Source organism: Spinacia oleracea, chromosome 6 (genome assembly GCF_020520425.1).
Source record: "Spinacia oleracea cultivar Varoflay chromosome 6, BTI_SOV_V1, whole genome shotgun sequence".
In the NCBI taxonomy this organism is placed as follows: Eukaryota; Viridiplantae; Streptophyta; class Magnoliopsida; order Caryophyllales; family Amaranthaceae; genus Spinacia; species Spinacia oleracea.
In genome coordinates, this window is record NC_079492.1 from 46,997,542 (window position 1) to 47,069,630 (window position 72,089).

The 72,089-nt window shown below is 36.7% G+C and overlaps 2 protein-coding genes and 1 long non-coding RNA gene across 18 annotated transcripts; 1 reads left to right on the top strand and 2 right to left on the bottom strand.

Moving 5' to 3' along the window:
- Positions 1–33,289: 33,289 nt before the first annotated feature.
- LOC110795665 (uncharacterized) lies at positions 33,290–38,700 on the bottom strand. Of its 5 annotated transcripts, none has more exons than XR_008924375.1 (4): positions 36,437–38,700; positions 35,701–35,837; positions 34,570–34,719; positions 33,290–33,633 (listed from the first exon to the last, which is right to left on the bottom strand). It is a non-coding gene; the product is annotated as an uncharacterized lncRNA (long non-coding RNA). The 5 variants fall into 5 exon arrangements; XR_008924374.1 differs by having other exon boundaries at positions 35,701–35,818; positions 36,437–38,697; XR_008924376.1 differs by lacking the exon at positions 35,701–35,837 and having other exon boundaries at positions 36,437–36,615; positions 37,779–38,695.
- Positions 38,701–41,118: 2,418 nt separating this feature from the next.
- Positions 41,119–43,910, top strand: LOC110795677 (uncharacterized). 10 transcript variants are annotated; one of them, XR_002535372.2, is made up of 3 exons: positions 41,119–41,417; positions 41,573–41,628; positions 43,621–43,910. XR_002535372.2 is itself a non-coding variant. In XM_022000692.2 (3 exons), exons 1-3 carry the CDS (start codon positions 41,139–41,141, stop codon positions 43,654–43,656), a joined length of 408 nt encoding a protein of 135 aa, XP_021856384.1. In that variant the 5' UTR covers positions 41,119–41,138; the 3' UTR covers positions 43,657–43,767. The 10 variants fall into 10 exon arrangements, 1 of the variants encoding a protein (XP_021856384.1); XR_008923268.1 differs by lacking the exon at positions 41,573–41,628 and adding an exon at positions 43,232–43,341; XR_002535373.2 differs by lacking the exon at positions 41,573–41,628 and adding an exon at positions 43,232–43,295.
- Positions 43,911–51,971: 8,061 nt separating this feature from the next.
- On the bottom strand, positions 51,972–58,087 carry LOC110795666 (protein AGENET DOMAIN (AGD)-CONTAINING P1-like). Of its 3 annotated transcripts, none has more exons than XM_022000684.2 (6): positions 57,823–58,087; positions 57,476–57,583; positions 56,057–56,501; positions 54,988–55,118; positions 54,383–54,790; positions 51,972–52,198 (listed from the first exon to the last, which is right to left on the bottom strand). In XM_022000684.2, exons 2-5 carry the CDS (start codon positions 57,520–57,522, stop codon positions 54,748–54,750), a joined length of 666 nt encoding a protein of 221 aa, XP_021856376.1. In that variant the 5' UTR covers positions 57,523–57,583; positions 57,823–58,087; the 3' UTR covers positions 51,972–52,198; positions 54,383–54,747. The 3 variants fall into 3 exon arrangements, with proteins under 3 accessions (XP_021856376.1, XP_021856374.1, XP_021856377.1); XM_022000682.2 differs by having other exon boundaries at positions 57,819–58,087; XM_022000685.2 differs by having other exon boundaries at positions 56,060–56,501; positions 57,819–58,085.
- Between the last annotated feature and the right edge of the window lie 14,002 nt (positions 58,088–72,089).

Below are 72,089 nucleotides of genomic sequence, written 5' to 3' on the forward strand. Positions count from 1 at the left end.
CAGTTTCGCAGCGTGAGGCTTAGGCTAAGGGTTGGAGTCAATACTCAGAATATGAATTGTGTGTGTGTTTTTCACATCGAATTTGGGGCTGTATTTATAGGGAAGAGTTCGTGGAAAGATAGAATTGCAGAGTTCTAATCCACAAAGAATTAGGAAAAAACACGTACCCAGGTATTTTCAGCGCCCAGGGCTGGGCGTCAAAGATTTCGGCGCCCAGCTCTGGGCGTTGATAATAGGATCCAGGCAATTTTAGCGCCCAGGGCTGGGCGTTGAAATTGATGTTTGGGCTGTTTTCTTAGTCAGAATCGGATTCCTGAAATCCGTAGTGTTTGAGACTTAATCGAGTCTTTTAGTGCGTATCAATTTCATGACGGAATGCGTCTGGGCCCGTTACGAACTCTAGGCTCGTTAGGATTTTAATTAATACGTAACTCTTATTTCCGAATCATATTAGGAATAGGATTCTCGCAGTTTTCTATCTCATTTAGGATTTATGTTGGAGTGCAACACCTAATTCTGACAGGTTTCTATCCTTTATGACTTGCCACTTTTAGAAGCTACCCTTTACGGCAGGTTTCGGGTGAAATGAAAAGGGGAATTGAGATTCGTTTATTTTATAGGAGATGCGTTGTCAAGTGGAGATTTATGTTTTCATCATCGAACCTTTCCCTTTCGGGAATGGGGACAAAAGTAGGTGTCTACAATTACTCAACCGATGCAGACACATAAACCAACCACCCTTTCCCATTAAAAACAAAAATGTTACCAAATAACCGAATATGATTTAAGTTAAAATAATTTGCCTTTTTATATTGACTAATTAGATTTAATAAATTGATTATTAATATTTTCATTAGGATACTGAAAATCTCCATGTACTTCTCTACTATTACAGGTATATAATCTTTATATTTTACGAATCTTGACGTGGAAAAATGTACAACATTTGATTTGACAATATACTATTTTTAGGTATAAAATCATGTTATCACAAATGTCTCTACATGCTTTCATGTTATGATCTTCGGCGATTCATTCATTCATTCACTATCGCTACAACCTGATACATATACTTTTTTATCATTAGAATGTTATCACAAATTTCTCTACATGCTTTCATTATAATATTTCTCCATATACATTTTTTTGAGAGGGATCTCTCCAGATACGTAATCAAAATGGATTTGAATTAGATGATCATAAGATCTCATTTAAAAATTATACAATTATACCTATTTTATCCCTATAAATACCCATTTTAGATCTAAAGCTGGTCACCCAACTTAGTTATCTTACTCCCACTTTATTATAATTCCAATATTGAAAGCATGCGAAGTTGGAGTAACACATGCATATATAAAAAATCAAGAAGACTTTGTGGCATTGAAAAAAAAGGGGAAAAGTCATGGTGAAAACACTTTGGGATACATAATCGTCGTGTATGATAAATATAATTGTCCATTCACCTGCGAGCTTTGTGTCTTAATAAGCAGGTGGTGAACTTCATTTGAAGCGAAAACAGGTAAGGAAACTTCTAACTTTAATAGAAAGTAGAAAATATTCCTTCTACAAAACACAAAAATAAAGCATTCTACCTTCCTATATAATTATTTGTTGTCATTACGTCAGATAAAATTACATATTCAAATTTTTTTTTAAAGATTAAGTATTGTTGGAATATTAAAAATTTTGGTTAATAAAATTAATCATTAATGATTTATCCCTAAAATACCTTTTCTTAAAACGAAAATAATTCATTCATCCTTTCAAAACAAACAAAATTCTAATAACATACTCACAAAGATCTTACACCAAAGAAAACATGTTTTATTTGATTCTTAAGGTGGTTATAAATATGGTGAACATGGAAATATATTTTAAATTGACTTTACTTTGAAAAGTGACACTTGCAAAATTATCACATAAATTATTAAAAAATACATATGAATTAAGCTTCTTGTAATACGTAAATGGCCTTGACATCATCTATGGACAAGATATTTCAATTCTCGTCGAGTGGCCTTCGTTAGAGACATATTGAAGAAGGATAATTTCTTAACAAAAAAAAACTTCAGAGATCGATCAACTCAAATGCGTTTAAATTGATAAACATCAAAGTGTTAACAAGGCTAAGGAGAAGCTAAGGAGGATTCAAAAGAGGAAAAGATTCGAAAACATTTATTGATTTAATCCCCTTTGAGATTGATCAATCTCTGGCTTTTATATTTGGTAACTATTCTTCTTAACTATATTTCCAACGAAGACCTCACCATCGGTTTTTTATAGTCTTGGCTATCGATGATAGCAAGTTCGTCTACATCACCCGAGAAAATTATTTCATGTGTTGTTTTTATTAATTATTGTACATGTGACTCTCCTAGAAGAATCATTTTTTGATGTGTATTTTATATGTTCATCATATATATAGAAATTTTTAAAATAAAAAAGTTTTCTTTTGTAAAAGAACTTGTGTCGGAACTGGTCTTATATGCATCGTGTTAGAATCCAACCTTCCTTTCCTTGTACTTTCCTTATTTTCCCTTGTATTGATCTTATCTAAACTTTCTAGGACTTTTCTTTGAAGTTTCTAGGATTTAGATAAGATTATTATGTTACTGTCGTTCCAGTGTTCACTGGCAGTTTTTTAGCTAATTCAAAATAAACCTCTATGAGGGGTATGAATCCATATCTCTCACCAGAAGTTGCCTTTGTTTAATCACTAGCATTGTTGTATGCCTTTATAGATATTGTGCTGTCACTCATTTTTAAGCTTTCTTGCCTTAACAAAGTCCCACAAACAGATACACTCGCGTCGTCGGCCCCACTTGTGACTGTTGTGCGCACACAAGTGTCTGATCGGCGCCCGGGTCCCTTTCTTGTTTCCAAAAGACAAGATAGCTCATTCTTAGAATCCTTGCTTGCTCGTGCTTTTTGAGCCCTTTGAATTCGTTCCGCACAAGGCTTGCGCCCCTACGGCCCACTAGGTAGGATCGCGCCGCACGATCTGGTGCCCAAAACATACGGACCGTACAGTTGGTATCAGTGCCAAGGCTCAAATACTATACCCAAGAGACCCGAGGGAGCACATCGAGATGGAAGAAATACTAGAAAGACTAGCTTGGATGGAGGGCAAGTCTGAATCATGGACCCAGACCGAAGAGATCATCATCAAGCAAGATAAGCGGATAGACTATCTTGAGGCCGACGTCGAAGAACTGAAAACTGAATGAGACTCATTGCGCGAGCATCTCAACTATCTACAAGGGATGGTTGATGACTCGCAGTACAAGTGCGCTACTCTGATGCGTGCTAACAGAGACACTGGTGGTGGCGGTACAAGCCGAATCAAGCCACCCAAGCCTCGTACCTTCTGTGGTGCAAGGGACTCCAAAGAGGTCGACAACTTCATATTCGACATGGAGCAATACTTCAGGATTTTCCAACTGAAGGACAATATGATGGTGGACACTGCAACAATGTATTTGGCGGATGATGCTAAACTCTGGTGGCGTTGTAAGTACACCGACATCCAAGCCGAGAAGGTGGTGATAGATACATGGGAAGAGTTGAAGGCAGAGCTCATATCCCAATTTTACCCTGAAAACACAGAATTCATCGCTCGGACGAAGCTAACAACCTTGCAACATAAGGGCTCCATCCGAGAGTACGTGAAGGAGTACTCCGCGTGCATGCTCGACATTAAAGACATGACCTAGAAAGATCGGTTGTTCAACTTTGTCAAGGGATTGAAGGAGTGGGCTCAGAGTGAGATCTGGCTCTCAAAAGTCAACACATTATCACGGGCCATTGCGGCAGCAAAAAGGTTGATGGATTACTCGTTAGATAGAGCACCCGCTCAGAAGAAGGGGAACAACAACTCTACGGCGAGCACTCCTAAGAATTCAGGGAATGGCTCCCAAGCTAGTTCCAACAGTGTGGGGAACAAGTATCGAAGTGGGGGAGAAGACTCACGACGGAATGGTGGTCCCTTCTCTTCCAATAAAGGGGGAGTTCAATCCGGATCTTCGTCGTGGAACAAAATCCTCACTCACATATTGTGTCGTGGACCACACAAATGGTTTGAATGTAAGCACAAGGGAGAAATTGATAGTTTACTGAAGAAGTTTACCGCCATGACCACTTTAGAGCCGACTCAAGAGGATGATAAAGAAGAGTCGGAGTACGGTGAAGAGGAACGCTTAAAACTGGGCGCCATGATGTATGCCATGGGAAAAGAACCTTAAGGAGAAAAACCCCACAGTACTGACTTGATGTATGTAGAAGTCCAGGTGAATGGGAAGGGAGCCCGAGCTATGGTAGATACAGGTGCCACTCACAACTTCGTTACTGAAAGCGAAGCAAAAAGGCTCGGGTTAAAGTTGATGCGTGAAGGGGGAAAAATGAAAACTGTCAACTCGGCAGCGAGGCCCATTCACGGCATTGCAAAGAATGTTCCTACCAAGCTAGGACACTAGAGTGGACATCTCAACTTCACAGTGGCGACTATGGACGACTTCAATCTGGTGTTGGGCATGGACTTCCTCCATGCCAGCAAAGCCGTCCCGATGCCGCACCTAGGTTCCTTACTAGTGGTAGGGCAACAACCCTGCCTTCTCAAGACTTGTTCCCCTGGAAAAGAGACAAAGAAACAAAAGGGGCCTCTTTTATCAGCTATGCAGTTGAAGAAAGGGCTTAAGAGGAATTAGCCTACATTCCTCGCCACTCTGTCGATGAAAGACGATGAAACACAAGCAGATACCCCATCGGATCTCATGGACCTACTTAGAGAGTTTTCTGATATCCTTCCAGAGGAACTTCCGAAATTCCTCCCGCCGAAGAGGGCCATTGATCACGAGATTGAGCTAGTGCACGGAGCCAAGCCTCCGGCACGAGGTCCGTATCTAATGGCTCCCCCAGAGCTTGCTTAACTGCGAAGACAGTTAGATGATTTGTTGAGAGGTGGATTTGTCCGCCCTTCTAAGGCTCCCTATGGTGCTCCGATACTGTTCCAGAAGAAACAAGACGGTAGTCTCTGTTTGTGCATCGATTATAGGGCGTTAAACAAGGTGACTGTGAGAAACGACTATCCAATTCCACTAGTGACAGACTTGTTCGACCAGTTGGGGGATGAATTCTACTTCACTAAGTTGACTTGAGGTCAGGGTACCATCAAGTTCGGATCGCTCAAGGCGACGAACCAAAGACATCATGTGTTACGAGGTACGGAGCGTTTGAATGGCTCGTCATGCCCTTCGGGCTAACTAATGCTCCAGCCATGTTCTGCACACTCATGAATCAAGTCTTCCATGAATACCTCGAAAAGACTGTAGTGGTATACTTGGACGACATTGTGATCTACAACATGACACTTAAAGAACACATTGAGCATCTAAGAAAGGTGTTCGAGAAACTGAGAGAACATCACTTGTTTGTGAAGCGGGAGAAGTGCGCTTTCGCGCAGGCAGAGATTGGCTTTCTTGGTCAATTTGTAGGAGATGGCCGTATCAAAATGGATCCGAAGAAAATTCAAGCTATACGTGATTGGCAAGCCCCAAAGAACGCCTCTGAACTACGGTCGTTCTTGGGACTAGCTAATTACAATCGAAGATTCATAAAGGGGTACTCAGAGATAGCTAGCTCCCTCACAGACTTGTTGCGAAAAGATAACTCTTGGCAATGGGTGGAGACCCAACAAGTGGAATTTCGCAAGTTGAAAGAAGCAGTGAAGAAGTAACCAGTATTGGCTCTCCCCGACATCAACAAACCCTTCGTGGTAGAAACAGATGCATCAGATTTTGCTATAGGGGGAGTGCTCTTGCAAGAAGGGCATCCATCTGCCTTCGAGATTAAGTAGTTGAATGGGGCTGAGAGAAAGCATGCTGCACAAGAGAAGGAACTTCTAGCCATTGTTCATTGTTTGAGAGGATGGAGACATTACTTGTTGGGCTTGAAGTTCATCGTCCGCACGGACAACACAGCAGCCAGCCACTTCCTCACCTAGCCCAAGCTGACAGGTAGGCAGGCTCAATGGTAGGAGTTACTTGCAGAGTTCGATGTGGAATTTACATATCGAACTAGAGTGAGCAACAAGGTTGCAGATGGCCTAAGTCGGCGTGCCGCAACAAGGTTGGGCTCGAAGTTCATCGTCCGCCGCATGATCCGGTGCCCAAAACATCCGGACCGTGACACATCGCGTGCATATAAGATTAGTCATTTTATAAATAAACATAATACTTTTTCTAAATGAATATACATAACTTATGTATTATAAATGTGTTTTTGAAAATGAAGAGAGAACTTATAAAAATTAAACTTAAATAGTTATACATACTACAGAATCACATTATGAACATCATACATTTTACTTTTACATAATTTGAACATAAAACTTTATGATAATGAACATTTTATTATCTGAAAATAAACATTTTATTATAAAAAGTGAACATTTTTAATTTCCACAACTTAATCAAGTTAACCATCATAAGTTTAATCTTTATAATAAATAGACGTGAACATCATAATCTCGCAAAATGAACATCAAAGATTGATATGAACCTTGTAATTTAAAGATTTGAACAAAATTAAAATTCTAGATGAATATTTTGAAGAAACGTGGAAAGTAAAAAGAGAGAGAAAATATAGATTTCAATCAGAAACTTTCTAAATCACTTCACATTGAAAATATATTTTTAAGACTAATGATAGTATTCGGCACTTTCGCTAGTAGTACACCTGTCCCAAACCCAATCGCTCGCCCACTAGGTCCCTCTCATTGGTGCATGCTCCCTTGGCTTACATCGTGATTGGCCTCTTGGGACGAAATTCGTCTGTTGAATGCACTATCTCGACCGGGGCATGTGTTGGATCTACGATAGAAGCGATACCAAGCCGGCGCAAATATTACCCATAGAAGCCTATCATAAACTACGTGACATATTATTTTTTGCTTCATGTTGTAATGCTAGTTATGTGTAGCGAATTATGTGATTGTGTTGTGATTGTGTGTGAAGAAAAATAGTAGAAAACCAACGACCCTAAAAATTGCCCAAACATTCATAAATACCAATTGGCCAAAGAGTTATACCAAAATACATACGTGTTCCGTAGCCCCAGGCGATCGCCAAAAAAATAAGCGACGCCCAGGACAGCCTGTAACGGATCCCACAACGCTGCACAACGCGTAAAGGGCGTTATTAGGCGAGCACGCAAAAATAAGTCGTACATACGAAAAAAGGATACGCGAACAGAATACGATTACCAGTCAGGGACGCATTTTCAGCGCCCCTGGCTGGGCGCCAATAATTTTCAACGCCCAGAGCTGGGCGCTGAAGTTGCTGCCTGGCCTTTTGGTCAGGCACATCAGCTTCGTTTCCCGCGCATAAAGTATACGTAGCAATAAAAAAAATTCGTAACAAATTTGCTACGAGGACGTATGAAAAAGGCACTCGATTCTAAGAACGACTTATAAAATAAACAACTCCTTGTGTCGTCATTAGGCCTCCTATGACGACAATGTTCGGCACCAAAACTAAGCATGCTAATTAAAATAACCTTGAATGTCACATGGGCAAAGTATTCAAAAAATAATGTTCAAATAAAGTTTTCCAAGAAAAATAATGTTCGAATAAAGAATAGATAAATCCGAGTCTAGACTAGACTATGGAAAAGTACAATCTAAATCCTAAGTCTTAGTTGTCTTATCCATAGAATCGGTCCTAATGCTTGGTGTCGTTCTGCAAGTTAAAAGGTTAAACCATATTGAGTCTCCCTTCCTAACATTTAAAAGAAATCAATAAGCACCCATATGTAACTTTCATCCCTTGCTAAGAATCTACGGCCTCAATACTCTCTCTCACCAATAAAAATAATATATTATGTAATTCAAGTATTTGCAAAATGGAAACAGTCACATTCTGAAAATCATTCCTCCATAGTCGCACAACCCCCAAAGTGAACCTAAGGTGTCAATACCATTAGCAAAAAAATTAATGGCCTCAAGGCTAATGATCACATTGGGTCACGACTATCATAGTCCTCTCGAGCCACTCGCTCCGTGACGTACTCCTAAGTACGGATTAAAAGATTTTCCATGAATGCAACATGACGAACCATGAAAATACCCAAGTCGGCATGCCATAAGTCTGCCATTGGGGTAAAGCAATACACACTAAGAGGGAAGCCGCACTAATGATTCTAGTCTTGCAAAAATGAAAATTCGATCTCCCTAACTAACTACCTTGCCAACATTAAGCAAAATGGCGCATGACAAATGAACACCCAAGGGTTAAAATCTAAAGTGTCAACCAACGAATGTTATGGTCCAATTAGCCTAAGTCTGAGAGTCGCTTGGTCAAGTATTATAGGCTGACGCCACGTCATTATTTTGAGTCTAGGCCACCTCCTTGTATTCATACACAGGTTATAATCAGAAAAATTAATGAAAGTTCGAGTCTAAATCACAACTTCCAATTAAATCCCGGAAACTGGAATCTGAAAAGAAGCAAAAAAATTATTTTCGATGTAATTCTTTCGTTAAATTTCAATAAAGTAAAAACAACATTTTGAATCTACGCTATTTGCACATTTTATGAAACAACTAAATACGCTTGCAAAGTAAGACAATTTAAAGGTCCACCCTAGGCCTACTAAAATTAAAGGTCCACTATAGGCCTACCAAACGAGGCTCACTCAGTCTCGCCTCGTGACTCAAAGAACACAACCATCTACCTTATAGCCCAAATAAAAAAAGGGGAGAAATCCCAAGCAAAAAAATAAAAGAGAAAGAGAAAAGGGAGAGAGAAAGGAGTGAGCCATGAAATACTTAGCCCGTACCTCCCAAAGTGCGAAATTTACCCAAGTAAATGAAGGAAAAGAATTGAGTCAACCAATCCAAGTCATACCACAAAAACTACTTAAAGTTCTACGACCTTCTACCCTTTCCAATCCCCATGCTTGACTAATATCCATACAAATTATCCTATCTCATTCAACTCATTTTTCAAGCCGTCTTGAGTCACAAATAAAAAAAAGACAGATGAAAAGTACATTCTACGCTTAACGTAAAAAAAAATATAATAAAAAAGAAACTTTGCAAAGCGCCTTTAAAGTTCGTCTAAAAAGAAAAAGAAGCATTTAGCGCACAAGAAAAGATTCCAAATATTTGGCACAAAACGAAAAGGAGCAGCACAAAAAGGCAGCCCAGAACACATTTTCAGCGCCCAGCCTTGGGCGCCAAAAATAATTACGCCCAGCTCTGGGCGCCGTTCTTGCTTATCACTTTTGAACTCCCAATTCCTAAAAGTGTTCGTATATTTTCCTATATACATGCGGAAGAATAACGAACACTTGGGGGTAGAAATCATATAAAATACGCGCGCTCCAAAATTTTCGTACACTTATTTCACCCTATTTCAAACATTAGGATTCCACTCGAACGGACTTGTTTAAAATCGGCATTCTAAGAAACCATTTTCTGGCTAAGAACTACGCAAGACCTGATTCCAAATTAAATCTATTTAAGGCGGATACGTAGGCAATCCATGATTCGGTCCAACCAATTTGCAAAAATGTTAAAACCTATAGAATAACAAGAATAAAAAATAGAGTGCCTTATTGAAATTTAATTACTTGCAAACCAAGTCGAAAGAAAAATTTAAGTCAAAGGAAGAACCCAAGTCATCAAGATGCCAAAACGAGCACACATCGAAAAATAATAAGGACACGTACCCTTGCCAGAAGGAGCACTCACACTCCTAGGCACTTAGCCATTACTCAAAAGATCGCTTGCCTCAATTGAAAGGGGGCTAGCGCGAGCGTCCATGACCTCTAAAGTACTCGACTTGACCCTCCCTAAAGCAAAGTAACTCACTTAAAGACCTTCTTTCACCACTAGACACAGTCATAATTGCCAACAAGTACTAAAGGCAGTAAGCTTGCAATAAAGAGGATTGTTCTACGGCATTGCCCCATCGTTCCTTCGAACTCAGGGCACCCGTTCATGGTAATTCAAATGCTTGCGAATCCCCTTTGAAAAAATCAGACATTGTCAATAGGACTTGGCACTTAACGAAGGCTCACCCTACTCAGACATATGACACGGGCATCTAAAATCGAAATTTGAAAGCATCATTAATGAGAAGACATAATAGCAACTAGGGGCTAAAAATTGAAATGAAAGAGCTAGGGAAAGAACTAAGTATACCTTGACCTTTTGTACAGACATACACCAAGTAAATCTAAGTCAATTTGAAAACGGTTTATATTCCCGCAATTCTGGAAATGATGGCCCTAAAAGCCTAAAAGCATGTGCCAGACGGGCACAAGTAATATCTTGACGCCTGCACCCTGGCTTGCAGCAAATCCTTAGACAGCATTCCGAAAATCGTAACAGTATTTTGATTCACTCATGTAATCCTGTACGAACCCTTCTATAAGTCAACTTACTTAGGACACCTCGGATTGTACACAGTAGGACTCGGATTTCAAATAATTTTCAAAGTCTTCTTCGAACATAATAAAGTGTCGTTGGTTTAAGCTAAGTATGCGTTTATCTCGATGTTGCAAGTGAGTCAAAAGATTTCTAAATATGATTATGGGTAAAGAAAGGCACCTAGCTTTTTGTCAAGGCACACTTCAACATGTGACTACCTTGACCATGGCAATGTCGCACAATATGACATTTACAAGAGAAGTAGCAAATCACTACTCGAACGTACCTCGCACTAAACGAGTCTGGTTCAAACTATTCATGATCCATGTCACCATGAATGCATAAAAACGTGTGCCAAGCATTATAGCACTAAGCCAATCCCGTAGCTACAATTGGGGGCTTGAGAAAGACACTCTAAAAATGCTCGAAATGAACATTTTATCGCGAATTCTCGACGCTAATGCTATACACACGTCATAGGGGCACAATCCTAAGGTTTGATCGTGTAAAACGAACCTTAGAATGGCTACACACCCTCCCAAATTCTAAGCGCTACTTAGAATATATAAAGTCACCCCACTAACAAGGGTAACTGAAAATCGCAAGCCACCAAAACTCCGATCAAACTACTGCACATAACGCTCGCCCTACAAGCGCCCGTTACACAGTCCACGTCGTTCCAAAGCAAAAGCGAAAGAAAAATCAGGGATAAAAAAAAAACATCTATGAATCCTCGCATCGAACGAAGTAATAAGCCGTGCACACCCACGCAAAAGGTGCTACACTTGTTCGAGCACCTGAACGAGGCTTGGTGAAGTACTCCAATGCAAAAAATAATAATGATGTCCCAACACCTGGAGGAATGTTCTAAGACACGCTGTTAGGCCACACAAGCCTACGTCGCACCATAAGTTCAACCATCCCACGTGTAAAAAAGAGTAAGGCATATTGCACTAATGCGGGCACGACCAAGATCATGTGCAAAAGAGGCAAAGACTACTTATCGCCCAAATTCAAAATACAAGCCACACGACTTCTACATTAAGGATTAAAGGTAGTAAAATATTACCTACCACGGAAGGGATAGCTCGCACCTACACGAGCGGAACCCCAAGGAATCTTTCTCGAAAGAACTTACAAAAATCGTACGCCAAAAGGAAGCATCCCAACATACATACTTGTTGGCTCCAAGCTATGAAACGACCGTAGCAAAATAAAAAAATCTCAAAGCAAATGTTTGAACGATCGAAAGGGCACGATGCTTAAGCCCACTTCATGAATGGGCCTGAACCCTATCAAGCTTCTAAGAAAACTATTCAACATCAGTCATTGCTCAAAAAAAAAATGATTCAAGCAAACTGATTAATGGACCGCACGCAACGGCCATTCTATGAACGCTCGTTCGCACATACATTCTAAGTATCGAACATTCACGAACACGTTCAAAAGAAAAAAAATATACGTTCAAAATAACAACAAGAACGATCAAAGTCTTACGCCTCAAGGTATGTTCCTCGGGCCATATAGACTCGCCTGACTATTGCAATAACTGTATGCCTTAAGAGCAACAGTTCCTTTAAATAATCGCCCCAAAGCGACAAACACCGTAGTCCACCAATCGGCTACGGCTTCTCGAGAAATCATCTCGAGAAAGTCCTGCCTGGGACGCACTTTCAACGCCCAGGACCAGGCGCCAGATATTCCGACGCCCAGCTCTGGGCGCTGAAAACCAAAAATAAAGAAAAACAAAAGAGAAGAGAATACGTAGAATTTCCAAGTGAAATAAACGAACGAACAAGAGGTCAACTGTGTCATCAAAAGACCAGGCCAAACAATATTTTCATCGCCCCACTTGGGCGTGAATTATTTCTAATGCCCAGGCCTGGGCGCCCAAAATGAGCCCAGACCCCCCCTGACTTCTATAGGGCCCTGCCGTATCCATTCGACTCGAAAATTGCCGATTTCTTTCCTGAAAGTCGCACCTCACGGCTTTGTTAAGAGTACCACACCACTACAAAGATCGCTCGCACTTACGAGCACGATCCCAAACACGATCAAGGACATTTAAAAATGCGTATCCCCAAGGAACCTCTTTGACAAGAAATGACCGTCAAGCACGAATGCTTGGGGGCTCGAAAGAAAAAAATATATTTCAAAAGAGAGTATGCAAAGTTAAAACAATATTCCCAGAATACGCTGTACGAAGTCCCTTGTTTGGATAATCTCAAAAGATAAAACCGGATTACGACCTCAAGACAAAGGTTGTCGTTGATACTTATACATAGTCTCTTAATCAAGGACCCGAGTAGTGGCAAAATTGAGCCGTAAAGACTAGCTCAAAACCATGAAAGATGATGACCACGAGACAATGGCCCGTCTAAGCACGTTGTCAACCCACATTCAGGTTGCAACTAAATCCGAGCATCCCTCGAAAGAAAATAAAATTCTTCAAAACAAAAAACCAAAACAGGCTTGCCATCTTCAGCCGGCGGGGTCTGCGTCACTAACCGCGCAGGTCCTCAGTTTTCGAAAATGAAAAGAAAATAAATTCTTCAAAAACAAAAAAAACAGGCTCGCCATCTTCAGCCGGCGGGGTCTACGTCACAAACCGCGTAGGTCCTTATTTTCAAAACATCAAAAGAGATTCGTCCACTTCTATCGGACGGGGCGTCCACCCTCAGCAGACAGGCTCGCCCACCTTCAGCGGGCGGGGTCTGCGTCACTAACCACGTAGGTCCTTAGTCGCTGCAGCGATAACTTTTCCTAGTTTATCTTTTTCCAAAAATCAAAAGATGGTTTATCTTTTTTCAAAAATCAAAAGATGGTTTCCCTTTTCCAAAAATCAAAGGATGGTTTCCCTTTTCCAAAAATCAAAGGATGGTTTATCTTTTTCCAAAAATCAAAAGATGGTTTCCATTTTCCAAAAATGAAAGGATGGTTTCCCTTTTCCAAAAATTAAAGGATAGTTTCCCTTTTCTAAAAATCAAAGGACTGGTTTTCCGCTTTTCCAAAAAAGAGTGATGTGCTGGATTTTCTTTCGTTTTACAAGACTAATTTCATAGGGATGGAGCCCTTGCGTCTACGTCCTATAAAAACAAGGGGGTTTTCTCGTTTAGCTAACCTTGAAAATGAGAATCTTTAAAACATTTTAACTCGTGATTGGGCTTGGCCAGGCATAGTTACACTTTATATTTTTGATTTCGAAAACATCTTTAGACACTTCCAATGACAAAGTGAGGGAGTTTCTATACTATCAGTTAACAAATTTCAATGACACGTGAGGAATGTGTTAAACACATCAAGTGATGACCCTTAAGTCAAATGTTATCACTCGGGGGCTCGTGAGACCCTCGCAAAACAAGTCACATACACCATGGCTTGTATGACGCACTCCGTTTAGTACTTTGACCATCGTCTCATCTCGAGACTGAGTCAAAGTGGGGGCTAACTGTAAACACCTACTTTTGTCCCCATTCCCGAAAGGGAAGGTTCGATGATGAGAACATAAATCTCCACTTGGCAACGCATCTCCTATAAAATAACGAATCTCAATCACCTTTTCATTTTAGCCAAAACTGCTATTTATAGAAACCTGCTAAGAATAGTAACCGCCGTAAAAGGTAGTTGTTAAAAGTGGAAGTCATAAAAGATAGAAACCTGTCAGAATTAGGTGTTGCACTCCAACATAAATCCTAAAAAAGATAGAATTTGCATTCATGGTATAATTCAAAAATAAGAGTTACGTATTAATTAAATTCCTAACGAACCTAGAGTTCGTAACGGGCCCAGAAGCATTCCTTCATAAGTTAATACGCACTAAAAGACTCAGATAAATCTCAAAAGCTCCGTATTCTAAGAGTCCAAATCTGACAAAGAACTCGGCCCAAATCCCATTTTCAACGCCTGGATCTGGGCGCCAAAATCTTCGGCACCCAGCCCTGGGCGCTGAAAATGCCTGGGGACGTTTTATTTCCGGATTCTTTTTAGATTCATATCTTAAAATCTATCTTTCCACACACCCTTTTCCTATAAATACAGCCTCAAAACCGACGTGAAGAGGACACACAATTGCATAAACCTGAGTATTGACTCTAGCCTTAAGCCTAAGCCTCACGCTGCGAAATTGATCTAGCGTTCTGTCGCAATCGACCCAAAAGTCGAACAGAACGCATCCTGCCCCTTGTAGCTTGATGAATTAAGCCTAAATACTGGAACATTGCTTAGAAACCTGAGATTCGTTAAATAAAAGGAGATATAGCAAAGCCAAGTGGTTAGTTTTCTGAGAACCACAACGCACCTCTCAAGGGTGCGTTGTAATGTGTCCCTCATATGATTTAATCGCTTTCATCACCCTTTTGTAAAATTGTCGAACTATTAACTTGATTGATCCATCACGCCTAATAAGATAATACCTTGGACAATTGAATTATCATTCTAGGTACCTTAAATCAATCTAAATAAGATAATCACGATCGATTTAGTGTTATGTGTTGCATACTGCTAAAATCAATTCAGAATAGTTTAATAGTTTAACGCATGTCCCTTCAATTATTTATGCTGAGCTAGTAAGGATAACCTGCCTCAGGAGTTATCCATGAGCACTGATCTCGGTAGTTACAGTCCCCCGAACTCTCAATCTCTGCCCTGCGGGTGTACGTTGAGCGATCCCCACACCAGGGATCACAAGGGAACCTATGGCCGTCGTGGTCGAACATAATTGCACTCCCTTTATATCACGATAACCGGGTTTTGTCAGTTTTTCTCATTGTCGTTAAAAACTGAATGGCGACTCCTATATTACTAGTCGATTGGGTGTAAACTCACAAGAAATCCAATTACACTTGATGTAACAACGTCACGCCCACGAGGGACGAGGTCACGCATAAGCCTCGTGCTTTTTCGACCCCCTCACACCGAGGAATGCGTGATAAGTCATCACCATAAAAGATCCCACAACATTTGGCGTCGTATGTGGGGAGGTATAGTATCATCGCAGAACTGCAATCAGAAGGCGAAGAGCACAACGGCGGTTCAGGGGAACGACGGCCACGAGATAGAAGTCAACATCATATGGATGGAGCAAATTGAGTCGCCAATGCTGGAAACACACCTTGCAGGGTTCAGGAGGTCGAGGTGATTGTTGAGGAGGAACCGGACGTCGAGGCACCTCCCTCAGGCGGCCATCTTAGTCCCACATAAGGGACGCCGTTCTAGATGAGAATTTGGACCTACCAGTCTCGGTAGGATCGCTGCGCGAAATCCTAGCATGGTTTCAGCGACAAATGAATCAAACTTTCCAACAGCAGATGAGCACCACGTTGTAGGATGAAATACGGAGGAACATGCTATTATACAACACCGAGAGGACGGCCCCACAAAGGCCTCTCAGCCTAGGCGTCAATCAGATAAGAAGAATTCCGCTCAGGTCTAATGTCTGGAGAGCAGGAGAAAGTTCCCATCCCCAAGCTAGCTGGGGAGCCATTCCTTTGGCAGAGAGTCCAGAAACGAACCACAACCATCGTTCCCTTCCACCTCGGCGGGAACCGAAGCCCGGCCAATCTCCCGAGTGAATCCATCGGCCACCCTGTGCCCATTACCAAGATGACAAGAGCACTATAAAGCCGAGTCTGAATTATCTGAAACTGGATCCACTTCTATTATGGAATATCATCCTTTCTACCCCTCCACTCGAGGACAAACTCAGATAACACCACCCAGAGTAAGTACGCGTCCCCGTATGGTTTCCATTCGCGGTGAACCCACTTATCACATCAAACAAGGATTGAATAGTCTGGCATTGAGGCATATGAGCACTCCCTTCTGCGAGGCTATAGTGAACGCCCCAAAGGAACCTAAAGTCAAAACTCCTACCATGGAAACTTATGACGGTACTACAAATCCAGATATGCACCTAGTTGCGTACCGCCACCACATGTATGTTCAAGGAACCAACATAGACACATGGTGCAAGTACTTTTCCGCCACTCTCGAAGGAGTAGGTCCAAATGGTTTGAATGGCTGCCTGCAGGATCAATCGCCTCCTTCAACGAGCTACAGGCCCTATTTTCCACAAGGTTTATGACATACAAGGAAGAAAGGAAAACAAGTATGCACCTAGGCCACATTCAACAGGGGAAGGATGAGTCTTTGCGAAACTATGTAAAACGCTTCAATCTGGAAGCTAGACGAATCCCAAATCTGGCCGATGGCGTCTCCTTTGACAATTTTGTCAGGGGTCTAAAGAAGGGATCATTCAAGTTTGATCTAGTTAAGAAGAGTGTGCGAACTATGGAAGAAGTTCTGGACAAGGTCGAGGCCTTCATTCATGCTACGGAAATATGCAGTGTGTCCAAAGATGGAAAGGCTGGAGAGGCCACAGACTCATCCGGGAAAAAAGAGAAGACTGATAGGAAGGTCTCATGGGTTAATGGCACTTGGGCTCTCTCAAAAGAGTATGATTCCAGCTCTCCGGGGAAAAAGAGAGGGCGGCCGCAGGAGAAAGAATATTTTGAATACAATACAAACCTCCTCACCATTTTAGTGGGCGTGAGGACCAGGTTCGACCTTGAACGTATTAGGTTATGACAAATATAAAACATATATTTCATGCGGAAAAACCATAAAGCCAGGAATCCAAATTAATTGCCACAGAGTCAATCAGCATAATTCAGGATAAATACATGTGACCCGTGCCTTCCCTAGCTGCTCTCGAACCGAACAAGAACAAGTTTAGGACTCCAAGTGTCGTCCCTACATAGGTAGTCCACAGCAAGTTCGGATCCGCCTTAGATTCAATTAACTAGAATATAGTCTAAGGTTTTATGTTATTCGAACTTAATTATTTGGCAAATTATTAAGCTTGGTTTATTCTTAAAACTATATGAATACTTTAGATTATGTGTTATAAAATGTGATTATGTATTACCTATTTATAGGGAGGAATTATCGGATTTAGATATCCACTAGGATTCAATTTACTAATTCAATTAGAATTCTATTAAAATTAATCCTTTGTATTTTAGTGTTTAATTAAACGACTAACACTAGTGGATTTAGGAAAACAACTAACCGGACAAATCCTAAGCATCTAAGGATTCGTAGCATGCACGAACACAACACACACACATACGAGCAGCCCACGAGGGACGTAGTGCGCGCGTGCGGCTCGGCCCAGCAGCGCTGGCACGCGGCCCATGCAAGGGCGCTGCCAGCCTGCCTTGCTTGCCTTGCCTTGGCTGGGCCTGGCCTTGCTTCGTGCTAGGTTGAGCCTGCCTTGCTTGGCGTGGTTGGGCTGCTGTTGCGAGGGCTTCGCTAGGCGCGGGCCTGGCTTCGTGCTGGGCCCTTGCGTCTAGCAAACTCGTACGATGTTTATTTCGTACATCGCGCTTCCGATTCATTTTTCCGATTTCGGAATTCATTTCCGTTTTGAAGATATTTAATATTTCCGATTCCGGAATTTATTTCCGTTTCGAACAAATATTTAATATTTCCGATTCCGATAATATTTCCGATTCCGGCAATATTTCCGTTTCCGACAATATTTCCGATTCCGACAATATTTCCGATTCCGACAATATTTCCAATTCCGGCAATATTTCCGTTTCCGGCAATATTTCCGATTCCGGCAATATTTCCATTTCCAATAATATTTTCCGATACGTACCATGTTTCCGTTTCCATCAACATCTACGACTTGGATAATATTTATTATTTTCGATACGATCCATATTTCCGTTTCCGGCAATATCATCGTTTCCGGAGTATTCATAGTTTGCCTTTTGACGATTTCAGCTCCCACTGGAACCGAGATCCGCCGATTCCGAATATCCATAAATGGAGTATTTAATTCACTTAAATACTTGATATGTTCACGTACTATTTGTGTGACCCTACGGGTTAAGTCAAGAGTAAGTTTTTTTTTTTGATAAGTAAGATTAGCTTCATTAGCAAAAAAGTTGAACCAATTTACAACCTAGGATAAGCTTTCAAAGAGCTCAACCCCTACCAAAAAACATGACAGCAGTCATGTGTATGACCCAAACTATAAAATCATTTTACTCTGCCACCAATCCTGAACTCTACTACTGATTCTGGGAATCCCTAATTGTTGCATTCTATCTATTACACTTTGCTATACAAATCTAACTGTATGAGTCAAGAGTAAGTTGTGGATTAATATTATTAATTCCACTTGAACAGAAGCGACCTCTAGCTAGGCATACAGTTCACTTGATCTTACTGAATTATTAACTTGCATATTTAATTAATACTGAACTGCATTTATTAGACTGCAAAACATTTCATAACCTGCAAAACAGTACATTTACAATATATCATTCACCCATTCATTTATCAATGAATGGCCCACATAGCTTGTTAGTAGAACATATTATGCATCACATAAATATTTGCAGCAGTTAATCAAGGCTTCCTATAATCTAGAAATTATTCACTCCTTATTAATTCTAATCGAGTTGTTTTAACCTTAAAAGAATGTAGACCTAATCAAGATTTTATGACTAAAACGCTCCCACTAAAACCAAGAAATTTACATGCTTTACGAATTTTAAGCATAAAATTGTATTTCCTAGTCCAACCGGAAACTTACAAATTTAATTAAAATTTAAAGCTCATATAAATTATCATTTAAATCCTTTAATTTATTTTCAGTTGATTAATTTAATTAATTTAAATTTTATCAAGGTTTTAATTTTAGTAAAATAATTAGTATGAATAAATTTATAATAATTAGATATTCAAAATTAAATTCCGAGAAAAAATTAAATTACGAATTTAAATTTAAATAAAATCGTTTTCAACCGAAAAATTAAAATTAAAACGACCCAATCGGGCCAAGACAAGGCCCATAGGCTTGCGCCCATGCCTCGTCGAGCCCACGTAGCAGCAACGCCCCGTGGGATGCCACTCGATTGATCGTACCGCAAGACACAAGCAGCCACGCGCAGACGCAGCAAGCCGGGCAAGGCATCCCTCGCTGGGCTGGGCAGCGCTCGCTGGTCGAGCCAGCTCTCGCTACCCGCGCTCGCGGCCATGTGTGCTCGCTGCCTTGCTTCTCCCCTCTCCTCCCACGTGCACGTAGCACACAGCGCATGGCAGGGCTGCTGCCTTGCGCGCATGTGCAACGACCTTGCTCGTTGCATCGTACCGCATGGGCGACGAGCTCCCTTGCCCGTAGTCGCATGCCCGCGCTATACAACACCCCTTAAGGGTAACACTTAGCGTCCATTGCTTTGTGCGTGCAAGATTCGCGAACGAATTTCATAAAAATTAAAACTTTTATTATTTAAATTTATTGACAAATTAATAAATCATATTAATTTCATAAATTTAGGCGAAAAATCGAAAATTTAATATTCAAATTAATTTCCAACTATATTTATTTTCATGGATTCAAATCTAGGTCAAAAAATTTTAAAACTTTTCAATTTTAACAAATTTTATGGTGGTTTTTAATCATAGGTTCCTAATTAAATTGTTAATTAATTATGAAAATCAAATCAAATTCTAAATTATTCGAATTTCAACAAAATAATTACAATTACAAATTAGGTTGTATAATTAACAAGTTTAGGCATTAAAATTGTTAAACATATACAATAGGTCAATCATAGATTCAAGATTTACATACAAGATTCGCAAATATTTAATTTAACATCAAAAAAATTATAAAATTTGCGTTCGAAAAACTTAAACCTCCGAAAAGTCATAGTTAGGATTCGAATTTGGGAATCCTAGGTTCGGTATTAAAATTGTAATTTTAGTCAAAATTTTAAAACGCCGTTTACATGTGAAATTCACTATAAAATTATACGATTCCGACCATTTTTGACTAAACTGCCGAAAATCCTGCGAACATATAATTAAATAATCGCACAAATTTGCAATTAATTACAATCAACGAAATTAATCACCCCTTTAATTCATTGCAAATTTATAAAATTTAACCATGTTAACTATAATTGATTATGGAATTAATTAGAGGCTCGTGATACCACTGTTAGGTTATGACAAATATAAAACATATATTTCATGCGGAAAAACCATAAAGCCAGGAGTCCAAATTAATTGCCACATAGTCAATTAGAATAATTCAGGATACATACATGTGACCCGTGCCTTCCCTAGCTGCTCCCAAACCGAACAAGAACAAGTTTAGGACTCCAAGTGTCGTCCCTCCGTAGATAGTCCACAGCACGTTCGGATCCGCCTTATATTCAATTAACTAGAATATAGTCTAAGGTTTTATTTTATTCGAACTTAATTATTTGGCAAATTATTAAGCTTAGATTATTCTGAAAACTATATGAATACTTTGGATTATGTGTTATAAATTGTGATTATGTATCACCTATTTATAGGGAGGAATTATCGGATTTAGATATCCACTAGGATTCAATTTGCTAATTCAATTAGAATTCTGTTAAAATTAATCCTTTGTATTTTAGTGTTTAATTAAACGACTAACACTAGTGGATTTAGGAAAACAACTAACCGGACAAATCCTAAGCATCTAAGGATTCGTAGCATGCACGAACACAACACACACACGCGAGAACCCCACGAGGGGCGTTGTGCGCGGCTCGGCCCAGCAGCGCTGGCACGCGGCCCATGCAAGGGCGATGCCAGCCTGCCTTGCTTACCTTGCCTTGGCTGGGCCTGGCCTTGCTTCGTGCTTGGCTGGGCTCTTGCGTCTAGCAAGCTCGTCCGAGGTTTATTTCGTAAGTCGCGCTTCCGATTCGCTTTCCGATTCCGGAATTCATTTCTGATTCGAACAATATTTAATATTTCCGATTCCGGAATTTATTTCCGTTTCAAACAAATATTTAATATTTCCGATTCCGAAATTTATTTCCGATTCCGATAATATTTCCGATTCCGGCAACATTTTCGTTTCCGGCAATATTTCCGATTCAGGCAATATTTCCATTTCCAATAATATTTTCGGATACGTACCATGTTTCCGTTTCGAGCAACATCTATGACTTGGATAATATTTTTATTTCCGATACGATCCATATTTCCGTTTCCGGCAATATCATCGTTTCCGGAGTATTCATAATTTGCCTTTTGATGATTTCAGCTCCAACTGGAACCGAGATCCGTCGATTCCGAATATCCATAAATGGAGTATTTAATTCACTTAAATACTTGATCCGTTCACGTAATATTTGTGTGATCCTACGGGATCAGTCCAGAGTAAGCTGTGGATTAATATTATTAATTCCACTTGAACTGAAGCGGCCTCTAGCTAGGCATACAGTTCACTTGATCTTACTAGATTATTAACTTGCATATTTAATTAATACTGAACCGCATTTATTAGACTTAGAATTAAATGCATACTTGGACCAAGGGATTATTTCCTTCAGAACGACCCTTTCCAATGAAGTCTCCTGCTGAGAATCGAGATCCTAAGCAGTACTGCCAGTTTCACGAGGATATAGGTCATGATACCAAAGATTGTAGGAGTCTGAAGAGGGCCCTGGATGGCCTAACTTCCAAGGGGCACCTGAAAAACTACCTTCAAAGAAGCACTCACGGCACGAGAAAAAGGCAGTACAAGAAAAATAAGTCACCCGTCTCAGCTGCAGAAAGGAAATCACAGCGATGGGGGATTCGTAGCCGTCATATCGGGAGGACCAGCTGCCGGTGGACCCACCATGAGGGGACACAAAGATTATACCCGCCGGCTAGGTCAAGGGATGTTATCAGGAAAGTGACCAATGGATACATTCCCTCGAATAGAAATATGTGAATCATATGGAGGACGAGTAGCCACCACGCATGACGATCCTCTCGTTGTCAAAATCAAGATGTCCAACATGAGGATAAAACGCATATTGATAGATATAGGGAGACCATCTAATATAATGAGCATGGAATGTTTAAGCCGTCTAGCACATGACCCTAAGACAATTGAAAGCATCCACTACCCTATCATTTGTTTCGGAGGAAGCATCATACACCCTGTAGGCGTCATCACCTTGCCAGTACGGATAGGAGGATGTAACGACGGAAGGAAGATGGGTTTGGACTTCTTAATTGTCAAAGAATTAACTGCAAACAATGTCATCTTCGGACGCCCCACTCTGAACAAGATCAAAGCAGTGGTCGTCACCCATCTCATGCACTACAAGAAAATTTAGATACAGAGGCAACACCTTGAGGCAATTCATTTTTTATGGCCTCTGTTGAGTAATATAGTGTTTTGATGATTATGAACAAATGATGATTATCTAACTAATGTGTGTATTGTTTAGATGTGCATGAACAAGTAATGACGGTTAATACAGATCATTTAATTGGAAGATTCTGAAGATATATACAAGAAGAAGTGAAGTTCCTGAAAGGAACTCTAGAAGTGAAAGGAACTTCAGAAGAGAAGTCTAATTATATAAGTGTACCATTAGACTTAGAGTTTGTTTCCTTAACTACTGCATACTTGTTTATTAGTTTAGTTTTCTTCTTCTTGCTTGTATTGGTTGTCATCACCGACTTTATGGTTTTGATGATAACTAGCAAACGACTAACCTATGTTTGAGTTCCAATATGTATACTAAACAAATATAGGTTTGATGAAGAAACAAACATGAAGAGTTCAAGTCAATAAATCAAGTATCCAAGCAGCAACAGAGTTCTTCAAAGGAACACAAACAGATCAGTTCCTCAGCAGGACCTAAGAGGAACAACGAGTATAAAGTTCCTGAGTAGGAACAAGCATGGAGAAGTTCCAGAGGCGGAACTATCAACATGAGGCTCTTGAGTTGGAGCATCATGAAGCATGAAGAAGAAAATAAGAGTTTATTTTCTAGGATTCATGTAAGTATGTAGAAACTTGAATAATTAAGGAACACGGTGCCAAAAGGAACTTGTCGGAACTTATGAGAAATAACGTCAGTTTATTTTCCTATAATATTCCTAGTCTTAAGGTAATTTTAAGTGTCAATGACGTGGCTTTTAAAACTCCTAGTTGTTAGGGATTTACCTTTGACTTTGAGTATTTATCTCCTAGTAAAACTCTATTTATTTATGTTTTTAAAATAAAAGATAATTTTTGTAAAATCTTATCTAGGTTAGGATTCTGATTTTAATATCATATATTTATTTATTTATTATTTAAATTTCGTTTTTAATAAAGTCCTATTTAATCTAGGATTTGTTTTGAATATATTTTGCGTTTTTATGTGTTTAAAATTCTATTTTTAACAAATAAAAAAGAATTAATCTTTTTGTAAAATAAAATCTGATTGTTAGTTATTTTATTTTAATAAAATTTATTTTTCTATTTTATTAAAATCAGATATAAAAGGTTTTGTTTTAGAAAATTAAAATCATTGTTTTACGTTGTTTTGGAAAAACTACATAAGTGGAGAAATAATAGGAGATCATGGAAAACCTGATTATGCTTGGCCCTAACTCCATGATTTTCTCTACTGACTAAAGTCATAGGATTTATGCCTAAATTAAAGGGCTTAGTGGTTGTTAGTGGAGAAGATTATGGAGAAAGTGGTTGAGGTTTCTTCCTCTATAAAAGGAGAGCTTTCTCATTCATTCAAGGGCGTCTGACTCTTGCAGTCATTCCAAAGGGTCTGATTTAGGTGGGATAATTTCATAGAAAAATTTATTTATTTTCCACGTTTTTCAGTCAGTTCCAGCAGTTCCGAGTTCCTGTCAGTTTCGAGTTCCTTTACAGTTATTCACCCTCTACATATTAGAGTTTAATCAATTATCAAATGTCTATATTTTAAGAGTTGTTCAAGGGTTGAGTGAGCTCTTGTAATGGGTAATTTGTCAAGGGTTTGAGTGAATTCTTGTATAAGTTTTGGGTAAGAACTTGAGTGAGTTCCTGATGTGTATGGGGTAGGAACTTGAGTGAGTTCCTGTTGTATTTGGGGAGGCTTTGAGTGAAGTCTATGAGAGAGAAGCAGAGAGGCTTTGAGTGAAGCAAAAGAGTCAAGAGAGACTTCTAGGGAAGTCAGTGAGAGCGTAGTTGTTTGAGGAACAACTATTGGGAACTTGAGTTCGTAGAGGAACTCAAGTAAAGCTCGAGTTCCTTATAGGTTTGTAACTGAGTTGTTGCCCTATAGTGAAAAGAGTTTAAGTTGAAATCCCTAGTGGGTCGAGGTTTTCTTTCTAGTTGGGCCTAGAAAGTTTCCTCGTAAAATCTCTCTTGCATTGTTTCTCTACTTGCTTAAAGTTTCTTTATAATTCCACAAAATTGGCTAGAAAGTTCCATACTACAATTCACCCCCCCTCTTGTAGTGTTCCATCCGAATAACAATTGGTATCAGAGCCGGAACTCGCTGATAAGCAGGAAACCCTGCTGAGTTAAGTTCCTGGAAGGAGGAACAATTACAAGAAACTTGATGAAAGGAACTCAATCCTACCCATTCAAAGGAACAAGGCAGATCTGACTTTTATTGTTGAATAAAAGTCAGTCAAGGTATAACTGGCGATCTTCTAACGTAAATATCTATTCCTTTAGACCTTCTTTGTGTGCATACATTAATTTATTGCGTGTTCCTTGCATTGTTTCTAATGGAACTTCTGTTTTGTTTTGATTTAAAATTGAATTTGAAAAATCTAAAATCTATATTTAATAAATGATTTTTCAATTTATTTTTTCAAACTTCAGTACATTAAATTTATTTCAAGGAAACGTATTTTGAAAAATGCATATCTGTGGAACTCGGAGTTTTTAATTTTTAGGCAACAAAATATCCTACTTATTTTTTCTCTGCCTAAGAACTATTATTTTATATGCTTCATGAATATATTGAATATCATTTATATGAAGGCATATTGTATCTTGGTAGTAGTTGTTGTGTTGATTATTTTCTTAACAGTTACTACTAACAAGAAGGGACCCAAATCTGTTGGGTTCCCTCGACAAAGAAATTGGTACAGGAACAAACAAAGGTGCACATTAATATGTCAGAGTTCCTGTTAATTTAAGTTCTATATTGAGGAACTCGCTGGATCATTGTTGACCCACGAGTTATACTTAGGAACTCACGAAGGTGCGACATTATAAAAATACATTACATCAGCTCCCCACATCGGAACAAGGATCAAAATCCGAAGAGGAACTTTCGAATAAAGGAACTCATTTCAGCACCATTCCAAGGAACAGATAAAGGCTGCAACGAAAAGATCCTTAATGATACAGTTAAGGTAAACATCTAATTTTTGAGATCTTTATATGCATACGCTATTTATTTAAATCAAGTTCCTAACAACGTTTTATGAAAATTGTTCAAATATATTTTAAAATTTTTTTAATCGATTTTGGATTTTCTCAAATATGTTTTTGCGAGACAAATTTCAGATTCTAAAACTGATTTTGCATTCATGCATTATTTGAATGGTTCAAGGAACAAGACTAAGGAACAATGCATATAGCCACTCTTGGAACTTGGTTTCCCTGCAAAGGGGACTTTATTCTTTGGGCTGCATAATTTAATGTTATATCATTTATTGTCCAAAGAACGGTATATCCATATATTATGAGTATATTGAATATTTATTATATGTATGCATGTTAAATCTTAGATCTAGCAGTTTAAAATAATCATTTTCTAAGATGCTACTGCTAAAAAGAAAGGAACTGAAATTATGTCAGGTTCCCAAAACCATGAATTGTTTACAGGTCTGTTAGAATACAATTTTTGTATACTTTAATCTTCTAAATTATGCTACCTAAATATATTTACTACTAATGCATGATTTTGGAAGGTAGTAGAAGCGAAATTAATTTTACAGGTTTATAACTCATGATTGAGTGTGTGTATGAAGTAAAGGAACAACATCAGAATTACACCAAGAAAAAATGAGTTGGAAATCCATTAGATTCGTTGGAACAGTGAAGAGGAACTCAGGCTCGGAACTTGGAACTTAAGATGTAAACTAGTTCCAGTTCCACCAACAAGTAAGTTCCTTCCAAATATGATGGGTCATATCAAAGAATCAACTCACATGCACTATATAATTGGAAGTCACTTTGAACATCTCAAAGGAACTCAATCATGTGAAATGTTAGTAAGGTTGTTTCCTCATTTTACTTGTGTTAATTAATGTTGAATATTTTTTGATAACCTGTTTCCCTTAAATTGTTGTGCAAACTAACCTTATTTGTGTCATAGGTTTTATTTTGGAATTTAGTATTTATAAAATGCATAATAATAAGTTCCATTGATCAAAGGAACTCTTCCTAAGATCTGGTGGAACAATCAACGAACTCAAGGTTACAGTAACTTGATAAATGGTACATAAACTATTTGATAGCAAATTTATGGTGTCAAAGTTTTTCATGTACAAGTTCTTGATTCTTGTTAACCTAAGTTCCATGGAACAAAATATATGTTTCATGTTTCTTTCGTGAAGTAAATTTTCCAGGAACATCATATTTTGTTATTATGTGCCAGTATATATTTATTTTAGACTAACCTGCTAATCATAACTTTGCACAAAAGTATTACACTTGAGTGTTATTTTTTCCCAGATTACTCATATTAAAATAACTCAAGAGGGAGAATGGTCATGAAGACCATAGGAACATGTTCTAGCTTACTTGTAACATGAAAAATGAGGTGGCTACAACTAAGGGGGAACAACTCGTTATATCTCGACAACGATTGTTCTATGAAAGAAAATTCACTTTTATCCTTCGGTTGCTACCTACAATGGAAAACTTATAACTTTTGACAATTAAGGTAAGATTGGTTCCAAATGAAAAGTTGGTAAGCCAAGTTCCCGTTCCATTGTGAATTTTTTATTGTCGAGTAATTAATGCACATTTGTTTAGAGTTTCAAAAATTATGTATTCTCTGGTTATTTTAAAAATAAATTGCATCATCAGTAATAACTAGAAATGTCATAGTTGAAGGGAATCAAAGAGGGAACACATACTTTGTGGATCACAATTTGGTTCCTAACAATAACTTGATATTTCTAGGGGTTATTGAAGATGATCCAGAGTTTACAATAAATATAAAAATGTGCGTTGAAATAAGTGAATATATTACTTGTGATTGAAACTAACATGTTTATTCTCAGCAAACAAGTTAAAGTTTATTTCAATATTGAACTCGCGAGTTCCTGTAGAATTAATCGAGTATCTATATGTCACCATTAAAAGCAACAGTAGCCGGCTATATAAGCTCATGTCGAGGAACTTCAAACTAAGGTTCAAGTTCCAATTCATGAAGTCTAAAATCAACTCGATCAATCAACATCACGCAACAAGTTCCACTACTGCTCTAGTAGTAGAGAAATTGTCAGTTTCATTCATCGAGTTCCTGTGTGCACTACAACATTCATTCAAATCAATTTATCAATGACATCGGCAAAGGAACTCAGAGAAGGTTGGTGCTTGAAAGGAACAACCAGTCAGAAAGTTTCCATAAGATGTGAGGGCATCAAGATGATGGAACTAGCACTCAAGGAACTCGAACATAAATTCATCAAAATTAGTCCAGCACCTCAAAGTAATCATACACATGGTGAAAAATTATATAAGGTACATTTTTATTATTCATATCATATCATGTTTTAATTTGTTATATTGTTTACTTATTAATTTAATTGTACAAGTCTTGAAATGCATTATGTGATTATGCTTTCCTTATGATTTCATCTATTCATGGACTGTTTAGAGGATCAATACTTAATGAAGCAATGACATGAGCATAACATAGTCTTTTCCATGAGTTTTGTTGATTTGGAACTCCTATACATATTTAGATAAGGAAATTATGTATGCTTAAAGTAAATGTGTCACACTTATATTTGTGCTGTAAAAGGCATACTCACTTGCCCAAAGAGTATTAGAGGTCTCATAATAGAACTATATGGATGCTATCAAACAAGAAAATCCTAAGTTGCCAAAGAAACAATGGAAGAAACATTGATGGAACTAGACAAGTAGATTCCCATAAAATTATTTCTTTATCTTGCTTAATATTGTCAGAGGGAACAAACCTATATTTTAACCAACTTCCACTTATCCACACCATATGTATTCGAAGAACAACATCTTTCCACAAGACTGGTTTATGTATTCGTGATTGGGTTGAGCATTATACTACGTTCGCAAAGAGTGTTCTATTGTGCCGAGCCATTAGCATTATTCTACAACCTTTGGGTTGTGTGTCCGTGCTAAGTACAATCATACTCTACAATCCAGTATTGTATCTCTACATTGTATTCTTTATTCCTATCATTAACATTTCATAACTTCGAAGATCCTTATTTCCAAAATTATCATTCCACTCATATCCCGACACTTCAAATATACTACTTCCCACGAGCTCTAAGTTAATATTCATTGATTTGTATGGTTTGATGATACATAAAGAGTTATAAATGAATGGATACATTTTGAGGGGGAAGTTTGTGGAAGAAGTGAGAAGCAAGTTTATTATACTTTATCAATTGAAATTTCGAGGGAAATCATTAGATGGAGCTACACTTACAAGCTCCAAAATGAAGAGAGGAATGGTAAGGAACTCTGGGGAATAAGGGAGGAACAAATGTAAATGATTCATATTTGGTGGTGGAACTCAAGTATGTATGAATATATTTTCTCTTTACTGTTGTACTTAAAAACTCTAGGAAAGTGCCACAACGTGTAATGACACCCTTGTTTAAAAAAAAAAAAAAAAAAAAAAAATTGTATGATGAAAAAAAAAAACAAAAAAAAAACAAGGGTGATCAAATCTTTATTATTTCCTAGATGACATATGATTCTGAAGACGTTTACTCATGGAATTAGTTGAAAGGGGAACATAAGCAAAAATTGAAAGAACTTGATGAAATACGTTTAAGTTCCTTTTATCAGTGTGTTTCTCAAGGAAAGTTGGTGGTTGAAGAGAAGTGAACTTGATTGGTACATATCATGGTGAACGTGTGTTATGTTTAGAAGAAATTTCAAGATTGTGAGGTAAAGTGATAAACTCTAATGATTGTTGAGAACCTCACTTTGAAAACCTAACTATAGAGCACACTATCTATCTCAAAGTTCCCTCTATTCAAATTGTTCCATAAATTTCTTTCATACTTCTTTGAGCCCGATATTACAAATATGACACTCTCTTAATCCATTTTTTACATTCAAATTTGATCTATGCTTGACTTTAATTTATTATTTGTCAAGTTCCTTCAGTAATTTTAAAGTTGGGTCTTTGGATTGTGAATTGGAAATTCGTGTAGCATATGCATCCTAAGTTTGAAAATTGAGCATCTTGAGACTTTTAGGACTAACAAGTGTTTAACCTTTATGGTGGTAATTTTGGCATATAGCAATATGAATATATGATTTACCTAAAGCAAATATGTGTAAGAATGTCCTTTTCGATAATGACAAAAGGGGGAAGATTATGTATAATGCTTATTGTCTAATATAGTCAAGTCTAAATCCTCTTCGTAACATGGGTCTCTTATGCATGACTTGTTCAATAGTTTCCAGTCTGTATTATTAAGGGGGAATTAATGTACATCTTTAATGTTTAATTTGCGATAAGCATCATTTGTTTGTCATCATCAAAAAGGGGGAATATTGTTGAGTAATATAGTGTTTTGATGATTATGAACAAATGATGATTATCTAACTAATGTGTGTATTGTTTAGATGTGCATGAACAAGTAATGACGGTTAATACAGATCATTTAATTGGAAGATTCTGAAGATATATACAAGAAGAAGTGAAGTTCCTGAAAGGAACTCTAGAAGTGAAAGGAACTTCAGAAGAGAAGTCTAATTATATAAGTGTACCATTAGACTTAGAGTTTGTTTCCTTAACTACTGCATACTTGTTTATTAGTTTAGTTTTCTTCTTCTTGCTTGTATTGGTTGTCATCACCGACTTTATGGTTTTGATGATAACTAGCAAACGACTAACCTATGTTTGAGTTCCAATATGTATACTAAACAAATATAGGTTTGATGAAGAAACAAACATGAAGAGTTCAAGTCAATAAATCAAGTATCCAAGCAGCAACAGAGTTCTTCAAAGGAACACAAACAGATCAGTTCCTCAGCAGGACCTAAGAGGAACAACGAGTATAAAGTTCCTGAGTAGGAACAAGCATGGAGAAGTTCCAGAGGCGGAACTATCAACATGAGGCTCTTGAGTTGGAGCATCATGAAGCATGAAGAAGAAAATAAGAGTTTATTTTCTAGGATTCATGTAAGTATGTAGAAACTTGAATAATTAAGGAACACGGTGCCAAAAGGAACTTGTCGGAACTTATGAGAAATAACGTCAGTTTATTTTCCTATAATATTCCTAGTCTTAAGGTAATTTTAAGTGTCAATGACGTGGCTTTTAAAACTCCTAGTTGTTAGGGATTTACCTTTGACTTTGAGTATTTATCTCCTAGTAAAACTCTATTTATTTATGTTTTTAAAATAAAAGATAATTTTTGTAAAATCTTATCTAGGTTAGGATTCTGATTTTAATATCATATATTTATTTATTTATTATTTAAATTTCGTTTTTAATAAAGTCCTATTTAATCTAGGATTTGTTTTGAATATATTTTGCGTTTTTATGTGTTTAAAATTCTATTTTTAACAAATAAAAAAGAATTAATCTTTTTGTAAAATAAAATCTGATTGTTAGTTATTTTATTTTAATAAAATTTATTTTTCTATTTTATTAAAATCAGATATAAAAGGTTTTGTTTTAGAAAATTAAAATCATTGTTTTACGTTGTTTTGGAAAAACTACATAAGTGGAGAAATAATAGGAGATCATGGAAAACCTGATTATGCTTGGCCCTAACTCCATGATTTTCTCTACTGACTAAAGTCATAGGATTTATGCCTAAATTAAAGGGCTTAGTGGTTGTTAGTGGAGAAGATTATGGAGAAAGTGGTTGAGGTTTCTTCCTCTATAAAAGGAGAGCTTTCTCATTCATTCAAGGGCGTCTGACTCTTGCAGTCATTCCAAAGGGTCTGATTTAGGTGGGATAATTTCATAGAAAAATTTATTTATTTTCCACGTTTTTCAGTCAGTTCCAGCAGTTCCGAGTTCCTGTCAGTTTCGAGTTCCTTTACAGTTATTCACCCTCTACATATTAGAGTTTAATCAATTATCAAATGTCTATATTTTAAGAGTTGTTCAAGGGTTGAGTGAGCTCTTGTAATGGGTAATTTGTCAAGGGTTTGAGTGAATTCTTGTATAAGTTTTGGGTAAGAACTTGAGTGAGTTCCTGATGTGTATGGGGTAGGAACTTGAGTGAGTTGCTGTTGTATTTGGGGAGGCTTTGAGTGAAGTCTATGAGAGAGAAGCAGAGAGGCTTTGAGTGAAGCAAAAGAGTCAAGAGAGACTTCTAGGGAAGTCAGTGAGAGCGTAGTTGTTTGAGGAACAACTATTGGGAACTTGAGTTCGTAGAGGAACTCAAGTAAAGCTCGAGTTCCTTATAGGTTTGTAACTGAGTTGTTGCCCTATAGTGAAAAGAGTTTAAGTTGAAATCCCTAGTGGGTCGAGGTTTTCTTTCTAGTTGGGCCTAGAAAGTTTCCTCGTAAAATCTCTCTTGCATTGTTTCTCTACTTGCTTAAAGTTTCTTTATAATTCCACAAAATTGGCTAGAAAGTTCCATACTACAATTCACCCCCCCTCTTGTAGTGTTCCATCCGAATAACAGCCTCTAAAAGTGCTTTTTAGCATTAGTTAATTATGGTAGCCTCTAAAAGTTATTTTTAGGGTTGGTGAAATTTAGCCTGCCCCTAAAAGTACTTTTTAGCATTAACAAAATAATGGTTGCCTCTAAAAAGTTTCTTTAGCATCAAAAAAAATTAAGTTGCCCCTAAAAAGTATCTTTTAGCATTAATGAAATAATAGTTGCCTCTAAAACTATTTTTTAGCATCAATGAAAATTAAGTTGCCCCTAAAAAGTAATTTTTAGCATTAATGAACTCATGGTTTCCTCTAAAACATTTTTTTTAGCATCAGTTAAATTTTAGTTGCCCCTAAAAAGTACTTTTTAGCATTAATGAAATCATGGTTGCCTCTAAAACATTTTTTTAGCTTCAGTTAAATTTTAGTTGCCCCTAAAAAGTACTTTTTAGCATTAATGAAATAATGGTTGCCTCTAAAACATTTCTTTTAGCATCAGTTAAATTATAGTTGTCCCTAAAAAGTACATGTTAGCATTAATGAAATAATGGTTGCCTCTAAAAACTTCTTTTTAACATCAATGAATATGATTTTGCCCCTAAAAGTACTTTGTTAGCATTAATGAAACAATGTTTTCCTCTTAACCTTCTTGTTAGCATCAATGAAATTAGGTTGCCTCTAAAAGTACTTTTATAACATTACTGAAATAATGGTTGCCTCTAAAAGCTTCTTTTTAGCATTAGTAAATTTGTTTTGCCCCTAAACATTTCTTTTTAGTATCGATGAATTATAATTACCTCTAAGGTTCATTTTAGCATTACTAAAATTGATGTTGCCCCTAAAATTTCATTGTTAGCATTAGTAATATTATATTTGCTTCTAAAAGATTGTTTTACAATCATAGAAATTTAGATTTCCCCAAAATGTTAATTTTTTGCAGTAGTAAAGTTTACGTAGCTCTAAAAGTCTTTTCAACAATTATTGAAATTTAGATTGCCCTAAAAGTTTTTCTTAGCACTAGTAAAATATATATTACCATCACTACTAGAAAAAATGTCTATAACGATGAAATATTCCATCGTTAAGGGTTTTTAACGACGGAAAATTTTCGTCGTCATGTTCATTGTTAGTTTTTAGAGGCATACAACAACCTTAATAGCCAAAAAATTTCAATGCTAGTATTATTATATAAAATTATAAAAATAAAAATAATCAATGAAAACAAAAGGTAATTTCATTCCTGAAAAATATATGACATCATTTAGACGAAACCATAAAATCACATCCATTCATCATAAAAGAAAATTTGTATGTTTATGTTCTAAATAATCTTCAAATATCAGTATAAGTTCCTCAGTTGTGATTATGTTATGTGTTATTCCTCCTTCGTAAATACACACAATCTAATCAGGAGACTAAAATTCCTCTCTATGATGCTTGCACAGTGAACACCGGCCAAATTGATTGCACAAAAACCCCGTAACTTGGATCCTGCAAGGCTGGTAAAACTTGACTTCAAAGTTGTCAACTATGTTTCCAATTATGACCAATTGAGAACTCCTGAGAATAAAAAGGAAACATAAGGTTCATGTTCCAACACCAACAACATCAACTAAAACGTTCAAATTCAAATGATTTGCTATCGGCTCCAGCAATGGAATAAAATATGTTTGACAAACTAACTTTATAACAGAACTAGTTGCCAAAAAACAAGATAGCAATCAGTCTTGCAACTAGGCATGACGAGGAGATAACAAATATTGGGCTTAAACCTGACTGTGTATCTAACTGCATGTTAAGCTGGCCAAAAAGAATAGTTTGACAGGGTTAGTTCTAAACCACAAATAGCATCTAACTATTACATCGAAAAGATAGCCAAAAAGATAATATGGAAAAGATGTTGTCACTTTGTTATGTTCATGAATTACTAACCTCATATATTGATTATACCTAGTCATACCTGATCAAAACTACAAATCTAAACAACTTAGAAAAACAACAGATCAAAAAGCAGCAGTTGACAGCCAGCATGATCAACATTGGAACAGAACACACAAGTCAACATTTCAGGTTATAAACAGGTAGAATATTACAATATTACTGAACAAACAGAAATAGAGAAGCATATAGCACTGAGTAGACCAGGAACATCAGCACAACAACAGCTAAAAGAACAACTCATTATGCCACAAGGCCAGACCTCCGAAGAAATGGACTCAAGTAGATGGTACTGAATACTTTTGAAGAAAGATAAAAGTTTGTAGCTATGGTTAAATAACAAAGATATGATGGTGGACGGGAAATTTTTGGGGAAAGCAAACTAGTTGAGGGTAGGTTAGTAATTAGATTAGTTAAAACTACATGGCCATTTTCAAAACTATGGTTTATATTTTTCTACTATCTAGAATTTGTAAAACCCGAAGGTTACCACCTAGAGTTTCCCAACAAAATTTAGGATAGCAAATTAATGAAGAACATCCAGCCCACGGAACATACCACATTCCTACCAGGTGGTTCACATGGAGTAATCCACGATCGAAGAAATTTAGTAATATACTGTTGTGCTTGAGAAGTTAAACGATCGTAATTACGACGAGGAGTGATGACCATGTCAAATCTATCCAAACGTATTCTTGGATGCTGAATCTGCAGTCACAAAGAGAAGCACGAGGTCAGATATTTGAATGCTTAATCAAAGAAAGGTCACGTGTGATATGATAAATGTTTCCAAAGTTAACCAGCAAACTCATCAGTCAATAGATAAAAAATTATGAAACCTATACTCTGTATCACCCATTTGAAATGTTTGAAGAGATACAACCAGTGCAAGCAGAAAGATAGAGTACCAAGGAGGGTTTTACTGCCTAAAACCAACTTACAAAAAAGACACAATCTACACACTATTATCATTGAAAGGAACACACAGTCGTGGCAAAGAAAGCCAAACATTAGCAAAGAGGTTGTAAATTTTGTAATAACAGATTGACATGGTGTAAATAAATTTTGCAACGAAACTATAAAGACTATAATTGAGCAAGAAATAAGACTAAAGATGCAAGCAATAAGATCCAACTTATAACCTAAATCAGTACAGAGACCATCATAACCCGACATTCAAGCGAGAAGTAATCAGGGAAGTGTATTTCATTCAATGCTCAGAACATTAAGGGCACATCCAGTATCCCCGATATAGTAGCAACATTCACGAATAAAAATATTAATTCTCACAGATTTGCATTACGCCAATACAAATGAAGTGCAGAGTGGAAGTCGATCTAACCTACTTTGATTTAGAGTTTGACAAAAATATCCAAGTTTCCCTACTCAAATCAAAGGTGTAAAAGTAAACAGTAATCATATCCAGGTGAATACATCCGTTTTACACCTACCACCAGAACAAATGCAACGCCTAAAAGGTAGAAATTTAAGCATAATCTGCTTCAAAAGGATTCTAAAGCATAATCTGCTTCAAAAGGATTCTAAAGTAACAACAATCTTCTGCTGGTCTCCAGACAGTTTTTGTTGGCTATCAGATTGTACTTGACTATAGAAGAAAAAAAAAACCAGTTTATTTCAATTTTTTACCAAAGAAAAAACAGAAACAAAAGACATCTATGATCAAACTACCTGCTTGGTACCACATTGTTGGAAGTTTCATCTGTACACTTGTTTCTCCACTAGGCATATTTCTTATAGTGCCTTCTTAAGAATGGCAGACTATTTCAGTCCCTATGGAAGCCTTTTCCTGATTCATAAACGAAACGCTAGAACTTTGAAGTCACTTCAGAGTTCAGACCATATAAAAAGATATGAAAATAATCCCAGAGATGTCTAGGTAAGATGCAATTCAAAAACGAAGCAAAAGCAGCCTGATTAGTGATGTTCAACTTCATTTTTTCAAGGTAATTTACATCCAAGATCCCAATCATACAAGAGATGGTTTGTACAATTCGTTAAGCTCAAACCATTCATGCTCATTTTGCTTGTATCCAAATATGTATTCAAGTAGTATCAATTTTGATAATTTCTTAAGATCTTGAGCTAATTCAGGTGGATGTGCATGAACTGATTCTTTATGAACTTAGCAAGCATACGGTATACCATTTTTGAAGATGACACAAACACAAATTGCTAACTTCAATACAACTTGATCAATTTTCTCATTTATTTAAGAATCTTGCAGACACTCAGACATACTATGATTACCTTTCTATAGATCTTTCCATACCTGGAAAATCACATGAAATTAAGCAGATATTATTTACTTGTGAAGCCTAACTTGATGCATACAACCTTGCCAGAAATGCAACTAAAGCATACAAAACAGGAGCACCCATCCCTGGAGGAAGAACTGCTTTTTTACCTGTGTCGCCTAGACTAGGAAGCTTGGGATCCTCTAGTGAAGCTAGGAATGCAGCAGTTGCATCTGTCTTGGTTGTTCGAGTATGCTCAATCTCCTTCTGCAACATTTTATCCAAGCCTCAACCAAGTTCTTGCTTGAATATTCAATGTATATTGTTCTGCCTCTCATGGCAAGAAAATCTGGTCAAAACAAATTTTGTCTATCATGGTAAAAAGTGTTCTTTAAGAGAATGTGCGGCAGGTCATTCTGATATATGTGAATGTATAGCATAAAAAACAAATACTTCCTCCATTCTTTTTTAAATGACACAATTGTACTTTTGGAACTATTCATATAATATACTTTGACCATCAATTGTGATTTATACTTAACAAAAAATATAGTCATGTGGGGTCTTGTTATAATCGTCTCATCCTATAGATTTATAATATCAAACTTTTATAATTTTTAACCATTGATAATAAAAGGTATTAATGGTTGAAATATTGCATTGGCAAACGTGACAAAAAAATTGTGTCATTTAATAAAGAATGGAGGAAGTATTATTCAGTTAGCTAGCTCTTCATATGATAAGGTGTAATCAACAGAGAGCCAGGGACAACCTTTTCACCGCAAAACACCGGCACAGAATAATACACACCAAAACAGCAGTACGCAAACCTCAAAACTAGCAGAATCACAGTAAGTTACATTGTTTAACTGCCCAAAAAGGTTAATGTTCAATTTCTACAGTTAAGTGGCATGATTTTCCGAAACCAAGTCTGTGGGGAGACATTTTCAACCCTCTCTAAGACTAAGATATATTATTCCCAATAGTAGATGTCACTACAAGCAATAATTTTCTGTCAAGTTTTTTAATCCAATTCAACTTTGTTTATTACCCAAAGGGGCACCTGATGGGTTCTAACTCGATGCAGGTGCAAGATGGATAAAATAACAACTAATAATTCATTCAATTAGCTAAGTAACCCCCCCCCCCCCCCCCCCCAATTACCACTAGATATTCACCAATCACTCAATCGACTAAGTGGCAGTAACAAATTTCACGAAACTCAAAGAAGCAACCAAATAAATCAAGTTTAACAATATTCTGTAATATAGGTAACATCTAAAACATATACGAGTTTTCGATTGTAAATAGAAAAAATAATAAGGTACAAAGCCATCCATTAATTTTAAGTGCATTAACCATTTTGAGAAACAGACCAAAATCTGAATTTCAATTTGACTGAAAAATACAAGCAGGTTACTTTTGAATTCAATTGCACTTGAAATTGATTGATTGTAACAAACTAACTGATATAAAAACCCAAATTGGAGCAAATAAATGAGGTGTAGTTACTTGTTGGTAGGAAGATGCAGCAAGACTCCATTTTTTTTGTTCGGATCAGATATTATCTCTGAGGGAGTTGGCTAAAAAACACAAGCTAGCCCTTAGAGAAAGTTCATCAAGAATCATTTCCAGTTTGTTAAATTCAGTTGAGAGAAAACCAGAGAAGCATAACATGTTCAACCAAAAGAAAAATCGTCTAGAAATTCACCAACAACCATTAAGCAGCAAATTGTAATCAAATGAATTAGTCAACAAGATCAAGAAAACAAACCGAAACTATCAATTTAAGCTTCCATATTGTGGGCTTTGTGGTCCGCCATCGCTAATGGTAGAGAGGAAGAACGCAAAAAAACATCAAAAAATCTATCGCCAATTTTCAGATTCTGGCCAACATGAAATTGCTTGAAAATCTTCACGAAACCCTAGAATTTGGGAAAAACTCAAGAATCAAAAATAATTTTATTCAAGGTTTGAAAGAAGATTTGTGAGTAAAATGAGAAGATAATTGGGAAAATTGATTCCCTAATTAATCGAACTCGAGCCCAATTTGAGAAAAAAATTATAAAAATTGGGAAAATTGAATCCCTAATTAATCGAATTCGATAGCAAATTGAGAAAAAAAATTATAATTTGGAAAATTGAATCCCTAATTAATCGAGTTCGAGCGAATTTGAGAAAAATTGAAGCAAAACATTTGGGGGAAAATTGAAGAATTGGTAATTTGATTTGAATGAATTGGTAATTAGGAGTATGATGAGAGAAAAAAATGAAGGAAAAAGTTGATGAAAAAAAAAGGAAGAAAAGAGTTTTTATGGTTATTAATGGCAGAAAGAAACATGTAGAAGATGAAAGAGTCAAAGAGGTGATGTTGGCGCTCCCAACCAAATTATCCCGCCTAACCAGAGTGTTATGGCGCAATAGTGTGAAAAAATACCGCCTAAAATCTCCGTTTTAATTTTGGTTTCCTTCTTTTTTTAGTTGGATTTACGAGGTGTCTAAATATGAGTGATGGACTGATGGTGTACAAGATGCCTTTATACACCATGTGCACTCCTAGCCTTTTCTTTTCCTCTTTAGAAAATTGTTCCGTAGTAATTTTTTTGGTCAAACTTTAAAAACTTTAATTATGAATTTTGATTATCTTATGATAAATAGTATAGTTATGCAGAATCTTGTTAGATTCGTTTTAATATATAATTTTGGAATATCAGTTTTTTTTTTATAAATTGTCTGCGTGTAAGTTAGAGATATTTACATTTTAAGCCGTTTCTTAAAGACAGTAAATAGTCAAATGAGGTAATCTTTTCGGGATGGAGGGAGTATGTATTTCATATCAGATAACAATTGTTATTATTATTATTGTTGTTGTTGGTGTTGTTGTTAGTATTGGTGGTGTAATTGTGATACGAGTGTTGTTCAAGCCATAACAATTAATAAATAAAAACATTAACAAAGTATTTCAATTCACATAACCAATTTGTCCATATATCAAAAGCGATCATGTCCAAATTAGCACCAGTTTTTTAAATGGACATGTTCCACACTAAATATATTGTGGACTATGCCTAAAAACGTAATTCTAACAACTTGGTTCAAGATCAACCAATAAATCTAAACGGAAAATCAATTAGCTCGTATACTATCACGGTGATGTCCACTCCATTGATGCTCCTCAAAATGCCAATTTTCTACTGATATCGCCTAAATTTCTCACCGGCATCTCCCATCTCCCTTGCTGGTTGTGGTGCGTCCAGATTTAATATCTTCTCCTTCGCTGCTTATTTCTGTTGATGTATTCTCTCATCCAGAAAATTCAGAAAATACAAATAAAATATCCCAAACTCTATGATTAACTCATATCATCGATTACAAACTCATCGTCATAACTTGCTCAAAGTCATTCTCAACTTTTCTCATCAATTTTGTTTATTTTTCTCATCGTCATAATAGTAGGTAACTTTTCTCATCAATTTTGTTTATTTTTCAAATTTTCTTGTATTGAACTTCAAAACCTATGATTTTTTTAAAATAGGGTTTTCTTTGTTATTCCGATTAAATTGATTTTTGTTAATTTTGATTTTCTGGTTTCTATGTTTATGAAACACTAACTTCGTCATGGTTGTTTAATTTTGTGAAAGTTGACAAGGATTTCCCAGTTTTTCAGTATTATCTGTAATTTGTGCTTAAACTTATTTCATTTCATTCTTTATTTGAGTACGGTAATTTTTTGTCCCTACTAAGTCGACTGATTGAATTTCTTTTGGAAATTGGTTATGTATGCTTGATTGAATTTCTTTTGGAAATTGGTTATGTATGCTTGATTGATTATGTTTCTGCTTTAAATATGTTGAAAATAATAGAGGTTTCAAAGATACTCGTCTGCTATTATGCTACAAATGTTGGTAGATGAAAAAATATCGAGGCATTTAAGCATCCATTTTCTTTAATTTTCTCAACTAGGTTTATGCAAACCTTTTCGAAATCGACTTTATTATCTACCTATGCAATTCTTTTTTAATGGAATTGAGAAGCACACATACCAAATTCAGCTATTTATTTATTTGTCGTCTATATGACCAGTACAAATGTTTACTCTGTTATACTGTAGCCTGTAGGAATCGAGTATATTTCTTGCTGGAGATAAGGGTCGCTCAACTAAGTGGATTGCAGAAGATGCTTAGAGTTGGAAAATAACACTTGGGTACTCAAGTTGCATATCCAATAAAGACCTTGATCGGTGCAACTCGAGGGCTTGAAATTGATATATTTTTGAATCGGAGCAGACTAGGTATGCATTCTTTGGTTTCTCGATCAGTGGAATCTCTAAGTACTTGAGTGCTTAAAGAGTTAAAGCCTTCCTCTTGTTAGAAATGTAGCGACAACTATTAATGTAATAACTCATATTTTAAAAAGCTTTCATTCTGCTTTTAAGTATAATTATTGTTTTTAATCACACTCTTAAGCAACTCACAATCTTCTTTTAAGTATAATTATTTTTTTGAATCTCACTCTTAAAATTGTTTTGAAACAAATTTGAGTCTAGTAATTTAAGATTTTATTAATGATTGGATTTAGTTTAGTATTATCTATTAATCAGCTTAAAGATTTATTATCGACTTATTACAACGACTTGAAATTTTAGAAATCTACTCGACTAAAGAATAAAGATTTTTATAATTCTAAATTTTTATTATTTTATTTGAACGCGAATGTAAATTGTTATTCATATTTTATCAATTGAAAAGTGAAATTATTTTATTTATTAAATTAAATTATTAATACATTACTCCATATAAAAGAGTTATTTTAAATATTAAATGAATTATTCATATTATTTTGGAATTCCTTCCCTTCTCTCCTTTCACCTTGATGAGTGAGTCATCCCTTCCCTCACTCGCACACATTCACGCAAACACACTTCACCACGAATCCTCTCCTTCCTTCCTGCTCCTTGTGTCGCCGCGCCACCGCGCCGCCAGCCGTCTCCCTCTCGCTGGCGACGCTGATTCTGCTGCTGAGGATGTTCGTTGTTGTTGTGTTGATTCTGCTGCTGCTCCCCTCGTCTCTCATTCCTCTCGTCCAAGCTTCGTGATGCCGCCGCCAATGGTGGCCGCTAAACCACCCTCATCTAGACCTCATCTTCAATTGGTAAACCATCTAAATCCTTTCATTAATTGATTGAATTAGATTTTGATTTAAAATTTCAAACCTAATTGAATTTCTTTCTCCTGTTGTGGGTGCGCCACCCCTTTTGGGTTGTCGGTGCGACGATGTTCCATCGCCGATGTTGTATGTTGTTGGAGGTTGATCGGTGTTGATCGTTGTGTTCTTGTTCCTCTCCCCTCCTTGAATTTGATTGGTATTCTTTTCCCTCAATTGCAAACTTTTCTGTCATTCTTTCTGAATCGTGTATCTCCACTCCTCCCCTCCTCTCTTTTGGACTTCAAATTTTAAGAATTATGTGTTTCTCTTTATAGTGTACGACCTATTTTTTTGTGATTATTTTACATTTCCTTATCTTTGCAATTTATATTCTGTAAAGAATTTATTGGTTCTTGCTTATAATTCCTCATTACTTCTTGGTCACTAGTAGAAACACCTCAAAAGCTTCCTGCCCTGATATTTCTAGAACTGATAATTTAATACATGAAAAGTTGATTGTTTTTTTCTTCAAAAAAAATTGAACTGCAGATGCCCTGGTTATGTGTAAAACATGAGCATACGAGGACTGAGTATTGTGCATCTAAAGCTTTTTCTTTTCTTTTTTAAAGTGTATTTTATAATTTTGTTAGTTCGTCTAAGAACCGTTTCCTGGTTGCTTTATATGCCTATTATTCTCGTACTTTTGGTGGTTTGAAACACAAATTTTTGCCGTAGTAAATGGTATTGTTGAAGGGTATAGCCACAAGAAAAGTAGTAGAAGAGAAAAAAACGCACTAGTTGTAGAAGTTCCAATACGGAGTAGTTTATATCAATTGCTTGTTTATGGGGAAGAAACGTATTGATTCAACTTGAATTCTATGGTTACTTGTACAGCGAGGGTTGGGGCATTGTCCTAGTAACCCTGCTAAGGGAGGTTCTTTAAAGGGTCATTTGGCGTATTTTCCAGGGACATGTATATCCATAAAGTGGAGTTGTGGTGTCTGTAATTAAGTTAGTTGTGATGATAGATAACTCGACCCGTTTATAAAACAAAAATGTAAATTAGGAGCAATTGATCGGAAATTTTGTTCTGAGTGAAGAGTTGTCGGACACTGGAAGTTGTTAAGGACTATGGGTAACATGTTATATAAGGTCAATACGAGTTGTAGATGTGTTAAGCAAATGTTGGGGTGGACTGTGGAAGCAAGCTAACAAACAATCCAATACAGAGTCCAATTTGTTTAGCTAACTTATCTTTAGTTTAAGCCATGTAATTATTCTCCCACAATTTATGACTGAAGTGCGCCCAAGTCTTATCCATAAACAACACATCTTACTTATAATATGTTCAGTTTTTTACTTGACTGCAAAATTTGAGATTCTCATGTGTCTTGTGCAATATTGCTGCCTTATTTCGTAGAGTTACACTCGTTTTATTTGATCAGAATTAAGCACTCAATATATATATATATATATATATATATAAAACTATTCTCTAATCAGTTACACATACTAACTATACTCAGTGTATGTAATATAAATCTATGACGAAAACAACTAATTAGGTAGTTTGGAAATCTAATAATATAAGAGATAAGAGTAGTGCGTAATTTCATATGGCCTGATATAGCCTCAGCTGTTAGTTTTAACTCAACACAAGGATGTTTGATGCTCAATGCTCCAGCGTAGGTATTGGTTGCTGAAACTTAGCAATTTAGCAGCAACACAAGCTTGCAAGTGTAGCATATTGATGTACTTATTTTGGTGGCACTTACAAAATCTTAATTTCAGGTCATGCTTGTGCTTTCCACTTACTGCAGCAGATTGTTCAAAGACTTCTGCCTCGATGCTGATACAACGCTTGCCACTTTAAGACTCACCATGGTTGTTTTACCTTGTTTTTAACTAATAAGATATTGCTTATCTCAGGGTATCTGACATATCTCATTCTCACCCTATTTTTTGAAATCGTTTGCCTAAGTAGTACTCTCTATATGACCTTCATGATAAGAGTTGTTGCTGTATTGTGTTACACACTGATAATATTTGTTGTTGCTGCTGATTTGTTGTTGGTTATGCTGCTGCTGTGTTGCTCTCACGTTGCTGCTATGTTGCTATCATGCTGCTGCTGTCTTGTTGCTGCTGTCTTGCTACTATTGTTCTGCTGCTGCTGTCTTGCTGTTGTTCTGCTGATATTGCTGGTCTACAGACACTGCTGTTGTTCTGTTTTGTTAGCTTGCTTTGAATTTTCATTAATTTTTGTTTATGCACCAATCTAGTGAAATCTAACCATGTATTAAAGATGTCAACAGTGATAGAAATATCCGATTATACCAATCAAGCATCTTTTAAGACACGTTATTTTTTTTGTTTTTTTGTTAGTTTTGGCTTGCGGGTTGTTGCAAGCCCTAGGGTGTTTATTTTGGTTGAGGTTTAACAACAATTGGTCCTCTTTTTGGTTAATAATAGTATTTGGAGTTGATACATCTTTGATTCCTATGACATTTGTTGGTTTACTTTTCTTAATTTATCATGGTTATTTCTTATAGGTGATCGTGCTTGCAAATGTATGAAATAAATACGCTAGCTTTAATTCCAGTGTCTCTAAACACCTTTTATGACAATATCAAATTGCATCTAAATATCATTATTTAAAAAAAAAAAATTGCATCTAATTATATATAGAGACATAATTAAATGGTTGCCCCTAAATATACCTCGTTTTAGAAAAACTTTTTTATACTGCCTCTAATTATATTTCGAGGCAAATTTATATGGTTTCCCCCGACTTTTTATTTTTCCTCTAATTATATTTTGAGGCAAAATTATATGGCTGCCCCTAAAGGTATAGTGTCTTTAGAATCAACATTTAATATTGCCTCTAAATATATTTTGATGCAAGAATGTATATTAGCCTCTAATTATATTTTGGGACAAGAATATACGGATGCCTCTAATTATATTTTGAGGCAAAAATATGTGGTTGCATCTAATTATATTTTGAGGCAAAAGTATATGATTGCCTCTAATTATATTTTGAGGCAAGTATAAATGGATGCCTCTAATTATATTTAGGGGCAATAATATGGGGTTTCCTCTAATTATATTTTGAGGCAGGGATATATGGTTGCCTCTAAATGTATGGGCTTTTAGAGGCAACACATTGTGTTGCCTCAAAAAGGGGCCTTTAGAGGCAACCACTAATTAGCGACGGACTTATTAGAGGCATCCACTTTTTTGCTTCAAAAACCCATTAGAGGCCAAATCCCCATTTTTAGAGGCAATTATGACTTGCCCCTGTATCCGATTATTCTAGTAGTGATGCTCCTAAAGTATGTATGTGACGACGGAGGAATGGAACTATGCATGGAGATCAACAGCAAGCACGGGACTGCTACCTCACCACTCTTAATCCGTCAGCATGGAGGAAGAAGTCCGCCGGAACCACCAGCAGCTAACGAGATTATTCCAGTTAAGCTAGAAAAAAGTGCCTAAGATTTTCAATAGTCTAGTCAAGGTATTTTATGTAAAGAGCCTACAAAACGGCCGAAAAAGTATGTAAGAGCCAACAAAACGGCCTGTATTATGCGCCTACAAAACGACCAACCTACTTTGCTACTTAGCTAAATATGCACTAATTTTATGAAAATATTTTTACTATCAATTCTGAACTCTCACTATCACTACGGCACAGCAAGCCATATGTCGGAACACTCATAGCTAAGACGTAAAAAACACACACAAATTGACTCAATAAGACGGTCAATCAAAACTGACGACTCCTCATCGGCAGCGTCAACAAAGACTAATCGGTTGATGGCCTAAGAAGTGGCCTAGATTAAGGCCCCAAATTACACTGATCACCTAAAACACTGGGGTTACCTTCCACACATGGGCAAAGAAAACTTGTTCCCAAGAAAATCAGTATGAAACTGAGACGGAATAAAAACATACGTGCACAGAAGGCACAAATATTCATACATACGCTCACGGCGCAAAAACCCAAAAAAAAATTGCCAAAAGGCACCATTGTTAATACAAGCGCCTACGGCGCCATAAAAGCCAACAGTAAATAAAAAACCTAAGGAAAAGGTGTTAGGTTATGAATAATATAAACAATATATTTCATGCGGAAAAACCCTAAAGCCAAGAATCCAAATTAATTGCCACATAGTCAATTAGCATAATTAGGATCCATACAATGGGATGCGTGCCTTCCCTAGGTGCTCCCGAACCGAACAAAAACACGTTTAGGACTCCAAATGTCGCCCCTCCGTAGATAGTCCACAACACGTTCGGATCCGCCTTAGATTCAACCAACTAAAATATTCTCTAAGGTATTATGTGCACTCGGGAAACTCACAATAAAGTTAGGAAAATATTAAATTCTCTCTTGAACTTAATGTATTATATTACTTATGAATTGCATTATAAATTGTGATCATGAACCACATATTTGTAGGGTGCAAATAACGGAGTTAGAATTCTACTAGGATTCGAATAACTAAATCCATTAGGATTCTAGTTAAATAATATCATTAGCATTTTACGTTTAATCAAATACCTAAGTATTTCATATTTAACTAAAATATCCAATTTGAGTAGAATTAGGAAAACGCGATTACTTAAAAACGAAGTAATCATAACCGGCCAAGGTATTGCATGCGTGGCCCTTGAGCCCATGTTGCTATGCAGCCCGCAGCCACCCCTTTCGCGCATCCCCCAACACGTAGGCCCACGAGTGGCGCTGCTGCTTGCTTGCTGGCCCAAGGGCGCTGGCAGCATGCACGCGGCCCACTTGGGCACTACTGCTGCTCGGCCTACTCTGTGCGCGCGGGCTTGTTGGGCGTTGGGCCTGGCTTCGCGCTGGGCCTTGCGTCTTGCAAGCTCGTTCGTCGATCATTCGTACGTCGCGCTTCCAATTCGTTTTCTGATTTCGGAATTCATTTCCGATTCGAACAAATATTTAATATTTTCGATTACGGAATTTATGTCTGATTCAAACAAATATTTAATATGTCCGTTTCCGGAATTTATTTCCGATTCCGACAATATTTCGGATTACGGTAATATTTCCGTTTCCGGCAATATTTCCGATTCCGACAATATTTCTATTTCCGATACGTACCATGTTTCCATTTCCGGCAACATCTACCACTTGGATAATATTTATATTTCCGTTATGATCCATATTTCCGTTTCCGGCAATATCATCATTTCCGGAGCATTCTAAATTTTGCCTTTTGACGATTTTCAGCTCCCACTGGAATCGAGATCGGTCGTTTCCGAATGTTCATAAATAGAGTATTTAATTCACTTAAAGACTTGATCCGTTCACGTACTATTTGTGTGACCCTACGGGTTCAGTCAAGAGTAAGTTGTGGATTAATATTATTAATTCCACTTGAACTGAAGCGATCTCTAGCCAGGCATACAGCTCACTTGATCTCACTGAATTATTAACTTGTGTAATTAATTAATACTGAACCGCGTTTATTAGACTTTGCATTGAATGCATACTTGGACCACGGGCATTATTTCCTTCAGTCTCCCACTTGTCCTTAGGGACAAGTGTGCATTGCCTAATTCCTTTGTCGCTTGATGCTTGCTCATGAACATAAGGTAAGAGTAGTCATCCTTATTATGTCCAAAGGTATTTCTCGGTTTCCGAGTTCAACTGATCAAATAAACAGATAATCATAACCTATGATTCATCTGAGCACGGCCATGCATTTTTCAGTTTCTAACTCTCCGAGTGGCCTTGTACAACTTTCAGCATCTCATCCTGATTTATGGGAGGACAATCCCAATCTTGTGATCTTGAGGTTAGAGTTCGTTTGATAGGTGATTACCTGAGCATTGCCCTTATAGTCTCCTTTTACGGTGCGATGCTTGACAACGTCAAAGTAACCAGTTCTCAAACAAGTAATCTCAAATCACTCAGGTAGTGAGGATTAGTGTCTAATAATGTAATGAAATTTACTTATTACAGATTTTCATTTCTTACAGTAAAGTTTCATAGGTCTGTCTGATACTAATCTTCTCAAGTAAGTATCTATGCAAATGATTGTGACATTGCCATGTCCACATAGTTCAAGAAACAGAACTACTAGTCATCTTGCATTTTAGTCGTCTAGCGTTTTCTATGCGTCCACCTTTATAGAAAACTTCTGACCAGGGACCTTTTTCAACTTTTGATATTCAAGTTCACTTGATACACATTTCTTATTCACAGGATTGCTCCTGACAGTCTATCTTGAATATATTGGCAAATTGAAAGGACTCGTCATTTAATACTAAACCAAGATTAAATGGAATATGAAATTATATTTCATATATGATAAATGTTCAACCCCAGTGTTTTACAACCATGGGCCTCGAACCCATCTTTAAAAAAATTTATGGAATTCAAAACTATGCTTGATTTCCAGTGCCACAATCTGAGTGTTGTATTTCACTTGTTGCATAGGTTTAGTTATCTTGCTTTGCCAATCTTAATTAATATCCTTTTCATCGAATGTCTTTCGAGATAGGATGATAAGATCTTTTGAGTTTGTTTATTATGTGATCTAGTCTTTCTTACTTCAATAGTAGTTCTACGCATTTTGCAATGAAGAACCATCAAGTTAGCAGACATGTGATCTACCCAAGTTCAGTGAAGAACTCTTAACGTAAACAACCCTGTTTTATTGCTTCTTAGGCAATAAGTACTATTACTTCAACTGTATAGGTTGCTAGTGATGCTTTGTTTGGATTTACTTATCCAAGCAGTTCACAGATATGTGGAAGACTTTCCATCTGTATCTCAGAACATAGAAATTAATATTTTAATTTCCCACGCAATAACTCATGGTCTCCAATCCATGTTGCCATTTCAAAACACGATTCTCTAAAGATCTTTAACTCGTCTTTACCAATGGTTAACTCAAAAGGGATCTTGCTTGATCCTTTGCCAGTGTTTATGCGTGTAGCATCAATATTTAGCATATCTTTATTTCCTTGAATCAAGAACTTATTCCTATGTACCTTTTCAAGTACCATAAGTTTTTCTTAATCTCAATCTAGTTGATGTTTACTTAGACCAATAGAGATTGGTATATGTTCGTCATGCCTAAAGCCATACGATACATTTTTGGCGATCCTTATATTATATCATACATGATAAATTCTTTTGCAGAATAATTCCCAATTGAATTCTATTCATGTAATTTTAGCTCATCTAGTTTCAGTAGATACTAAATCTAGCTAAATTCTTTGACATATAATATAGGTTAAGAATCTCATTTAGGTCCTTTGATGTTTAACTAGTAAATGCTTATACATAGTTCAAACATTTACTTAGATTTATTCACATTGGTCGAATATCTCCAATGTAGTCTTTCGTGTTTGATTTAGTAAATGCCATTACTTAATCTAAACCAATATTATAAGATCTTTGCAAAGAGATCTTAATACCCAGTATGTACTAAGTTTCGACTTGGTCCATCATTGACGAATAATTTCAAATCTAAGTCATTAGCATTTGAATGTCATTTCACAATAGAGAGATATGTGTGTGATACACATAGGACCAATTAAGTTTTACGTACTCCCACTAAACTTATTATATATCTATAATAATCATGTACATTTTATGAAACTAAAATACTTATTAGCTTCACTAAAATACAGTTCCCATTCCCAATTGCTTGCTTAAATCCATACCCGAATTTCATAAGCTAGCATTCATTTTAAGCATTATTTGGATCCACAAATCCTATGACATACCATGTACATAGTTTCTTCCAACATTTGATTGAGGAATACGTTTTGTCATCCAATTGCCATATGTACCAATATGAAATCATTGCTTGATTTATAGACTTGAGCATTACGACTATGCATGAGGTTTCAACACAATCCACGCCATGAATTTCCTTGTAACCTTTAGCTTTGTGTGTGTACACAATTCCATGTTTGATGGTTTTTATCCTTAGAACCAATATGCAACCAATAGGTGTTAATCTATTCTTGCAAATCAACAAAATTTCAATTTTGTCATCAAAACATGGGTTTTTTGCGATTTAACACCTACAAAAAATCCAAATTTGTGTTTTACCACCTAAAAATCTCAAACTTTTATATTACCACCTAAAAAAAATTAAAAAAATTCGTTTTACCAACTTTTAATAGTAAAGCTAACGAAATCGTTATTGAACCCACTTCAACGGCTAGTATAGCATAACCCTCATAAAATTCAACAATGTTTAAGCATGTTGTATATTACTATAAGTTTGTAATTTGATTAATTTGGATATTTGAAGTGCAAAAATGGTTGGTGAGAATTTAAGAATAGTAAATAAGAAGGTGAAAAAATTGAAAGAGAATGAGTAAAAAAATATAATCACATAATTTGGTTAAAGAGAAGCTTAATTTTTGGGCTCCACGAACGTTTTCGTTAACTTTGCCGTTAAAAGGTGGTAAAATGAACTTTTATTTATTTTTTTAGGTGGTAAAATTAATGTTTTTAGAATTTTAGGTGGTAAAACACAAATTTGGATTTTTTTTTAGGTGGTAAAACACAAAATTTCCTCAAAACATTGAATATGTTTTATGGCCTTTAACCATCTAAAACATTTGAGTCTATATATGGCCTCTAACCATTTTAGGGAATCTAGGTTTCGTCATATCTTTCTTACAAGTCACAAACTCATTAATCTACATGATAATAGTTTGATTATAAGTTGTAGGTTTCTTCACTATCTAATAGAAGAATCTCATAGTTCCAGTGACCTGAACTCTATGTTTCTTCACTATCTAATAGAAGAATCTCATAGTTTCAGTGACTTGAACTCTATGCCTACTTGGGTATAGAACATCAAACAATAGAATATCAACAAATACTTGAAAGTCCTTTGAATATTCTGTTCTATTTGAAACACTTGTAAAGTCTTCTAAGAGATGCCTATTCTTTAAAGCCACTTCTAAAGTCCTTAAAGAATAAGTGTTCAGATTTTCTGAAGAACTTCGAAAAGACTCCAGAATGTCCGTTTATGTTTTTTGTTCGCCTCGAAGACTTTCGAGGTCTATTTTCTCCCACTTGTCATTTTGGAAACGAATCTTCAAAAGGACATTATTTCGAGCAAACAAACATTGTGTTCTCAAACATTCTTGGTAGAAACAATACCCTTGTGTCTCATTTGAATAAATCACAATGAAACATACATCTATTCTTGGGTTTTAGTTTGTTGAATAACAAACACTAAGCTCCCACTGAGTTTAGAAACTCTTTAGATTTATATATATATATATATATATATATATATATATATATATATATATATATATATATATATATATATATATATATATATATATATATATATATATATATATATATATATATATATATATATATTGAAAAGATATTGTGATATTACTTTTCAATAGCTTTGACGAATTTGGTTTAGTTTGGTGGTAGTTGAGCATTTTGTTTAGAAATTATAGGAAAAATCTTTATGATTCATCATTGATCGAATCAAGTACTAATTGACTTCGATTATTCCAATTTAGATATACCATATCTTATGGAGCTCAATTGTTGAATTACAACACACAATCATTGATGAACATATTTGGTATAAGTAATCATCAACATGATCTAACCTAGATCTTTATGATTTCATGCCAAGTGGACGATTTTATACTTTTCTATGAATCTTTGAACTAGCCAAACAGATTCAAACTTATATCACTTTGAATAAATAAATCCATATTCACTCAAAACCATGTGAAATAATAAAGTCATAAAATCTTTCTCTATTGTCTAGGTGTTCTAACAATAGTTCGTATCCTTTATTACTTTAAACAAGTAAGACTAGCTTGTCTTGAATGATCTAGAAATCAATCAACTTTCAAAAATCCATCAAAATAGAGCTTTAGAACGTTAACTTGTTGATATGGTCTCAGTAACAATGCTAAAGGTTAGTGGAACTCAAATCAAGAGGTTGATTTGAACCTAGTAAAGTTCTTATTGTTAAAGAGTTATTTGTTTTAATCAAGCATATTGACTCGACCCGTAAATGACCATTTCATTCAAATCACTAGAGGAAAGAACCTCAAGTGCGGGCTCATTTTAAGGGGTTTAGTGCAGGATTTTACATGTGCAGCACATGGCCTGCCCGCACTTGATGTTTTTCAAGTGCTGCCAAAATATTGGCAGCACTTGATGTTTCAAGTGCTGCCAATTTTGAAAATGAGCCCGCACTTGACATATTTTGTGCTGCCAATTTTAGAAAATGAGCCCGCACTTGACATATTTGGTGCTGCCAATATTGAAAATGAGCCCGCACTTGACATATTTGGTGCTACCAAATTTGAAAATGAGCCCGCACTTGACATAAAAAGGGGCAGCACAAGCATAAAAATGAGCCGCACTTGATATATAAATGAGCCGCACTTGGCTTATAAATGAGCCGCACTTGGCCTATAAATGAGCCGCACTTGATCTAGATTTGTTGTGTAACCGATTTCCCTGCTACATATTACAATTTGACCACGCCACTAATTAGCCTCCATACGTCATATAAAAACTATCCAATTATATAGATAATTAAAATAAATAGTATATAATTGTAAATATAAAAGTCGTTTACATTACAATTATATAAAAAAACTAGCATCCATAATTTAAGATTCAGTACAAGAAAATATCAAAGACAATCACTACTAATGACGTTTGCCAACATTTCTCAAACTTCATGTATCTCCTCAAAGGTGAAAGGCCGCTCCCTCGGATTATTGAATACCTTTAAAATATCAACCATCAAAAAATATATATATATACATTTTAGTTATATTATAAATATTGAATCGTACAAAAAATTAAGACTTAATTTGTTCATCACAAAGAAATAATGAACCGTGTAATAATAAAATGGCTAATTTCGGTCCCAACTTTCAACTAATGAAATTAAATGAGTATTTCAAAGTCTTTCCATGTTTAATACACTTAGTTTTATGTTTCAAACACTCATTCTCACTCGTATTGGTGAATTTATGCACATTTAAGCCTCGTTTGATCATTATCGTTCACATTTTGACTAAAATGGCTAATTTCGGTCACAACTTTCAACTAATGAACTTTCATGAGTATTTTAAAGTCTTTCCATGTTTAATACACTTAGTTTTATGTTTCAAATACTCATTCTCACCCATTTTGGTGAAGTTATGCACATTTAAGCCTCGCTAGTTCATTATCGGTCACATTTTGACTAAAATGGCTAATTTCGGTCCCAACTTTCAAATAATGAACTTAAATGAGAATTTTAAAGTATTTACATGTTTAATACACTTAGTTTTATGTTTGAAAGACTCATTCTCACGCATTTTGGTGAAGTTATGCATGTTTAAGCCTCGTTAGTTCATTATCGGTCACATTTTGACTAAAATGGCTATTTTCGGTCCCAACTTTCAACTAATGAACTTAAATGAGTATTTCAAAGTATTTTCATGTTTTATACACTTATTTTTATGTTTGAAAGACTCATTCCCACCCATTTTGGTGAAGTTAAGCATATTTAAGCCTCGTTAGTTCATTATCGGTCACAATTTGACTAAAATGGCTAATTTCGGTCCCAACTTTCAAGTAATGAACTTAAATGTGTATTTCAAAGTCTTTTCATGTTAGATACACTTAGTTTTATGTTTGAAAGACTCATTCCCACCTATTTTGGTGAATTTAAGCACATTTAAGCCTCGTTAGTTCATTATCGGTCACAATTTGACTAAAATGGCTAATTTCTGTCCCAACTTTCAACTAATGAACTTAAATGAGAATTTTAAAGTCTTTCCATGTTTAATACACTTGGTTTTATGTTTGAAAGACTCATTCTCACCCATTTTGGTGAAGTTATGCACATTTAAGCCTCGTTAGTTCATTATCGGTCACAGTTTGACTAAAATGGCTTATTTCGATCCCAACTTTCAACTAATGAACTTAAATGAGTATTTTAAAGTCTTTCCATGTTTTATACACTTAGTTTTATGTTTTAAAGACTCATTCTCACCCATTTTGGTGAAGTTATGCACATTTAAGCCTCGTTAATTTATTATCGGTCACATTTTTACTAAAATGGTTAATTTCGGTCCCACTTTCAACTAATGAACTTAAATGAGTATTTTAAAGTCTTTCCATGTTTACACTTAGTTTTATGTTTCAAAGACTCATTCTCGCCATTTTGGTGAAGTTAGGCACATTTAAGCTTCGTTAGTTCATTATCGGTTATGTTTTGACTAAAATGGCTATTTTCGGTCCTAACTTTCAACTAATGAACTTAAATGAGTATTTTAAAGTCTTTCCATGTTTAATACACTTAGTTTTATGTTCCAAAGACTCATTCTCACCCATTTTGGTAAAGTTATGCACATTTAAGCCTCGTTAGTTCATTATCGGTCACATTTTGACTAAAATGACTTATTTCGGTCCCAACTTTCAACTAATGAACTTCAATAAATATTTTAAACCTTTTACAAGTTTAATAAACTTAATTTTATGTTTCAAAGACTCTTTATCACCTATTTTGGTAGAGTTATGCACATTTAAGACTCGTTTGATCATTATAGGTCACATTTTGACTAAATTGCCTTATTTCGGTCACAACTTTTAACTAATGAACCTAAATAATTATTTTAAACCCGGTACATGTTTAATATAGGGGTGTTTTTGTCTATTACCTTCCTTTGTCACCTTTTCTTAATATGTTGCCAAAATAAAGTGCGTCAACTAAAAACAGAACATAGGAAGTATTAGTTGCTAAACAAGGTTTTATCTTTATAAAATAAATACACAGTTAAAGTATTCCTTTCTTATTTCCAACTCAAAGTTCTTGTCATTGTCATTTCCTTCTTCTTCTAGTAAGTTTCATTAATAAGCTGATTCAGTTTGCATTCAAAAGCTGATTCAAAGCATAAATGATGGGAAGGTAACAAACCTCAGCAGCCGCTAGAGTAGCAGCACGAGCAGCATCTGCAGATGCAAGAGCAGCTTGTTCTTCTTCAGACAACAGAACGTTCCCATCTTCCTCTAACTTGTTACCTGGTCCGCCGTTTGAAACTTGTGATGCTGATGATCGATCATCTATTTTTGAGCCAAACCCAGTTTCTAATTTCACTTGTTTTACAGCTAGCTTCTTTGAGCTCGGATTGACCTTATTTCCAGCTGCAGAATGCTGCACATGTATATGCTGAATTTTTCATGTTTCTCAATAACTTCAAGCCACCATTAGTAGTCTTCTCCTTACGGAAAACCTCAATCCACATGTTAACCAACTAGCTTGCAATGTTGCGTATGTCACGGCTAGTATGAACACAGACTTTCTCTTTGACAATTTTTCCAATACCTACATTTAAAACCATAGTATTTACATATGAGAAATCTACTGAACGTTGCCATACTTCTTATGCAGGAAAACACACAAATCATCTTAATATCATTGTTCAAACACAAAAACCTTATTTATGCAAGGAACAGACAGGAGTTTAATTGAAGGAAAAGGAACAGTTGAAAGAGGATTGCAAACCAAATATAAGCACAAACCTAAGTCGAAAATGGTCGTAGAGGAGCATATCAAAAACTGCTGGTGAACAGTGTGTTGCACAGTCTAGGCATCCCGGAATTCTAGAGCAAGCTGCTGGTGAATAGCTCGTAGAAATGTCACCTTTGTGCACCTGTAGAAGCCAAGTTATATTCAGACTCTTCACAGAATACAAAGGGAAGTAATGAACTACTGATGCTATAAATCATAAACTGGCTGAATTCTTTTTACTAGCCTGGATTACTGTTAGGAACATCCACATATTCATCTTACTATAATTAGATAGTTAGTCAATACAAAAGATTATCATAGTTCTTTCAAACTCAATTTCGACATATTTATGCACCATCTAAGAACAATAGCAGAAGAGCATATCAACACCAAGAACAATACAGATCAGACGGAACAAACAACAGACTTCAGGGAAAGAAAGTAAAATAGCTACTTAAAGACATTCAATAATTCTTTTTTAAAGAAAAGTTGCATTATGAGACACTTACAGTGGGTTGACATTTCTTAAATTGTCTTCTCCTCAACATCAAAAATTACTTTAACCTAACTTTTTCTCAACTATAAATAATTCTCAAATGTTTCATGTAATTCTTTCTAGCCAACCTAGAAACTGATCTTCCATTGCATGATGAACAACAGTGGTAGATTTTGGATAACCTCAAAAGGTTGGTTAAAGAATAATTTCGGTCACATACTCCATTTAGCAGTAGTAGAGCTAAATGCTTTACAAGCATGTTCCTGTATCACAGCAGAAGCTACAGAAATCTAGCCTAAGGGTGTTGTTTTGATGTGGATCCTATGATTGGTGAGACTTCAGAATACTGCAACCTTTTTCGCAGAAAATGGAAGCAACTTCAATGAAACTGAAAATTTCTAGGTTGCTTATAGTGGTTTTCTGTTTCTCAAAATGATACAGGTCAGTGTAAGCATGAGTGCATGACTAAATAATAATGGTTTTCTATTTCTGAGCAATAAGTGAACATGTTTGGTACATCTAAGCAATCTGATCTGAAGAAAACTAAGATTCACCAAACAAGAAAAAGAAAGATAACTACTTACTACCTTGGAGGTTATCCATTTTCCGTGAATCCAATCTTGGTGAGATCTCAAACTCGAATGATCAACTTCTCGTTTATCATCTGTAAAAGCAAATTGAACAATGTACTTCTTTCTGTTCAGAACTTTGTAGATTTCACCTATCCACCATCCACCAGCACACCACACATCTACTTCATCAAGACGCTTATAATGACCATGGTGCAGATTACAAGGAGGCAAAGATCTAACATCAGTAGGAGACACTTCTTCTCTTAAAGGCTGGTTCTCATCATTAGTTTTCAGACTGTCATATTCTACCAGGAAATTATCCATTCCAAACAATCTGATAATAGTGACTCCGTACCAGGATCTATGGTAACCATCTTCATCACTTTTAACCTCTACCAACATACCTTCTCTGAAAGTTTCTTGCCGTGGCTTTTCTGCATCTATCTTCTTTTCGTTTCTTGATTTTTGTTACGAAAGGAAAAGAAGCAGTTTCAATCAGTAACTGTTTTAATTAAGATCAAGACAACCATACCTTGTTCTTCTAGTATACAAAAGTTAGAGAAGTATGGCTCATGGTCATGGCAGATAGTAGTTTCATCTTATACAGGTAATCTCCTACCAAATGAAGAAATCATGCATACCAGAAAAGCTGGAACTCATTTACCAAATGAAGAAATCATGCATACTAGAAAAGATGAAATTTCCAACCAACTAGCTAAAGATTTTAAACAGAAAATAAAATAAACAAAATAAAAGGTTGGCACTCTTGCCAGAGTTAGATGATTTGCGTTAGATTGTTTCCAGATCTCAACAGACTAGCTAGAGCCTGGAAGTACAAACTACTACATCACCATGCAAGTCATCAGGATCCAAATAAGAAACTAACTAACTGGACAAGGGTGATCACTCTTAGCAGCACATATGCAACGGCAACACAACCACGTACAGATTTACAATTACATGCCACAAGAGTCGTTAGGGAGAAACAGTAATCACCACAGAGATATAACCCTTAGAAATCAAAATTCAGCCTAGGTAATGATACATCATCGATCAATTTCATCCTTGTGGACTCTGGGAATCAACTAAAGAATTTCCAATTCAAATTCGACATATTAGCAGCAATAGAATGCAGTCAGTACAGACAACACTGAACATATAAATCATATTTCATCACCTCTCCAGAATTGCCGTAATCCATCATTCAAATTATAAAAAAAAAATTAGAAACAATTATGTTTCTCTAACCAATATGATAGAATACAGAAAATTAGGTCAACGAAACTTCAAAATCTAATAATCACAACAACAACAAAACCCCAAAACGATTCATTTTGATACACCACACCCTTCAATCAATAAGAACCCTATAATAATACACAAACAAAGAAAGAAAAATTGAAATCACATGGACATTAATTGCAATATTACCTTGGCATCACTGGATGTCCTCCTGAACTTCTTAGTGCATCTCCCATTCCCGCTGAACTTCATCGAACAAATTTAAGAAAGCTAATGATTGATGTTCGGGGTGTCCTCCTGAAAATCCAATTCCAAAACAATCAACAGAAAGCCTAAATCAGAAATTAAAACACATTTGATCCTAATAGTTCCAATTTATCGGGGAGTAGAGACCTAATTCACGTAATTTCTCATAAATATATTTCAAAAATAACAAAAATAAAACCTAAATCTTTCAAATTAAACAAAAAACTAATTCATCATTACAGTAACAAGATTATCGGAAACAAGTAATTAAATTTAAATTACAAACCTACAAGATACAAGGAGGAGCGACGCGGCGGTGTGGAACAGCAGGGATGCAGCGGCCAGCGGCGGGGGGAACAACAGCGGTGAGCGGTGGGGGAACATCTGTGGTGATGCGGCGGTGGGGGAACAACAGTGCGGTGTGTGCAGGAAGTTTGAAACAGAGAGGGGAAGGAGAGAAACCAGAGAGGGGAAGAGAGGAAAACGGGAAATTGAAGTTACGTTGAACCAGAGGAGAGGAAGGAGAGAGAAGGGGAAATGAAATTTTTTTGGAAATATTTTGTGCGGGCTAGTTCGTAAAATAGCCCGTACTTGAACTCAAGCGCTGCCAATGTTCTAAAATGAGCCCGCACTTGTGAAAATATATTTTTTCTTTTTTTGTTTGTGCTCTCAAGTGCTGCCAATTTATCAAATGAGCCGCATTTGAAGGGAAGCACATGACAAATTTCCCTCTAGTGAATAAACAAACAAACATTGTTTTTGTTTTTCTTGAATGTGAGTCTTTTTGTGTTTGAAAACAGAAATTTACGTATGCTGATTATGGAACAAAATAGCCGTCAAGTTCCAGCCTTGAAAGGACTTTTAAACAAACTAGATGACCCTACAACTAATGTAGCATTGCTATGCTTCATTTTCCACTTGTAGGCCATTAGTGTAGCTTAGCTTCCATTGTTTGAGTTATTACCGAAGTAAAAACCTCAAGCGGTATATGATACCAAGGAAGTTTGATTGCTAGGTCACTTCTCTTCAAACATAAACTTATAGGTAGAAACGGAATCGTAAATTCCTTTCATTTGTTCCTTGTTTTCCTATTTCTTGTACCCTTTCTTATAGCCTTAAAAATTGACTTCTCTAGTGTTGACTTTTATACTTTGTTACACATGTCCAATGTCACTCCAACAAATTTCTTACCATTTTTATTTAAGTTGAATATTCTGTTTCAACTAGATGATCTTACCAGAAGCTTCTAAAGTTCTCTATGCATCGATCTATTCGAATGTCTAGGGACTAGACTCATTCGAGAATTAAATGGATAAAAGATATTAGGTTGTTAACCATTGGTAAAGCTGAGCGTTTAAACTCAATGCTTTATGATCTCAAAACTACATTGTATTTTGAATTCACAAGCACCAATCGGTTTTTGATTCGACTTTGATACTCGAAAACAACTATAAAAGTCGCTAAAAGAAACGTACATTTTAAATTGCTCATTTTCTCTCATTTCCGTGAATCGTTCTTGGATTAGCTACCAATCGAGGAAATTTACTATTACCTTTCTAAAAGGATTTACTGCAGTGTAAGATATTTAATTATAAACAATAATTAAAACATACATTGAAGCATGCAAAGTCTAAACATTTATCATGAGTAATAACTTGAAAATTAAAGCAATCATGCAATTTAAACAAGTCATTGGCATTTTATTCGAATTTATTGTTCTGGCAGGTGTGAATAAAATGAATCCAAGATCCTTAAATCATTGAAGAATTAAGCACATTATGTTTTTAGACTCAATTCTAAAATATTTTAGGTAAGCAAATCCTTTGCTAATAGTCTAAAAACTACTCTTGGTTGACAGGTACGTCTAAGAACTTATTAGGTAAACCTATATCATTTGCCACGACATAAAAGGACTCCTTACTTATATCGTTGAGTTTCACCAAAACTAACATGTACTCACAATTATTTGTGTACCTTACCCCTTTAGAATCAACAAGTAACACCTCGCTATGGCGGAAAACTGTTACTTATATTGATGTAAAGGTTATCCAAGTAAGTGTTATTTTGGCATGACACCTTTTAACTCAAATTTTAAAGTTTGCAACTTAAGGCTCTTACTATGTTGGTTAGATTTTAAGTGAACTAAGATCCTTAATCGTGCAACATAATCAAGCCATAATCTAATGCATAATTAAAATATATTTAAAGCAATAAATAACTTAGAGCATGCATAAGATATAAATGTGATCTAATATGGCCCGACTTCATCTTGAAGCTTCAACTTCAAACTCCGTCTTGAAAATGGATTGTAAACTCCGTCTTGAATTTCAACATGGGAGGCGCCATTGTCTTCAAATAGGATATGCTATAATTAAAACTAATTACAACTATTTGATGGTACGCAGATCATATTTAAAATAAAAACTTTGGTGCATTAGACCAATTTTACATTCAAATTAATGGTATGCATACCATATTTTCTATCCTATTTGGGCCATACTAGTCACTTTCCATAACCTGCAAAACAGTACATTTACAATATACCATTCACCCATTCATTTATCAATGAATGGCCCACATAGCAAGTTAGTAGAACAAATTATGCATCACATAAACATTTGCAGCAACTAATCAAATGGTTCCAATAATCTACAAATTATTCAACCTTATTAGCTAATCGAGTTCTTTTAACCTTAAAGGAATGTAGAACTAATCAAGAGTGACTAAAAGCTCCCACTAAAACCAAGAAATTTACATGCTTTACAAATTTTAAACATAAAATTGTGTTTCCTAGTCTAACCGGAAACTTACAAATTTAATTAAAATTTAAAGCTCATATAAAATAATATTTAAATCCTTTTATTTTATTTTAAGTTGATTAAAATTAATTAATTTAAATTTTATCAAGGTTTTAATTTTAGTAAAATAATTTGTATAAAATAATTTATAATAATTAAATTAATCAAAATTAAATTCCGAGAGAAAATTAAATTACGAAATTAAATTTAATTAAAATCGTTTTCAACCGAAACATAAACAAAACGGCCCAAACGTACCAAGGCAAGGCCATAGGCCGAAGCCCAAGCCTCGCCGAAGCAGCTACGCCACAGCGCCCATGGGCCGCGTGCACAAGGCAGCGCCCAGGGCCTGCATTGTTGCTGGCCGAGTGATGCACCACAGCAGCGCACCAGCCTCGTGATGTGCTTGCTGCCTGCGCGCTGGGCAGGGGCTTGCGCAGCGGCGCGCGAGCTCCCTTGCTCGTCGTCGCATGCCCACACTATGCAACACCCCTTAAGGGTAACACTTAGCTTACATTGCTCCGTGCGTGCAAGATTGGTGATCGTTTTGTAAAAATTAATAACTATTATATTATAAATTTAACGACAAAATAAATAATTCATACTAATTTCACTAAATTTAGGCGAAAAATCGAAAATTTATTATTCAAATTAATTTCCGATTACATGTATTTTTAGGGATTAAAATCTAGGTCATAAAATTTAAAAAAAAATTCAAGTTTAACAAATTTTATGGTTGTTTTTAATCAAGGATCCTAATTAAATTATCATATAATTATGAAATTCAAAACAAATTCTAAATTATTTGAAATTCAACAAATTAATTACAATTACAAATTAGGTTGTATAATTAATAAGATTAGGCCTTAAAATTGTTAAACATATACAGTAGGTCAATCATAGATTCAAGATTTACATACAAGATTCGCAAATATTTAATTTAACATCATAAAAATTACAAATTTTGCATTCGAAAAACTAAAGCCTCGAAAACTAAAGGAAAATTTGGAAATATTAATCCAACCTTTGGCCGATTTTCTTTTATTAATCCCACATTCGACATATTTTTTAATAATCCCACCTTTACTACCCGACGACTTTTATTGGGCTTAATTGACCAATAACAGGTGAAAAAGTCAACAATGTGGTGATAAAGTGATGATGATGACTGAATATATCGAGAGAGAGTACTGCCACTTAAAGACATATTACCGTCTACAACAAGTTTATGACATGTTAGGCGTAATAAAAGTCGTTAGGTAGTAAAGGTGGGATTATTAAGAAATATGCCATAGGTGGGCTTAATAAAAGAAAATCGACAAAAGGTTGGATTAATATTACCAAATTTTCCTAAACTAAAACCTAGCGAAAAACTTGCGGCTGAGAGGTTTCGAAGAGGCGACCTCTTCGACACCATGGGAAGACCTCGAAAGCAGGCAAGCAAGCTCAACAATGGAGAGAAAAACTCAGCGAATGTTATGGTGGTGAAGCCGATTACTCGTGCGACAGCCAAAGGATCCCCTAGTACTCCATTAGAGGACCTTGACACCATCTCCGAAAACTCGATGCAAAACCCAGATATTGAAGCTTTGATGGAAGGCCAAATTCTGTCACCAACAACAGCTTTGAGAGACTTGCAGCATCAATCTCAGGTGCGAACCGAGTTCAATGCTTGGATTAATGGTCTAAGTGCTGGTAAGACCCTTTCCTCTCATTTTCAATCGCAAAATGGCAGGAATGGGGGTTTCTCAGAAAACAGAGCAACTTTGATCAATCGGGAAACACAATTACCTAGAAGTAATGTGAATGACAATCTGAAACCTGATTTGATCAAGATTGATGATGAGGATATTGTGGATGAAGTTGCTTTTCGGCAATCTTCGATTATCTGCTATATCTTAGGTGCTAATCCCCCCCCCCCCCCAAAATGTGATGTCTGGTTTTGTGAATCGAATTTGGGGAAAATTGGGGATATACAAGGTAGCAATGGTTGGGAAGGGGGTTTTCTTGATTCGTTTTACTACAATGGAGAACTACTAGAAGGTGCTGAAGGGTAGTGCTCAGTTTTTCGATTCTAAACCTGTGATTGTGAAACCATGGACACCTGACAACAATTTTAACAAGGACCCTGTGAAATTGGTTCCTATCTGGATTAAACTACATGGGCTTGATGTTAAATATTGGGGTGATAAAAGTTTGAGTAAAATTGCTGGTGTGATTGGTACTATGATCAAAGTTGACCAGGCAACCCAAAATAGAGACAAACTGATGTTTGCCAAGGTGTTGCTGGAAGTGAGAGTGGATCAACAATTTCCAGATGTGATTCAATTTCTAGATGAAAAAGGCAAGGTAGTAGACCAGAAGGTGGAGTATGATTGGCTCCCCATCTCATGCTCTATTTGCAAGGGTATGGGACACACACAGGAGAAATGCCATAAGCAAGTCAATAAAGGGAAGAAGCAGTGGGTTCCTAAAGTGAAGCAAGCAACTCCTTTGGTTCCCATTACTGTCCCTACAGGAAAGGAGACAACCAATGCTCCTGAAGTAGATGCAGAAGGGTTTAGTCTTGCTACTGGCTTCAGTAGACACATGTGCAGTCAGTTGAAACCAGTACACACTGGAAACTCCTTCATGGTACTAAATGATGATGACAATGATGATGAGCTGCAATGTGTGGAACAGGTGGGAGGTCTGTTGGGGCAGGGGGTGACATCCCCTTCTCCCAATGGATAACTTACTTTGCTGGAATGTTAGAGGGCTGAACAGAAGAGATAAACAAGGGGAGGTGAGGAGATTTATTGCTTCTCATCACATCAAATTGTTCAGTCTTCTTGAAACTAGGGTGAAAGCCCCTAGAATGGGAGATATGTATCTCAATGTTTGTCCTACCTGGTGTTTCTCTACCAATCTCAGCTGCCATCAAAATGGTAGGATAGTTATTGCTTGGGATCCTGATGCCTTTGTGGTTGATATTGTGTTGGTGCACACTCAATTTATCCATTGTTTTGTTACACCTAGAGGAACTAGTACTGGGTTCCATTGTACTTTTGTCTATGGTCTGCATGACAAAACCACCAGAGAACCTCTATGGGATTCTCTTAAAGCTATTGCTGATAAATGCAGTGAGGCATGGATCATTATGGGGGATTTCAATGCTCTCATGGATCTTGATGATAGAATTGGCTCTTCAGTTAGAATGTCTGAAATACAGCCTATGAGAAGCTGTATGCACTACTGTCAGCTGAATGAAGTCAAAACAATGGGAAGATTCTATACTTGGAACAATAAACAAGATGGTGAAGATAGAGTGTTTTCCAGAATTGATAGAGTGTTGGCTAACACTAAATGGGGAGACAGGTTTGAGCTAGCTGAAGCAACCTTCCTACCTGAAGGTGATTTTGACCATTGTCCTATGGTCCTCAACTGTTACCAAAACTCTCCACAGAAAAGACCTTTTAGATTTTTCAATATGTGGACTTCCTCCCCTAGATTCAATGCCATAGTGGACACAAATTGGGGAAAGTATGTCTATGGTTGCCCCATGTATAGAGTGTTACAGAAACTAAAATGGATTAAGGCTGATCTTAAGGGCCTTAATAGGGAGGGATATAGTGATGTGGAAACTGAACACCACAGATGCCATAAGTTATTGATTGAGTCCTAAAATGTTCTTCATGCTAATCCTGGGAACCATGCTCTTGCTGCAAATGAGAAAGCTATTACTGCTGAATATAGGAAAGCTAAAGATAACTACCTTTCCTACCTAAAACAAACTGCTAAAGTTCACTGGCTTCAGAATGGTGATGAGAACACCAAAGCTTTTCACCAAAGTATTAGACAGAGGAGAAAACATAATAGAATCCACTCCATCCATGACAGCTCTGGTAAGTGGATTCAAACTGCTAATGGGGTACAAGATGCTTTTGTTCAGTTCTATAAGTCTCTCTTCTGTTCCAATACTGAGAATAGGACACCTGTTCTAAATTCCATCATGGATAGGGGACCTAGATTGACTGATGAGCACAGGAGTAGATTGAATTGTTCTTTCACTATTGAGGATGTTAAGAGAGTTCCAGATGACATTCCTAGCTCTAAAGCACCTGGAATGGATGGTTTTAACAATCATTTTTTCAAGGAAGCTTGGGATACCATCAAAGTTGATGTTCATAGGGCCATCACTGATTTTTTCTCATCTGGCAAAATTCTAAGGGAAGTGAATGTCACCTCCATCACTCTTGTTCCTAAAATCAAAGTTCCTGCTTCAGTGGGGGATTTCAGACCAATTGATTGCTGCTCTCCTATTTATAAATGTATCTCCAAGCTGATGTGTGAAAGGTTGAACTCTGTACTGCCAGATATCATCTCCCAGAATCAGGGTGCATTTGTGGCTGGAAGGTCAATTCTGCACAATGTTCTAGTATGCCAAGACATTGTAAAAATGTATAGAAACAGTCAGCATGTTCCTTGCTGTTTGATGAAACTTGATTTGCAGAAAGCCTATGACACTGTTGAGTGGAGTTTCTTGGAAGAAGTCATGATCAATTTGGGCTTTCCTGTTCACTTCATCAACCTAGTCATGACCTGTCTCACCACCACACAATACTCAATTCTGATAAATGGTGTTCCAACAGAGCTGATTCAACCAACTAGGGGTTTGAGACAGGGTGACCCTCTCTCCCCTCTTCTCTTCACCCTTTGTATGGAGTATTTTTCTAGAACAATGAAAACTGTGGGTGAACATCCACATTTCAGATTCCACTCTAGATGCAAATTACTGGCTTTGAACCATTTATGCTTTGCTGATGACTTGCTGATGTTCTGCAGAGGTGATCCAAAAGTGGTTTCTGTTATGCTTGAAGGGTTTAAACACTTCTCTAGCACTACTGGCTTACAGGTTAATGCTTCCAAATCTTCTATTTACTGCTGTGGGATCAGTCGGGAAAACAAAGAAATAATTAGTCAGATGTCTGGTTTTAAGTTTGGCACTCTCCCTTTCAAGTACCTAGGGGTTCTTATTAGCACTGGGAAACTTAAGAGTTGTGATTGTGAGGCTCTTGTGGAGAAAATGACTTTAAGAATCAAAATCTGGAGTTCCAGACACATCTCTTTTGCTGGCAGAATTCAGTTGATTAACTCAGTTCTTATGAGCATTTGTGTTTATTGGGCACAAATGTTTATCTTCCTTAAAGCAGTGCTGAAAAAGATAAATGCAATTTGCAGATCCTACCTTTGGTATGGTTCTTATGATGATAGTAGACCTGGGGCAGTGGCATGGGATAAACTTTGTTGGCCTAAATCTCATGGTGGTTTAGGGTTTAGGAATCTTCTTTTGTGGAATTAAGCTGCTGTGAGAAAACTTGCTTGGGCTGTGGCTAAAAAACAAGATAATTTATAGGTTAGATGGGTGCATGCTGTGTATGTTAAAAGCAAAGAGTGGTCTGATTTCACCCCCTCCACTACAGCAAGTTGGGTGGTGAAATACATCTGTCAAGTTAAACACTGGTGCAACTTAAGACTCTCTACTCAGTGGCTCTCTGCTCCTGGTTACTCAATTAAGGGCATGTATACCAAGCTCATTGAGGGGGGTGTTAAAGTCAACTGGTCCACTTACATTTGGAACAGACTTTCCATTCCTAAGCATAGATTCATTCTATGGCTAGCTATGCATGACAAACTGAAAACTAAGACAAGACTGTTTCAGTTTGGTATTGGTGCTGATAATTTGTGTCCAATTTGTGGCAATGCTCCAGAGACCAGGGATCACCTATTCTTTGAGTGTTGTTTTAGTACCAACTGCAGGGAGATGGTTTCTGTTAGGTTATGATACATATGACAATTCATAAATCATGCGGAAAAAACCATTAAGCCAGGAATACATATTATTTACACATAATCATATAGCATAATTTAGATGCATACTCTTTGTTGCGTGCCTTCCCTAGCTGCGCCCGAACCGAACAAGAACAAGTCTTTAGGACTCCAAGTGTCGTCCCTCCGTAGATAGTCCACAGTACGTCCGGATCCGCCTTAAGACTGACCAACTAGAATCGCCCTTAAGGTACTATTATTTTCGGCTAAAATGGGCAAGAGTTATGGCTGATTTTTCTGCTTAAAAATCCTAGTTTTGAATACTTGAAAACTTATGTATAAATAATGACCCCTAGGCCTTTATTTATAGAGGTATGGAAAAGGAATTGTAATCCTACTAGAATGTGGATTTGTTAATTAGAACTTTATTAGGACTCTAAATAACAAAGCAATTCTAATAAGATTAGGATTTTAATCTTCGCACGAATCCCAATAGAATTAGGATTTCCGGCATACGCATCGCACAAGCCGTGCACCCGCGCAGGCCTTGCGGCCCACGACAAGCGCACAGCCCATGTGCGGTGCTGCGTGCGCGCGCGCGCCCTTGGCTGGGCCTGGCCTTGCGCTGGGCCTGGTCGAGGCGTGCGTTGCGTGCGGCTCGCTGGGCGATGGCCTGGCTTCATGCTGGGCCTTCGTCTAGCGGGCCTCGTCCGATGCTAATTCGTACGATACGCTTCCGATTAAATTCCCGATTCCGGAATTCATTTCCGATACGAACAACATCTAATATTTCCGATTCCGGAATTAATTTCCGTTTCGAACAAATATTTAATATTTCCGTTTCCGGAATTATTTTCCGATTCCGATAATATTTCTGTTTCTGACAATATTTCCGTTTCCGGCAATATTTCCGATTCCGGCAATATTTCCATTTCCGATAATATTTTCCGATACGTACCATGTTTCCGTTTCCGGCAACATCTACGACTTGGATAATATTTATATTTCCGATATGATCCATATTTTCGTTTCCGGCAATATCATCGTTTCCGGAGTATTCATTTCTTGCCTGTGACGATCTCAGCTCCCACTGAAACCAAGATCCGTCGATTCCGAATATCCATAGATGGAGTATTTAATGCCATTAAATACTTGATCCGTTTACGTACTATTTGTGTGACCCTACGGGTTCAGTCAAGAGTAAGCTGTGGATTAATATTATTAATTCCACTTGAACTGAAGCGGCCTCTAGCTAGGCATTCAGCTCACTTGATCTCACTGAATTATTAACTTGTTAATTAATACTGAACCGTATTTATTAGACTTAACATAGAATGCATACTTGGACCAAGGGCATTATTTCCTTCAGTCTCCCACTTGTCCTTAGGGACAAGTGTGCATTTCCTAATTCCTTTGTCGCTCGATGCTTGCTCTTGAACATAAGGTAAGAGTTGTCATCCTTATTATTTCCAGAGGTGTTTCTCGGTTTCAGAGTTCAACTGATCAAATAAACAGATAATCATAGCCTATGATTCATCCGAGCACGGCCATGCATTTCACAGTTTCTAGCTCTCCGAGTGGCCTTGTACAACTTTTAAGCATCTCATCCCGATTTATGGGAGGACAATCCCAATCTTGCGATCTTGAGATTAGACTTCGTTTGATAGGTGATTACCTGAGCTTTGCCTTTATAGCCTCCTTTTACGGTGCGACGGTTGGTCAACGTCAAAGCAACCAGTTCTCAAACAAGTAATCTCAAATCACTCAGGTATTGAGGATTTAGTGTCTAATAATTTTAATGAAATTTACTTATGACAGATTTTCATCTCTTACAGTAAAGTTTCATAGGTCTTGTCCGATACTAGTCTTCCCAAAGTAAGTATCTATGCAAATGATTATGACATTGCCATGTCCACATAGTTCAAGAAACAGAACTACTAGTCATCTTGCATTCTAATCGTCTAACGTTTTCTATGCGTCCAATTTTATAGAAAACTCCAACTAGGGACCATTTTCAACCTTTGACATTCAAGTTCACTTGATAGACATTTCTTAGTCACAGGACTGGTCCTGACAGTCTATCTTGAATATATCGTCAAATTGAAGGGACTCGTCATTTAATAAACCATAAATTAAATGGAAAAAATGAATTCTTTTCATTTATTGTGAATGATTAACCAATAATGTTTTACAAAGATTTAAACTCTAAAACTTTAAAACATTAAACAGAGACATCAAAGCCATTCTCCAATATGCTTGATTCCCATAGCTGCAGTGTGCGAGTTGTGCTTCGCCTGCGGCAGAGGTTTAGTTAATGGATCTGATATGTTGTCATCAGTACCAATTTTGCTTATCTCGACTTCTTTTCTTTCAACGAACTCTCGTAGAAGGTGAAATCTACGAAGTACATGCTTGACTCTCTGGTGGTGTCTAGGCTCCTTTGCCTGTGCAATAGCTCCGTTATTGTCACAATACAGGGCTATTGGTCCTTTAATGGAGGGGACTACACCAAGTTCACCTATGAACTTCCTTAGCCATATAGCTTCCTTTGCTGCTTCATGTGCAGCAATGTACTCCGCTTCAGTTGTAGAATCCGCAATGGTGCTTTGCTTAGCACTTTTCCAGCTTAGTGCTCCTCCGTTGAGGCAGAAGACAAACCCAGACTGTGATCTGAAATCATCTTTGTCGGTTTGGAAACTTGCGTCCGTATAGCCTTTAACAATTAATTCATCATCTCCACCATAGACCAGGAAGTCATCTTTGTGCCTTTTCAGGTACTTCAGAATGTTCTTGGCAGCAGTCCAATGCGCCTCTCCTCGGTCTGACTGGTATCTGCTCGTAGCACTGAGTGCGTACGCAACATCCGGGCGTGTACATATCATAGCATACATTATTGAACCAATCAATGATGCATATGGAATCCCATTCATTCGTCTACGCTCATCAAGTGTTTTTGGGCACTGAGTCTTGCTTAGAGTCATTCCATGAGACATGGGTAGGTAGCCTCGCTTGGAGTCCGCCATCTTGAACCTATCAAGCACCTTATTGATATAAGTGCTTTGACTAAGTCCAATCATCCTTTTAGATCTATCTCTGTAAATCTTGATGCCCAATATGTAATGTGCTTCCCCTAGATCCTTCATCGAAAAACATTTCCGAAGCCAAATCTTGACAGAGTTCAACATAGGAATGTCATTTCCGATAAGTAATATGTCGTCGACATATAATACTAGGAAAGCAATTTTGCTCCCACTGACCTTCTTGTATACACAAGATTCGTCTGCGTTCTTGATGAAACCAAAGTCACTGACTACTTCATCAAAACGTATATTCCAGCTCCTGGATGCCTGCTTCAATCCGTAGATTGACTTCTTTAGCTTGCATACCTTTTTAGCATTCTTTGGATCCTCAAAACCTTCAGGCTGTGTCATAAACACAGTTTCTGTTAAAACGCCGTTTAAGAAAGCAGTTTTGACATCCATCTGCCATATTTCGTAATCGTAATGTGCAGCGATTGCTAACATTATCCGAATAGACTTTAGCATTGCAACTAGTGAAAAGGTTTCATCGTAATCCACACCGTGGACTTGCCTGTAACCTTTTGCAACCAATCTAGCTTTGAAAACTTCAAGTTTCCCATCCTTGTCCTTTTTCAGTTTGAAAACCCATTTGTTTCCAATGGCTTGGTAGCCATCTGGCAAATCGACCAAATCCCATACTTGGTTTTCAGACATGGAGTCTAATTCAGATTGCATGGCTTCTTGCCATTGCTTGGAGCTAGGGCTCGTCATAGCTTGTTTGTAAGTCGCAGGTTCATCACTTTCAAGTAATAGAACGTCATAGCTCTCGTTCGTCAAAATACCTAAGTACCTTTCCGGTTGAGATCTATATCTTTGCGATCTACGCGGGGTAACATTTCTAGATTGACCATGATTCTCAACAGATTCTTCTAAAGATCTCTGAGTTTCATCCTGAATGTCATCTTGAGCATTCTCTAGAGTTTGTTGTTCGACTCGAATTTCTTCGAGGTCTACTTTTCTCCCACTTGTCATTTTGGAAATGTGATCTTTCTCCAAAAAGACACCATCTCGAGCAACAAATACCTTGTTCTCAGATGTATTGTAGAAGTAATACACCTTTGTTTCCTTTGGATAGCCCACAAGGATACATTTGTCAGATTTTGGATGAAGTTTGTCTGAAATTAATCGTTTGACGTATACTTCACATCCCCAAATCTTAAGAAAAGACACATTTGGAGGCTTTCCAAACCATAATTCGTATGGAGTCTTTTCGATAGCTTTAGACGGAGCTCTATTTATAGTGAGTGCAGCTGTATTTAGTGCATGTCCCCAAAATTCTAATGGAAGTTCGGCCTGACCCATCATTGACCTGACCATGTCTAGCAAGGTTCTGTTCCTCCGTTCCGACACACCGTTCCATTGTGGTGTTCCTGGAGGAGTCAATTCTGATAGAATTCCACATTCTTTCAGATGGTCATCAAATTCATAGCTCAGATATTCACCGCCTCTATCAGACCGCAGTGCCTTAATCTTCTTGCCTAATTGATTCTCTACTTCACTCTGAAATTCCTTGAATTTGTCAAAGGATTCAGACTTATGCTTCATTAGGTAGACATAACCATACCTACTGAAATCATCAGTGAAAGTGATAAAGTAGCTGAAACCACCTCTAGCATTTGTACTCATTGGTCCACATACATCTGTATGGATTAAACCCAATAGTTCATTTGCTCTTTCTCCAACTTTAGAGAAAGGTTGCTTTGTCATTTTGCCAAGTAAACATGATTCGCATTTACCATAATCCTCTAAGTCAAATGGTTCTAGAATTCCTTCCTTTTGAAGTCTTTCTAAGCGTTTCAAGTTTATATGGCCTAATCGACAATGCCACAGATAGGTGAGATCTGAATCATCCTTTTTGGCCTTTTTGGTATTTATGTTATATACTTGTTTGTCGTGATCTAATAAATAAAGTCCATTGACTAATCTAGCAGATCCATAAAACATCTCTTTAAAATAAAACAAACAACTATTGTCTTTTATTAAAAAGGAAAATCCCTTAGCATCTAAGCAAGAAACTGAAATGATGTTTTTAGTAAGACTTGGAACATGGAAACAATCTTCCAGTTCCAAAACTAGCCCGGAGGGCAACGACAAAAAGTAAGTTCCTACAGCTAATGCAGCAATCCGTGCTCCATTTCCCACTCGTAGGTCGACTTCACCCTTGCTTAACTTTCTACTTCTTCTTAGTCCCTGTGGATTGGAACATAAGTGTGAGCCACAACCTGTATCTAATACCCAAGAAGTTGAATTAGCAAGTATACAGTCTATAACGAAAATACCTGAAGATGGAACGACTATTCCGTTCTTCTGATCTTCCTTTAGCTTCAAGCAATCTCTCTTCCAATGCCCCTTCTTCTTGCAGTAGAAGCATTCGGATTCAGAAGTGGGTTGACTGACCTTCCTCTTTACAGATTTGGCGCCAGTTTGCTTAGTTGGGCTGGCCTTGTCGCCACCTTTCTTAGCATTCCTCTTCTTTCCAGATTTCTTGAACTTGCCCCCACGCACCATAAGCACATCCTGCTTATCACTTTTGAGCGTCTTTTCAGCGGTCTTCAGCATACCGTGAAGCTCAGTGAGCGTTTTTTCCAGACTATTCATACTGTAGTTCAGTTTGAACTGATCATACCCGCTATGAAGAGAATGGAGGATGGTGTCTATAGCCATTTCCTGAGAAAATTGCTGATCCAGCCGACTCATATTCTCAATGAGTCCAATCATTTTGAGAACATGTGGACTTACGGGCTCGCCTTTCTTAAGCTTGGTCTCAAGAATTTGCCTATGAGTCTCGAATCTTTCGACTCGAGCCAGATCTTGGAACATGTTCTTCAACTCACTGATGATTGTGAAAGCATCTGAGTTGATGAACGTTTT

What these genes read in the sequence shown, in the direction of transcription:
- LOC110795677 (XM_022000692.2), top strand. Translation starts at nt 41,139, where the DNA reads ATGAGTGAGTCATCCCTTCCCTCACTCGCACACATTCACGCAAACACA. An exon ending in CTAGACCTCATCTTCAATTG is followed by an intron (nt 41,418 to 43,202) that starts GTAAACCATCTA and finishes TCTTAATTTCAG; the next exon opens with GTCATGCTTGTGCTTTCCAC. An exon ending in CCACTTTAAGACTCACCATG is followed by an intron (nt 43,296 to 43,620) that starts GTTGTTTTACCT and finishes GCTGGTCTACAG; the next exon opens with ACACTGCTGTTGTTCTGTTT.
- LOC110795666 (XM_022000684.2), bottom strand. Translation starts at nt 57,522, where the DNA reads ATGGGAGATGCACTAAGAAGTTCAGGAGGACATCCAGTGATGCCAAG. An exon ending in GGACATCCAGTGATGCCAAG is followed by an intron (nt 56,502 to 57,475) that starts GTAATATTGCAA and finishes ACAAAAATCAAG; the next exon opens with AAACGAAAAGAAGATAGATG. An exon ending in TACGACCATTTTCGACTTAG is followed by an intron (nt 54,791 to 54,987) that starts GTTTGTGCTTAT and finishes TTTTAAATGTAG; the next exon opens with GTATTGGAAAAATTGTCAAA.